The 72,089-nt window shown below is 32.4% G+C and overlaps 2 protein-coding genes across 2 annotated transcripts in view; both read right to left on the bottom strand.

Moving 5' to 3' along the window:
• LOC140434490 (uncharacterized) overlaps window positions 1-4,923 on the bottom strand; it is an 18,208-nt gene extending 13,285 nt beyond the window's left edge. The window contains exons 1-2 of the mRNA XM_072522794.1: window positions 4,697-4,923; window positions 687-1,036 (exon numbers count right to left, since the gene is read on the bottom strand). Of these exons, the coding sequence (XP_072378895.1) occupies window positions 687-1,036; window positions 4,697-4,854 (508 nt within the window). The 5' untranslated portion in view covers window positions 4,855-4,923. The remainder of the gene's footprint in view (window positions 1-686; window positions 1,037-4,696) is intronic.
• Window positions 4,924-18,555: 13,632 nt separating this feature from the next.
• LOC140433292 (uncharacterized) lies at window positions 18,556-68,303 on the bottom strand. The gene is made up of 5 exons (XM_072521324.1): window positions 68,128-68,303; window positions 53,089-53,181; window positions 30,375-30,522; window positions 26,688-26,974; window positions 18,556-19,747 (listed from the first exon to the last, which is right to left on the bottom strand). The coding sequence occupies exons 1-5, from the start codon at window positions 68,192-68,194 to the stop codon at window positions 19,320-19,322; spliced, it is 1,023 nt and encodes a 340-aa protein (XP_072377425.1). The 5' UTR covers window positions 68,195-68,303; the 3' UTR covers window positions 18,556-19,319.
• Between the last annotated feature and the right edge of the window lie 3,786 nt (window positions 68,304-72,089).

Here is a 72,089-nt window from a genome sequence, read left to right as displayed (position 1 = left end):
CTGAAGAAGCAAATAAATTTTGCGAAAGCTTGATAAAGAACAAAGAGTTTCACTTTCCTGCCCTATTAATGACTGCAACCCCAAAATAAAACTTTATTTTATATATATATATATATATATATATATATATATATATATATATATACAAAAGAATATAGTTTATTAGTGTATTTTAGATAAAGTAATTACTATTTTAATGGGAATAAACCACAATTGACGGTTTAAGTAAGTTTATTGACGTTTCAATTTCCACTTCGGAAATCGTTCTCAAAATACATACGACATGTGGTTGTATGTATTTTGAGTTACAACAAGTTAAAGTAGATTTCATGTAATCGAATAAACTATCTTACAATAAAGTCGTCCCAGGAACGCAACTCAGCAATATTGGCAATATCATTTTAAAGTCGTCTACATTAAAATGTATAATATAAGTCTGAATACGTCAATATAAATGAGTCAGAGAAAATTAAATTATTAAAAGATTTTTTCACCAAGTAACAAAAAACAAAATTTGTTTAATTTATTAATGTTTATATTTTGAGAACCATTTCTGAAGTGGAAATTAAAACATCAATAAACTTACTTAAACCTTCAATTGTGGCTTATTCCCATTAGAATAATAATTACTTTAAAATGTCAGAAGAAAATACCTTCAGAACAATATTGTAGATGAAATTTCATACCTGTATCTATCCTATTACCAGCCATACTATAATATAGCATTTCCTCAACTCGTCTCAACCTCTTCTCCATAAAATCGACCTTATACACCAATTTTTCTATGGCTCCTAATAAATAAAGATCAGTTTCAGAAACCTGTCTCTGTCCCGTAATAGACGGTTTTACTCTTGGTGGAACTGTAGGCTGTATGTTGTTATTCATGATTTTTACAGGCTTTAGGGGAGTATATGGCGAGTTGTTAACAATTTTTCCTGGTATCACTTTACTCTCTGCTGGTGGTGTTAGATTGGTTAACCTATCTTCGGCAACGAAAGAATTCGGTGATATTGGTATCAGCATTACTCTACTTTGTCTGAAACATTATTCTATTAATAAGATAATTTATAATTTATACTATGTCACTAAAAATGTACCACCCGATAAAGCAGCAATTATTAAATTTTTAATAGCTGTGGCCATGTTAAAATCCTAAAATATTTCCCAGCCCCCTTAAAATTGGTGTAAGAAATGCGATTTATGTAACGGTAGAAAAGGCCATAGAAGAAGAAGTCGTGGTAAAATGACACATTATCTTTCCGGAGAGCCTTTTATACGACTTGCAGTGGATATTCTTGGTCCTCTTCCAATGGCAGAGAGAGGAAAAAAGTACTTAATGGTCGCAATGGATTATTTTTCAAAATGGCCTGAAATTGCATCCTTTCCTAATCTAATCAAGAAGCGACTGCAGTAGGAGAAGCATTCATAACATACATCGTATCAAGATATGGCGTTCCTTTAGAATTACATTCTGATCAAGGGCGAAATATTGAATCAGAATTATGACAAGAATTAATGAAAATCTTGGGTATTAAGAAAACTTACACTACGCCTCTGCGTCCTCAATCAGACGGAATGGTCGAAAGACATAATGCAACTGTTTGTCAATACCTTTCAATGTTTGTCGCTGATTATTAAAAAGATTGGGATACTTTAATTCCTCTATGTCTGTTAGCCTATAGAAGTTTCGAACATGAATCAACTGGTTATTCTATATCGATGATGATCACCGGAAGAGAAGTCCTTATTTTAGGAAGATTTCCTCCCTGCGAATAACCTTCATACCTGGCGTACATTGAAAATTTGAAAGAAAAATTGGAAAAAGTTTACGAAGTTGCTCGTAACAGTTTGAAGCTTCAAAATGATAAAGCCAAGGTCAGGCTCGACATGCATGCTACCATAGATGCTCGACATGCCATACTTCTTTGCAAACTTGTATTAAAATAAATGTCACTTCTAAAACTAATAAATAAGTTAAAAATAAAAGAAGTCATTGTATTTAATTTCGTGTGTAAGTAATCGTAATTGTACACCATTATATTTAGTTCCTTTTTCTGTCAATCGCTGTCACATTTAGTTTCTGCTTCACTATCATCATCATCATTATTATCGTCACTGTCATCACTATCTTCGTTATCTATATTTATAATAATTGGTTTGATATCATCCAACAAATTGTCAATTTCCCACATTTTTTTTTCTGTTGCTATTACGTGGTTTACGTAGTTTTTCCATTTCTCTGGCGTAATGACCTGGTACGCTGCTGTAATTAAATTTCGCATTTCAGCTTGTTTAAAATTCGCGTTGCGTCCAACTATATACCGTTTCACTTCACTGCAAACCATTTCGATGGGATTGAGTTCACAGTGATAGTGTGGGAGCCTCAGAATCTTCACATTGTGCTTTTTGGCAATATCTTCTATTATGTACCTGTCATATTTTGCTTTGAAGGCCTTGACTACATCAAGTAACTCGCATTTTAGGTAGTCTTCTTCAAAAAATAGGTCCTTTGGCAGAAACCATTCTTGAATATCTTTTTTTAGTGTTGAACTGTTGGGAATTTGTTCTGACTTTCTGCTGTGATAGGAGGCATTGACCATTACCGCAACAGTTTTTTCTGGCAAATTTGGCATTAAGTTATTTTCGAACCAATCTTCGAAGGTCGGTCCATCCATTTCGTCGTGGTAGTCCTGAGTATTTTTCTTTGCCAAAAACGTGAGCTCTGCTCCATCAACAAATCCACTGGTAGATCCTGCGTGCAATAAAACGAACCGTGCACCACGAGCTGTTGAAGCTTTTAATCCTGTTGTCAGACCACTAACAAAAGCATCGCGATGAGATGTAATTGTTTTATCAACCCATTCTTTTTTCACACTGTGCCCGATATTTACCCATGATTCATCCAAATACACTATGTTGTATTCTTCTGCACGGTATTTACGAATTGTATCAAAATTGAATTTCTGCCAACTTTTATAAACACAAAATCCATATCACTCAGCAAGCGATGTAGCGTGGTCCGGGAAAAGTTGGGCAAAGTTTCTTCGACATTTACAACAGCTAATATGGTGTTTATTGTTGGTGGTATGTTGTCACGAAAAAATTGATGAACTATTCTACGAATTTCGCCCCTGACACCTTCATCGTACTTGTTGTCATAAGAATTACCAACCTTTCGCTTCTTGAGCCTGCTCTTTGGGGGTTGTAATCCAGCAGGTGATGAATATTCCTGTCGTATGCGAAACAGAGTCTTTTCGCAAACACCACTAATTTCTGACACTTTCCTAATTACACTTGATACAGAATCGTTGTTATCCTGAGTAAGAATTAATAATATTCATTAGTATCTGCTTCTGTGAAAGTTTCAGAGCTTTTCCACGTTTCTATTAAACAATTTCCTCCATTTTGCGGTAAAAATTCGGCGTCAAATATAACAATAGTCAACAACAGAAAATAACAATAATTGCCAACAGCAAATCACAACAACTGCCACTAACAAATAATAACAATAACAAAACAGTAACAGTACATCCAAGATGGTACACATAATCGAAACTCGAATATGTTTACGCGCTCCGAAGAACAAATAAAGACTAATTAAGGCCCTGGATGTATCAAGCTTTTATATTCTTATTTTTAACTAACTTGATTGGTCTAAACAACAACAGCGGAGGACACACAATAATTACTTGCAAATATGAGTGCTAGTTGCAATAGTTACAGCCAAATAAAGAATATTAAAAAACCTAGTTTATCGTCTTTATTTAGACCACAATTTACACCAAAATATTATTTTAAATAAGGGTCTAATTGAAAAAAAAAAAAAAAAATAACTTAGCAACATTGCGGAACTGCAATAAATGGAACCGGAGACCAACACAATGAAATAAATACGTACGGAAAATTTTAGCCACACTTTTTTTAAAATAAAAAAAAAATGTTTGCCACCGTGATGTAAATATTCCTTTACGATTAGAAATATTAAAATTCTGCATAGATAAAAAGTCGCATTTAAATTGTTTGCAAAACTGTCAGGAAAATGAAAAAATATTCTGCAACCGAGATATAAATTTTCTTTTGCGATTAGAAATATTGAGGTGCTGCGTATTGAGCACTCTATTGTATCAAGTAGATGCCAGAACCCTCAAGCAGGACATACAAAATATTGAACCTTTCGAAATGCTACTATCGGATGCCGAAGATAAAATGTTTCCATATAATGATAAATATGAAAAAGATACACACAATGAATAGTTTCAGCATTTAAATCTCTATAAATACTTATGGTCGTAAAAACTGAATTTAAGTTCTGAGCCAGAAAAAAAAAACACCACCTAAATGCCCGAACATACATGAAGTTAATCTTAATGCGAGTAATCCTATTATCAAAATATTCACCTATGTTTTATTCAAACGCGGAAAATGCGTTGATAGTGTTAGTAATGAACTTTGAGTTTAAGAAAATAAACGAAGCCAGCATCCAGCTATGCATTCCTATGTTTGTAAAGTTTATGACATGTCTTTTCTCTTTTTGTGATTTTTAAGCGAAAAATATATTGTTTAATGTCAAATAATGATCGTAAACCTTGGAGAAATTGCTCAATCATTATACATTGAAAATTATGCATACGAAAAATTATAATTATATAAATTTGAATTGCAGAAAATGTAGTTTAATTTTAAATTTTAACTTTACCTATGACTTCCGGCTTCGCATTTTCTAGTAGCCCATTTCACCAGAAGCGGTGCCCATATTCCATCATCTTCATCTTCCAATTCTGCCTCAGTATTTTCTGCGATAATTCGGACAAAAAAGAAACAAAAAATAAATGAAATAACGGTTTTTACTTCCATGGCACACTTTATTTTCGACTGAATCACAATCGCGACGAAGAAAGTGAAGATTATGTTTATAAAATTTTATTGTGAAGGAATATGGAACTCTACTCTCTCTTTTCTAGATACCGGGGTAGGTCAACGATTTGACTTTGACCTAGCGCTTTGGGTTTCCCGCCGTTGTAGCGGATGTGTCGTATGTTTAATATAATCAGTTTACCGGAGCCAAAATGAAGTCAAACTATTAGGAAACATTTTCCTAACAATAAAAAAATAAATAACGTGGATCATTTTTAGGAAATTATTGCTTATACAGGGTGGTCCTTAAGTAATTGTACAAACAGAAACTGTAGATTCTGCACTTTAAAATATTACGATTTAAGCCAATTTGCTTTAATAAAATGTTGATATTAAGAAAGATACAAGGTGTTAAAGTGGAAATTTCAAATTTTATTTTTCGCTATAATTTTTACGTTTGTAAATATTTTTGGACAAAAATTTACAGTTGGATGCTTTTGAGTAGGATAAATTATAATTTTATACTTATTTTAATGTAGTTAATAGAGGGCGCCACATATGCCACATGTGTGGCATAAATTTGCGCTTAACTTTTTTGCTCTTTAAGTTAGCTCTATTTTTGTTAAAAAATATTAAAGATACATTATTTTTACACAGAAAAGGTATACTTGTTAGTAACCTGAAAATTCAACCGTGCTTGAGATAAATGCATTTTATAAGTCAGCTGCACAATATTTCTTAGTTTGATATTTTTGCGGTAAAGCACTAAATAGCTGTAGATAAGCATAATTCATAGTTTATTCTTATTAAAACAACTCAAAGATGATAATGTAACATCACAAAATGCTTTGTTATGGGTGCTAAATGTCTTATTGGAGAAAAGATATTTTATCTTCATCTTTAGGTGCCGTGTCCGTATTCAGACGTTGGCCGTTACCATGTTTACAATTTCCCTTTGCTATTGCTTCTTAAGTTTCTATAATGGCATTTTATTACTTTTTCTGTATTGTAAAATACTAAAAACCCAAAATATGTGGTTTATGCAAGATGGTACACCACCACATTCTAGAGAGAAGGCAGTTAGAACATACTTAAATACAACTTTTCTGAACGCTGGATTGGTCGTGGTAGTCATATTTCTTGGCAATGTGGTGAGATATTGATATCATTATTTAATTCATAAAAAATCCGAAAAGAATACTTATTGTTCATTACGTAAATTGTTTACCCATTTTTATTAGGACAAATAGAAACTAGAGCAGAGGTATTGAATAACACATATGTGTCCTGTTTCATAATACTTTTGCTACAAATCTAACCTGAAAGACTCAGCATTTTTACAAAAACATCATCGTTATCCTAATAACCGATATTGTTATAAATATAGTAAACACACGGGCAATTTAGTTTAGCATAATATTAGTTTGTTAGTAAATCATAATAGTCCATTTGTTCGAGATGTAATTATAGTTACTCGTAAGCTGTAACGTAATCATACAAATAAGTAATGTCATCGATAGGTTATTGCGTGTGTATATAAGTAACCCATGAACGAAACACATCACAGTTTAATACATTATTTAACTTCTGCGACAAATAAGATGTAGTTCCATAATATACCATAAGATTTGGATATGTATCCAAAATAATATATTCATCCGTTATACATTATAGCCACCACGTAGCCCTGAATTTAATCCGCTTGATTTTGGTGTATGGGGCGCATTAAAACAACGTGTCTATAAGAATCCCATAAACATTCACAACCAACTATGGGACGAAATATATACTGCAGCAGTTTCTTTAGAACCAATGATGCTATTTAATATGAGACGATCTTTTATGGAATATATTAACAAATGAATTAAAGAAAATGGTGGACATATCGAACACTTACTTTGACAAACAGTTATGTTATTTAGTTTAACTATTTCTTATTTTGGTTTGTAAACAAAATGTTTTGATTATGACTTTAATTTAAGATAAAACGTAAAATGTTTGATGTAAAATCCTAGTATTCTGTTATTTTGTCAAATCCTATAATTAATTATCCTGCTGATTTATTTATTTTATTTAATATTTCGTTAACCATTAACTTTAGTTAAAGGTATTTTATACCAAAATTCAGAAGTATTAATGTTTTTGTCTATTTTTTCTTCGTTGCCTGGAGGAATTTACCTTAGATTAGAATTATGCAGCTGATTTTTAAAATGCGATTATCTCGAAAACTATTGAGTTTTGAAGTTATTAACAAGTATACCTTTTTCTTGTTAAAATAATGTATCTTTAATATTCTTTATACCAAATACAGGTAACTTAAAGAGCAAAAAAGTTAAGTGCAAATTTATACCACATATGTGGCATAAGTGGCGCCCTCTATCAGTTACATCAAAGTGTGCATCAAATTATAATTTCTCATATTTAAAAGTACCCACCTGTAAATTTTTATACACAAATGTTTAGAAACATGAAAATTATAGTAAAAAATAAAATTTTAATTTTGCACTTTAACACCCTGTATCTTTCTTAATATCAACATTTTATTAAAGCAATTTGGCTTAAATCGTAATATTTTAAAGTGTAGAATCTACGGTTTCTTTTTGTACAATTACTTAAGGACCACCCTGTATAATATTTTAAATTTGTGAATTGTTGCAAATATCTCTTTACTAAGAAACCTATTAATAATGAAACAATCTCAAATTCTGGTTAACTGAAACAGTAAACCACCGTTAATGGTCATATTGATCTTAAAGATAATAATATAAAATAATGAAAAGCTATATAATGTAAGTCGTAATACTTGTTAAGGTTTTCCTGCTATAACACGTAACTGTTTACGGTGGGATGTAAATATGAATTAAAATTTTCAGAACATTCTCTAAACAAATTTATAAATTAGTTGAATATTTTATTTTGACAAGTTTAAAACCACCTAGTCTGCTGATTTCGTCCTTTTCAAATAGGATTCTGAATTTATGTATTTATGTTAAAGTCAAACTCCGAATTCGGACAATGTCCGAAATTTTTACTCACTTCCACGTTCACCAGAGATCGAGCAAAACCATAATACTCATAACCTGACGTGGGTAATCTATTTTACCCACGTCGGGTTGTGAGTATTTGTAATTTGCGCAAACGTCGATATGGCTCCACACTTCCACACAACCATACCCTATACTAATTCTAATTAAATTCTAATTAAAATATTATTGTTGATCAAAAAGGGGTAACTTGGCTACAATTTAATCGTTACGACTGTTTTAAGGATATAACTCAAGATATCTTCTGGAGAGCTGGTATATGTGCACGTATTTTTTAACATTATGAAATTAACTGAGAAGCAAAACGATTTAAGTCATGTTAACTTGAGAATTATTCGAAATGTGTGCTAGTAAAAGGCATTAAATCAAGATATCCCCTTTTGCCGGAATGTGATAGAAGAAATATATATGAAAGTATTGCTAGGATATACAAAGTTATCCCTTTTTGCCGGAATGCGGTGTCCATGCAAATCATATTCGTACCAGTTTCTTGTCAGTACTTGTCTAGATTGTGAAGAGAGCACACACAAATTTTATCAAGGAACGTTCACTACGATGGCAACTCGCAATAACAATTATTATTTCTCCTCGTGTGGTATAATTGTTAATTATTGATCACTAAATTCCATATTTTTTTTTAGTAAAAGAAAATATACAGCAATATTTTGACTCAGACGACAGCGTAAAAGACCCGGCCTATGATCACATTCAAGAAGACCACCATAGTGATTCTGACACCGAACAGGAGAAAAATGGCTCAGATGAACCAAATTTTGAAAACAATGAAGAACATGGCCAACCAATGCACAAAATATTGAAACGAAAAGTAGGAAAAAGAAAAAATAGACAGGTTTTACGAAATACGGGTAAAGGATATGAAACAAACAAAGGAAACGCAAGAAAGCTAGGCAGTCACGGTCACTGCGAGATTGTAGAAGAAAGTGTAAAGAAAAAATATTTGATGAACATAGATCTCAGTTTCAAAATTACTGGGGAATGGGCAACTACGATAGAAGAGTAAGTTGTTTTGCCTCAATAATTCAAATTTCTGACAAGAAGATTACTACTAACAGAAGTGATACTGATAAACCTTCAAAAAATAGGGAAAAGTGTTTTACATATTTTATAGAAATCCAAGGAGGAAGAATCCAATGCTGCAAGGTATGTTTTTGTGCTATTTTTGACGAAAGTAATAAATTAATAGAAACTGTTACAAAAAAGAAAATGTCATCCAACTGTGGTATTCCTATGGCTGATGGCAGAGACAGGCATGAACCAAAAAACAAAATTTCCGAATCTAGAATTTAACTCGTCTATAGCCACATATCAAAATTTCCTGCCTATGAGTCTCACTACTCACGAAAACATACTAGTAAAAAGTATCTAGTAGCAGAATTAACAAAAGCTAAGATGTATCAATTGTATACCCAGGACATAACATCTGAACCGGTTTCTTATAAAGTTTACTCTCAAACAATCGATAAATTAGGCTTAAAGTTTAAAAAACCAAGCAACGATACTTGTAATAATTGTGATATTTTTCACAATCATATTATCAGTAAGACAGCTAATGCAAGGAAAAAGTATGAGAATTTATTAGCAGATCATCATATAGAAGCTGAAACTGCTTACGAGTCAAAGAGATTAGACAAATTAAAATGTATAAACAGCAAAAGTCAAAAAATATTTGTATTTGACTTACAACAGGTTTTTCCTACTCCTTACTTACAAACTAATACAGTGTTTTACAAACGACAATTAAATGCGTATAACTTAACAATTAATGATTATTCTGCAAAGGTCTCCACTCATTATGGCATAAAGGTATCGCGGGACGAGGTGCCAACGAAATTACTTCTTGTTTATTTAAGAGTTTTGCTAATTTACCTTCTGAAATAGAGCACGTCATTTTATACAGTGATACTTGTGGCGGACAAAATAAAAACTCAATTGTGGCAGCAATGTTTACACTTTTATTAAGACAAAATAATAACTTAAAGGTAATTGATCACAAATTTTTAGTGCCTGGCCATACTCACATGGAGTGTGACGTAGATCACGCAACAATAGAAAGATTTAAAAAAGATGCCCATTTCCTATCCATGTACCTAGAGATTGGTATAACTTAGTAAGATCTGCAGGAACAAAACGTACTACTACCGCTAAATAAAAACAAAAAACAGGGGAAACAAACCAAACAGAAAAAAATAAGTTTACGGTAGTTGAAATGACTCCAATTCTTTTTTTTTTAATTTTAAAAATTTATTCAAAGGAATGTTAATAAAGAGAAAGAAGAGATACAATAAGACTGAAATTTGCTGGAGAAATATGAAATGGCTAAGATACACCAAGGAATTTGGCATTATTAATTTTAAAATATCGCTTCAGGAATGTGAGCCATTTCAAGAAATAAATTTTAGAAGACAAAATAAAAAGATACACCTATCGATATCAAGAACATTACTTTAGATAATTTGTATGATAAGCCAAGACAAATAAGTGAAAAAAAAGTAAGCGATCTTTCAGACCTTATTGAGTTAGTTGATGAGAGTGCAAAAGAATTTTATCGTGGACTTGCCCAAATCCCAAGAAATTCACAAGATCTGGATAATACTGCTGACACAGATCCAGACATAGATAATTATTTTAGTGATGACGATTTTTAATAAAATATTCTAAAACAAATATTTGTGGAATTTATTATTTTAAAGAAACAGGTTCCGAAAAATATTTGTGTTCATCAAAATTTTTTTTTCTTCCTGCGAAAGCTATTCTGTTCGTATTATATAGAATATATGTTTTTATTTTGTGTTATGCGCCTTTAATTCTCTTTCTAAGTATCATCTTGATCAATTGTTAATTTGTTAACGTATCATTAGATTGCTGTAGAAACCTCCATGTTTAATAAACTTTTTGAAAAAATTTACGTTTTATTTCTTGTTCTGTCAATGCTATATCCAGAACAAAATATTTTCTTTGCTTTATTGTGGTTGCCCGTTGTAAGTAGAAATAACTGCAGTTAACACTACAGTGCACATATAATGTTAGCCAAGTTACTACCGAGCATAAGGGTATAAATCTACATAACTCCCTTTACCAAGATGATTTTATGTGCATTTTAACTATAACTTGACTTATCTCCTTATGCTTTCTTGAAATAATTAAAAATAATAAATATCCTAAAATATTTTTTTTAATTTATCAAAATATTGGAATCACCCTTTTCCTTCTAGCCACAAAAATATTAAACGTTTTCATATACGTCTTTTATATGAGTCTTTTTCATACATATACCACTTTCAATGTTTATTACAGTTATTTTCAGAAAATATTCACCTTATTTGTTAGCACAAGAAGTGATAACGTGACATTTAGAATTGCATTTTATGTTTGATTTTATACATTTGCAAGATTTGCCCGAAAATTCTTCTTACATCCACATCCAATGAAACCTTGTTTGGACCCGGATGACATAATTGCTTCTATACGGACATTGAGCTGTTCATCAGGTACATCGATGTTATTAATAAATTTATTAGGAGCTACCTGGAACTGGTTTCTAGAAAACTGTTTGTTAAGAACTCCATGCTTTGTACCAAGGGTATAGGAATCATCGTTCTTATTTATTACAACAGCCATTACATTTACTGGAGCTAGTCGGCCCCGATCGACATCAGGAATGTTTACCAAAACGTTATCGCCGTAATATTTTGGCTGCCCGACTTTTTAATGCAGTTACACAGTTTTCTCGTATTGTGTCTATAGCAGATTTTCTTGAGCAAAGAGTACACTAAGGTAAGTCTAAGTCTTCGTTATTTGAAACTTCATCATGGATGTGCTGACCACATTTAAAACAGTTGTTTGCTTTGTCACAATAAATATCACAGAGTGTTAAGTTATCGCTGGACATAGTTTCCTTTTTTACGTATTTATTGTTTTCTACAGTCCTTGTTAAAATCTCCAAAGCATCTTCATCCACAGCATTTATTTCTTCGTTATCTTCTTCATTAAAACTTCTTTCAAGCTTAGAGAATTCTGCTTTTAGTTCTTTCCCAGTAGCATTGATTATAAACCACCCATTGGAGGTGGTTTACACTCAATGCTAGTAGTTATTTTTTTACGACGTCAGCTGTCAAACGGGAATCTAATGATCCGAACATTTCTTTATCGCCAATGTTTATGACATCAAACCGATTGAACTTGAAGTGGAAAAGTCTTGATTTCATGGGTCACCTCTCTATATATGACACAATGTGTCCATTTTACACTTAGAGTCTTAGTTTTGATGAGAGCTTATAGTCCTCCATACTGTCCAGACATCGCTCAGGCACCATCCGTACACACGCCTATACAGTAATCACATTTAATATTATTTTCAGTCATATATGAACTTAAAATCTCGAATAAATCAATATCTTTACAACTTTCACATATTTTTCTGCACAAAAAACAAATCTTCTCATATATTTGTTTCTTGTATGTACCGTACATAACATATCAATTGAGCATCGTCATTACTATCAGTCGCCTCGTCCAGTTGAATGGCAAATAAACCTGAAAGTTTTCCCACAATTTGCTCATTAATATCTTCTGCCATGTTGCGAATACGGCGACTAACCGTATTGTTTGAAAGAGGTACATTTTTTATTTCTTTAGCTGCCGATTCTCCAATTATCACTGTTACCATATCAACCGCTGCAGGTAGGATCAGTTCCTCAGCGATCGTATGCGGTTTTTTACATTTGACAACACGGTAAGCTACCATGTAAGAGGTGAGCAATGGTTTGGTAAGAACTGATGCTCTTAAAACCAAAGCCGTGGTCTGATGTTTTAGCTTTCGCTTTTTTTATTTTCTTACAGAAAAGTCTCTTGGCTTACCTTGTAAATGACTGTGAGTTGATTGCAAATGCCATTTTAGTTCAATAGGAAGCATACTTTCAGCAGCCAACACTTTGTGACAAACAACACATTGTGGAAGTTCTACATTCCCTTTAGTAACGGAGGTAAATCCAAATATTGGTCGTCATATTTCCTATATTTCTTCTTTTTATTTAAATTAACATTACTGCTCTCGCCTGATTCTTCACTTCCGTTTCTATTCATTTGAATATAAGTATCCATTGTTGATAGCAAAAAACTCCGCGTGTGTAATAAAACAAAACAAAAGCTTGACATTCTTTTTAAGCAATATACTGTGGCTTGACTAAATGACATAACACACACGACAGTAGGGTCACGGGGGACGGGAGCCGACCGGCGAAACAGAATGCGCCTGGCGCCAATGTCCGGATAATTATCCGATTTTTGGATAATTTCGTGGACCATTGGATAATTTTCGGATTGAACAATTTTTTGAATAATTTCGGATAATTCAAGGGTATATCGACTTGATGTTATCTTTTTTATTTAATTTATTTATTAATGCATATATTTTATAAGTGGAAAGGAAGAAACTGAAGTGGAAGATCAAGTGAATAGAGCAAACAGAGCCGCAGGCTGTCTAAATGAAACAATATGGAGAAATAAAAATATCGGGAAAGAAACGAAAGGCAGAACTCACAAAACATCAGACCAATAGTCATCAGACCAATAATGGCATACGCGGTAGAAACAAGACTTGACACAGAGAGGACAAAAAGGATGTTAGAAACAGCAAAGATGAAAATACTTAGAAAAATTGATGGTAAGACACTAGTTGACAGAGCTAGAAGTACAGATATACGACGTAGATGCAAGGTGAAAAACATCAAGAACTGGGTAAGAAATAGAAGAGTAGAATGGAACGATCATATAAGCCGAATAACAACAAATAGAGTAGTAAAGACGGCAAGAGACGGTTTCCCAATAGGAAGACGATCAGTAGGAAGACCACGAAAACGATGGAACGACAACTTACTGGAGGCACATTGAAAAAACAGACAGTCATGTCTATATAAAAAGAAGAAGATATATTTTATACATCTATTTTACTCCTTTAAAATCAAATAAATATATTTTCTGTATTAAAATTCCGCGCTGACACGCGACGCTCCTGGGACAACGCAGCGACGCTCCAGGGCGTCACTACGCACAGTTTGGGAATCCCTGTCTTATACTAAAGAATAAAGACCTACGCAATACATCTTGAAGGAAAGGTGTATAATACTTATATTTTACCAGTTAGTACCTATGATCTTGTAGCCATGACACTAAGAACAGCCAGTTCATACAAACACAAAACAACACAAAGAGCTACCAAACGAGCAATGCTCAATGTCTCCCTAAGAGATAGAATCAGGAACGGTTAGGATGAATAAGTAGGATGAAGGAAAACAAAGGTGAACTAAGAAAATCACAGAATGGAGACCAAAAACGACGAAGAGAAAAATAACTATTTGAACCTTTGTTTCATTGTTGTTAATGATTTAGTTTTATTATGTTGATAAAATGCACATGAAAAATATTTTACTTCCAAGTTGCAATTATTACTTCATATAAGCACATTTGCTTGGTTGTATAGTATCTTCCAGTCGAAGTCAAAATTTATGCAACATAGAACAACATTAATTACTAAGTTTAATAGACATTTGGAACTAAGTTAAGTGAATAGAATATGTACCTAGATCAATAATATTGTCAATACAGTAGGTAGATTACAGATGATTGGTAGATATATAGTTGCGGATACTACTGTTGATATGATTTTCATTGCCAACCAAAGATAATATGCCATTCCTTTTAAGTCTGCAAATACAACTTCATTTCTCTCCTAATCCAGCATCATCTCTAAATATGTGATGCCAAAATTATAGCTCAAAATTTATTTTCGCAAACCAATAATTACTCTAGAAGTAATTGAGATCGAAGAACGCCCTGGTTATCTCAGCGAAAGAAATGACGTCCCTTAGATACCTTCAATATGTAAACATCCTCTAAATAACAAAAAACATCCCCTATCCAATCAATACTTTAGCCAGCTTCATCACCATCGAAGTTACTATCGTTAAAAGTACCATTTCATCATACAAGCAGTTATAGTAATGTTTATAGTGCCTATGAGTGCAACAGCGACCCGGGAACTCAGGACACTGATGCCGCGGAATGTGATGAAGAATATAGAGGAGGAGTAGAAAGCTGTCTTTTTCATTGACACATTATAATACCAGTCTACCTGTTTTGGTTACACTTTACGGCAGTGTTTCTTAAAATATTTTCAATCCGCGGATTTATTTAAGTACTGGATAAAATTTTTTATGAAAATTAAAAATATTGTATTAATGTGAAGGTGGTTGCTGCTATTTGGCTGCTAAATTTTTTATATTTGGGTTGATGTTTTTACTTAGTTACAATCTTATTCCAATTTTAGTTTATTTCTGTGAAAATTTACATTTTTACAGAAATATGTAAATGAGAATATATTTATCCTACGACAAATAATTGAAAAGCGTGTCGAAAGAAGTAGAGAGACCCATTTAGTATTTATAGACCTTGAGAAAGCATATGATAGTGTCCCGTTAAAGAAAATGTTTGAGGTCCTCAAAAGGTCCGGATTGGATTCGACGTATATCCGAGCGATATATAAATTGTACGAAAATGCAGTTAGTTGTGTAAAAATTGGAACCAGAACCTCAAATGAATTTAAAGTCACTAAAGGCCCAAAGCAAGGATGCTGTTTGTCACCGACACTCTTTAAAATATACGTCCAAGAAGCATTGAGGAATTGGAGAAATAAATGTAGATTCATGGGCATCGAAGTGGGACAAGAAACTCTGTATACATTGTTGTTTGCAGATGATCAGGTGGTGGTTGCAACCGATGAGGAAGATATAAATTATATGAATCGAAAATTATTTGAGGAATATGCCAAATGGGGGCTTACTGTAAACATAAGCAAAACAGAATATTTAAAAATTGGAGGAAATACCACAGATCTGAGGCTTGAAAACGCAGTCATAAAAGGCTGCAACCAGTATAAATATCTAGGAAGCATCATATCAGCAGATGGCAGAGTTAAGATAGATGTACAAAACCGAATAACCCAAGGGAAAAAATGCATCCGAATACTGAATTCATTACTGTGGTCTAATAAAATAAAGATGCATACCAAACTTCGCGTATACAGAGCAATTGTAGAACCAATTACCACATATGGTGCCGAATGTTGGACGATGACAAAGAATGAACGAGATAAAGTAGACGTTGTGGAAATGGATTATCTTAGAAGGTCATGTCGAGTATCGAGAATGGAAAGAATCAGGAATGAGGAAATACGAAACCGTACAGGAATTAGAGATACTCTTTCAGATAGAATACAAGGAAGGCAATTACAATGGTATAGTCACGTGATAAGAATGGAGGAGGAGCGGTGGCCAAAGAAAGCCTTAATGTATGTTCCGCCAGAAAGAAGGAAAAGGGGAAGACCACCAAATTCCTGGAGAAGAGAAATTACAAAAACAATGCAATCTAGAGGCTTAGAAGAGGGAGATTGGAGAGATAGGAAAAGATGGAGGCTGAAATGCGGGAAGCGGCAATCGCCGTACGACCCCCGTTATATGATGATGATGATGATGTAAATGAGAAAAGCCGTAAATGTTTCAGTGCTTCTTCTGATATTTCTTGATAAACTGTTTCTATGTTCACCCAAAAACTTGGTATGGAAGATTCTTTAAATTAAACTGATTTTCCTGTATCGTTGTCAAGCCGATAATATCTGAAACATCTGTGTTGAAAGGATTAACTATCCAGTTTTTATTTCTGCTGGGTCTGAAAATTAATCCCGAAAAGAAGACCGCAAACCCTGAGTTCTTCTTCTACTTGCGTTGGTAAGATTTCCTTACCAGAGAATTTAAAAAACGCTGCTAGTGTAGGAAAATGATTAAAGTTTTATTTAATTGTACGATTAGACTAAAATTCAAGTTTTTTTATTACAGTTTCTGTTTTATCTTCAACTTGGAAGACTTTTTATCTCTTCTTTGTAACTTAAGTTTAGCACGTTAAGGGCACTGAAGATACCAACCAAATATGCTACCATCGTAAGCCATTTAAAGTTATTGAAATTATCAGCATGTTTATTTCCTCTGCCTGCTTAATTCTAAAAAAGACTTTCTGATCCTATCTCGCAGCTCGAGAATACGCAACACGACTTTGATATGAGGCAACCAACGCACCTCGGCATGCAATAACAACTGCCTGGGAATACTTCCCATGTCTTCACAAATTATACCGAAAATACGGAAATTTAGAGGCCTGGTTTTATTGCAATTTACGGCCTGCTTAATCTCGTCTAATACTATTTTTAAATAATCAGGCATACTTTTAGTAGCTAATGTTTTTCTATGAATGCAACCAACAATAATGCCAAATAATAGATGGATGTATCTTCTTCACGCGCCTCTAATGTCCTGTTCGTGTACCGGTCACAGCTCGAGCACCATCCGTACCAACTGCCACACATTTATTTCGCAGTATTTAATGAGTGGACATAAAGTCGTTCAATACTTCAAGTATTGTTTGACCTGTAGTATGAGAAGACAGAAGCCTACAAATTGAATTGAAAATTCTCAATTATGCTGCCGTTTTATTAGTAACGAACAAATTCAAGCAAGTTGGCGCCATTGCTAATAATCTGTGCTCTCATCTAATTGCAAAGCATACATTCTGCTCGCTGAAACATTCAAAATCAATTGCTCTTTAATATGTCCTGACATATCAACAATTATATTTTTCACTGCACTGTTGGATAATTATATAAAGTCCAATTCTTTTGAAGCTTTTTCTCCCAACATATAGGAAACCATAATTTTAGTTCACGGTAGTATTAATTCTTCAGCAATAGTGTGAGGATTACCACTTTTTGCAACCTGTAAGGAAACTTAGTAAGACGCTAAAACGCGTTGTCCTTATTGGCCCCAGTAGTAGTCTCAATTATTGTTTTTTGCTTCGTTCTAATTCTGAGGCTTTGAATTTGAAAAATGATTGAGATTTCTTACGAAGGCCTCGATGTTTTGTTTCTAAATGAAATAGATGTAAAACCGAAAGCTAGTATTCGTCACAAAACCTTTATCGATGTAGCAATTTAATTAAACCCAGCCTGTGAGACATGTTCACCCCTAAGAATTACGTTCGGGTGTAACAATTCATTGGAGCGAGGTGTATTAACTCGAGTAAAAACAGGAGTTACTCCACAGCGCTCCAATGCTCCAGACCATCCCTTTCCCTTCTATAGCACTCTGATGCTCTTCATGTGGGAGTCCTGGGTAATAGAACTCCAACATGGTTTTCTAACCGAAATCAAACTCAGGACAGCACATTGTCGCTATGATCCTTTCATCTTAATGTGGCCTTTGTCGATGTTTATTTGTCGATATTTATATTGTTTATTAACCTAAGTCGATGTTCTTTCATTTGATTCGTATAAGTGTGGTGCAGGGGCGCAGGCCGTATGGAAGAGGGAAGGTTAGCCGCGTACGAGTCTTGCATTTATTTATTAATTCAAAAGTCAATAGATAAGACAACTGACCCCCTAGCACATGCTCGCGGATATCGGATTTCCAGGGGTCCTCGGACCACAGGTTAAGAAACACTGGTTTACGGGAATAAAAAGTCAATTTTAGATATTGACACTTAAGATATATAGTACTCTGTAGTAGTTATTTTACATTACCAGTAGACTCATACAGAAAAAACAGACATAATATATTAATTAGATTTATGAAAACATACTACATTAACAATAAAGAACATAATCTATTTAGCTTATTCTTTCTGGTTTTTTCTAAACTTAACATCAGAAAAGGTACGTACAATATGTTGAAATCTTCTTCTTCTCATTGCGCCGTCTCCTTTCGAAGGTTGGCGATCCAAATGGCAATTGTAGTTTTGGAAATTGCTGCGCGAAAGATCTGTGCGGATGAGCGGTCGAACCATCTCCTCAGGTCTTTCAGCCAAGAGTTCTGGCGACTTCCTACTGATCTTTTGCCCTGTACTTTTCCTTCCAGTATAACTTGAAGTAATTCATATCTTTCGCCTCTCAACACATGACCCAAGTATTGCATTTTCCTCTCTTTGATTATCCTTAGTAATTCTTTTTGTTTACACATGCGACGAAGTACCTCAACATTAGTAACTCTTTGTACCCATGGAATTCCCAACATTCGTCTGTATATATACATCTCAAAGGCATCTATTCTTTTTTCTATTTCAGAGTCCATTGTCCAACTTTCACAGCCATACAGTAAGACAGAAAAAACGTAACATCTGATCATTCGGATTCTAAGCTGTAGACTAAGTTAAAATCTATAATACCTTAATAGAGTTTATTACTTTTTTATTAAAAAACAAACTTATACTATACTTTTATGTACACTATATATATCTTTTATAAAAAATCTTTAAAGATGACTTCATTTCTTAATCTTGCAAATAAATAATATCTCGTACTATTTAAGCTATTACTTGTAGTTGAGGCAGTTGGGCTTGCGGTTGTAATTCTGGCTGCAATTGTGGCTGTTGCTGTGACTGCTGCTGTGGTTGTTGCTGGGGCTGCTGCTGTGATTGTTGCTGAGGCTGCTGCTGTGGTTGTTGCTGGGGCTGCTGCTGTGGTTGCTGGGGCTGCTGCTGTTGTATTGGCTGTTGCGTTTGAACTTGTGGCTGTGGTTGTTGTTGAGGTTGCTGCTGTGATTGCTGAGTTTGTTGTTGATTTTTCTGAAGTCGTTGTAGCACTGGGTCAAATATTTTGGAGAATGGAAATGCTTGGAAGTTTTTATTGAATATTTCTGTAAAGGCAGTTCCAACTAATTCGTTGATAATTGGCGCTAGGACAACGAATCCAGGTTGCCAAGCGGTGTTAATTACTCGATCAAGCATACTTTCTGAAAAAAAAAAACAAAAATATACTTAATTAGTCTTAACATTATCTGTAAAGAGGTATTTGTTTCTTAAATAATAATCAATTAAGGAATCTAAAATACAGTTTTACAGTAACTTATTACAATTTTTTTTTTCGGAAAATTCCGATCTGGTCGACATATTAAATTGAATGCGAATGTCACACCAAAAATGTATTGACATATTAATTTTGTGGTTTCTTTATATTTAAAGTACTGCGCATTACTTAAATATTGGAAGTAGAGAAACCGACAATAGGAAAGAAAGGATAAAATGTCTACAGAACTAAATAATATGACAACAACAATCTTATGTTGTGTGTGCCTCATCTGGTTAATATTTACTATTTTCTAGTTTACTTAAAAATAAAAAATTGCGATGAAAACAATTACAAAAAATTTTACAGAAATTACTTGTTCGGAAGGTACATAAAACTACTCAAATTTGAACGATACAAAGAATATTAACGTTTTCTTGCGCAAGACTGAGACACAATTGTGAAACCTTGCTAATTTTTTACATAAAATAAAACCCTACTCACTATATTGGAATTCATTTAATTTAAAATATTAACATTTCCAAGTTTTACCTTCCCATAAAACTCTATTACATCTCTGCCTGGAATGGTTGTTGTATGTATTGAGTAGCAGAACAGTCATTCTTGCCGGTCCTAAGCCCGTAAAAAGGAAGAGAGTTATAGTAACAGGCTAGCCCCCTGTCCTATATAACAAATATTTTGCTACAAATCCAAAACCAAAGCTTCGAAGTAGACAGGAAACTTTAAGACAGACTAAGCTACGAAACAGGATTAGGAATTCTGGAACATGGAATATACAGGGTCTCTTAGAGAAAATAAATGAGGTTATAAGTGAAGTAGATAGGTTAAATATTGATATTGCAGTGCTAACCGAAACCAAGAAAACAGGTAGAGGATCAGAAAGTTGGGGAAACACGATCACTTTTATAGAAAGGTTTCTAAAGACAAAATTGATAATTTAAACAAACGTGATAATTACAAACTGTCTTGTGGTAATTTTAACATGTCTTATGTGGGTAGAATAATGTGAACTCTGACTCAAAGAATTAAAGAACATCTTAATAACACAAATAAATCAAATTTCGGACATCACATTAAATTTAATAATCATTCCTTTTCTCTTTCCAAAAACGCAAAGACACAAATGTTGTGTAAAATTTTACACAACATTTAAAATAAAATTTTTAGACTTACGAACCTTTTAGAAGACGTTGAGATATCCAAAGAAATGAAACTAAACTCTGATTATTGCTTAAACACACAAATCAATATCAATTACAATTATAAACATTTTTTGCTTATCCTTATGCAGAAGTTAAACGTATGTACAGCCTCCACAATACTATTAAATCTAAAAGCCTAACACGAACATCAAAGATTAGAATATATAAAACGGTGATTAGACCGGTGCTCATGTATGGGTGTAAAACGTGGACCCTGACCAAAAAAACTGAAAGAAAACTTAGATGTTTTAAGAGGAAAATCCTTAGAAGAGTCTTTGGGCCTTATCAGGACATTAATAGCAACCAATACCGAATGAGAACAAATACTGAGGTCAAGCAGATATATAGAGCTAGCGATATAGTCCAAGAGATTAAATCCCAACGTCTAAGATGGGCTGGCCATGTCTCCTTAATAACCGCCTTGCCAAGTTAATATGGGAGGAAGCCCTGTCGTACGGTCGTAGCATCCTCCTGGTTTTTAGGGGTTTCTGGACGATCTACGGCCGCCGCTCTTGAAGAGGATCTCAGGTTTCGAGAGTCCATCTTCGTTATAAGGAGTTAAATTAAGATACGGCCTCTACGGTCAAGAAGTTCCGCCGAGCCTTTGTGGTAGGTGAGGGGCCACCGGCAATCAGAATTCTCTAACAGTTCGAACTTTCTTACAGACAATATTTCTTACAATGACTTAATTTGTGTTAGAATTCTGATGCGTAGTCTATACCTCAAATTCCACAGAGATGTCGGCCTTCTCACTTCGTGTAGCCGCGTTCCCTCTCCTCGAGATAGGTACAAGAATGCCGACAATGTCGACTCTTCCTGTTGCCAGTCGCTTCGTATTGCTACCTTTCGCTAACAGTACTTCTTATAGTTACTATTTGCATAAGGTTCTGGAGACGAAGCGTTATTGCAACTCAACCTGAACGGAAAAGCAATTACAAGTCCCCGTTGGGGCTTTCATTCGCTCTTTACCGTGACAGGCCCAAATAACGCTGTGGTGAGTTCGACACAATTTAAAATAGTTCTAAGATCAATGTCTTTTCTATCTCAGGAAGTCGTGTTTTACTGCAGGAAGCGTTTTGTAGTCGACACGCCGGGTCTTGCACACTTGATGATTTAACTTCTAAGTTGAATAACTATTCTTGGATAATTATTCTTGAATTTCGACGTCTTCGACGATAGCAGGATATTAGTTAAATAATAAAACTCAAAGGTAGCGTAGTAGCACACCGAGCCAACAAGGTCTAACGGGGCTAGTAGTGAAGAACGACTGGATCCCGATCGGAAAATGTGCTGCTCTTTTATACACATCGTGTTTGAGCATTTGCAGCACATTTCCGCCGAGAGGCCAATGACGGCGCAGTTAATAACATGCGCTGTGGTTGGCCGGCCAAAGTAACAATCTTTGTCGTGATTGGTTACCTTGGCGACAGCCCCCACAGGAAGAAGGTCCTTAGGACGTCCTCGAATACGATGGAGAGACAATATATGGTCAGATCTAAAAAGAATGGGGCTACCCACTGACCCAACTATTATGGACGACCGTTCAACATAGAAACAAGTTGTGAAGTCAGCCAAAACCCACCCCGGGTTGTAGTGCTACGAGAAGAAGAAGAAGAAGTTAAACAGCATCGAGCTCATCAACAAGACGCTACATTAAATAAACAATCTTTTAAATATCATGTCTTTCGAGCAGGTAGGAAGGTATCGGTTTGTAGGGAAGGATTTTTCAGACTCTACGACGTAAGTGTCAAGCGTATCCGTCGCAATAGAAAACTTTTTTTGGCTGGAAAAACAAGATTTACCAGGGAAAAACAGAAGTGGTAATAAAATATGTAAAAGTAAAACTGCGAAGGTGCACAATCATATTAGTTCCTGAAAGTAATATTAAGTATAGTCTTTATCATAAGTACTTTAAGCAAAAATTTCAATCTTAGATTTGGCCGGCCACCTAGTAATACATGTAACGTTTGCGAGGAAAAAAAAAAACGTACAAAAGACCCTACACTTAATGAAGCTGTAAAGAAGGTTTCTGCAGCAAAACTAATGGTGTACAATGGTCGAGCCAAATGATTTTATTCATCATTGGCAAATTCTAAAGAATTATCAAAACAAAATGTTAACATTTTGGGTTTGGTTTTTGACTTTATGTAAAATGTAGATTTACCAGTTCCAGTGGAAGAGATGTAATACCTTCGACAGTTGACTGTTTACAATTTACATTTTTTTGTTTACAATTTAATATTAGACAGTGCAGTCGAATATACACGATATATCACAAAATACTGTCAAACTCATAGATACAGAATGTGTAATAGATTTTGATAATTGGTTGCCTCACGTATACAAGAAGAGAGTCTGTTCAACTGAGAGTACTGCTCTCAGTTTAGAGAATATTTTAATACGTCAAAGTATCCTTACTTTAAATATTCTTCTGACAACAAGGGTAATATTCAAACTTCTTCTTCTTCTTCAGCCTTAAGTAATCCAACTTTGGACATAGGCCTCCCCCAAATCAATCGATTGTCTTCTATTTTGCGCCACTTGGTTCCAGTTGTGTCCTCCGATCTTCTTATTGTCATCAGCCCATCTCATTTGTGGTCTTCCTCTGCTTCTCTTTCCTAACCATGGTCTTCATTGTTGTATTTCGTGGTTCCATCTCTTATCCTTAAGTCGGGCATTGTGTACTGCAAAGCTCCATTTTAATTTGGCAGCATGTTCTCCTGCGTCTTTTACTTTGATTTGCTTCTAATCCATTTATTTGTTTTTTTGTCTATAAGTCTCACCACGAGCATTGATCTTTCCATCGCTCTTTGTGCTTTTACTATTTTATCCATATTAGACTTGGTGAGTGTCCACGTCTGTTGTGAACCATACGTGAGTATAGGAGGATACACTGATCGTAAATTCTGGTTTTCAAATATTGTTCTATTTTAGTGCTTTTCAAGATCCAACTCAGTTTTCCAAATCCTGCCCACGCTAACCTTATTCTTCTGGTAATTTTGGCAGTTTGATTTTCTTTGTTAACTTTCATTATCTGTCCCAGGTAGATGTATTCACTTACAGTTTCTAAATTTATGTCGTTCAACGTTATTTCTCTAATGTTCGGTGTATTTGTCATTATCTGTGTTTTTTCCAAGTTCATCTTAAGACCTACTTTTTCCGAAGCTTGAAATAGTTGCGTCATCATGGTCTGTAGTTCTTCGAAACTTGTAGCGAATATTACAATGTCATCAACGTATCTTAAATGACTCAGTTTTATTCCATTAACATTTATTCCTTTATCTGCCCAGTTAATGTCTTTGAACACGTCTTCCAGTCCAAGTGTAAATAGCTTTGGTGAGATAACATCTCCCTGGTGAACTCCTCTGTTGATTGGTATAGCTTTGGTTTTTGCATCTATTTGTATTTTCATTGTAGCTTTCTTGTAAATATTATGTATAAGCATTCTGTATCGTGAGTCTATTCTGCAGTTGTTCATAGCTCTCTCTATTGCCCAAAGTTCTATGGAGTCGAATGCCTTTTCAAAATCAACAAAGCCAATGTATAAGTTCAAGTGATATTCATTGGCTTTCTCTATTAGAGTTCTGACTGTAAGAAGATTATCCGCTGTACTGTAACCCTTTCGGAATCCTGCCTGCTCTACCGGTTGATAGCTATCGAGCTTCGACGTTAACCTGTTAGTTATTACTCTCATAAACAGTTTGTACATTTGGGACAGCAGGAGATTGGCCTATAGTTCTTCAGATCTCCCCTGTCTCCCTTTTTGAAGAGCAGTATTGTCAAATTTTCATTCCAATCATCTGGGACTTCTCCGCTGTGAAGACATTCGTTGAAAAAATTTTTCAATTCTTTGAGAATAATTTCACCCCCCCTCCTTCAACATTTCTACAAGTATTCCATCTGGGTCTGAAGCCTTATTGTTCTTTAGTTGTGCCATACAATGTTTTATTTCGAAGGATTCTATGTTAGGAAATATTTCTGAGTTGACATTCGTTATCTTTCTCTTGAGATCTTCCTTTGCAGTGTTATCTGAGTTCTTGTTTGAGGAATATAAATCACGGTAAAATGTCTGAGTAACTTTTAGGGATTTCGTTCTTTTCTCTTATTTCTTTTCCATCTTTATTCTTCAATGAGATTATTATAGGCTTTCCTAAGTTTGATCTTAAGCATTTCAGGCCTCGGTGTTTTTCTATTATTTTTTCCACCTTGTTTTTATTATAGATCCTTAAATCTTCCTTTACTCCCTTCTTTATTTGTTTATTCAATTCTTTGAAACTATTGGTGTTTCGCTTTCCTTCGTTTAGAAATGTGCGTCTCTTTTCCATCAACCGTTTTGTTCCTTCATACATCGAAGTTTATTCATACACTCAATGCTGATGATAATGCTGCTTACTACTACAGTAATTGCAATGTCAGTAAAGTTGACCCACAAACTATTCAGCAGCCTAAAACACAAGCTTATAATTCTTGAATGCTACCTCTTAAGAAAGAAAAAATTAAGGGCCTTAACAAAGCTTTAAAGTACGTTCCACATAAAAGTGTTGATAGTAACTTGTAGCAACGCTTAGTGTTTTAGCAATATATGCTGTAATGTTTTATAATGAACTATGATTGAAAATTATTAGTTCTAATTTACCTGTACAAATGTAGTTAACTTAAGAAAATACTATCATGGCACAAAACTAAGGATTTTCATATCCAAACAGTTTTTTGGATAAAATGAAAAAGACAGAAAAGATTTGATTTCACGTTCAAAGCGTTTATGTATCTATTGATACGTATTTCGACTTAAAAAGTCTCATCAGAATAGTTATTCATAGCCGTTCTTAACGTGAAAAATAATCTTCTGTGTCTTATTAGAAGCAACAATAACATGGCTTCGTTATGGACGCAATTGCGACATCTGATAGAAAAATTTGTTTCGAAACTATCTTACCGAGTTTTTTGGATGTTTCTCGAAAGTTAGTTAACATGACTCGAGTCCCTTTCTGAAATAGGCTGTTCAAATAAATTCCAAAATAACTTCAAGAGTCAGAAATGTATTACCATGGATGGAAGTTTGAACTTCCACCATCAGCATTAAGTAGATGTGTATTTTTAAAAATGAAAACTAATGATTTTTCTATATTTTTAGATCCATTACCAATTTCTGCTGCAAAATATAAAAAACTACTGACACTCATGAAGTTCTGTAAACATGATGCCCAAGACTATTACGCTGCCCTACCCCTACCTCACGAGTAGGATTAATTTTTTTTAGCCTTTCTATAAGCTGGTGCAACTAATGCTCTACAATGTTTTGTTTGAACAGTCCTTGTTTTTTTTTCTCAGTTTTTACTTGTAATTAGGTACCTTTTTTAATTTTTTTTATCTTTGTTCTTTAAATTTGGTTAAAATGTGTTTGTGTATTTAATACAATGTACTTTGAGTTTACTAAATAAAAATAAATACTATTTCTTCAATGCAATGGTTTAAAGATATGTTGTCCCAAAAAATAAATTTCCTATTTTCTCAAAATAAAGATAACGTGACATTCCTTGCTTTTTCCCTTAACCCTTCACTTATAAGTTCTGAGCCTTATTTATTATTTAGTCGTTACTAATCTGTATTTTTATGGGATATTTTTTATTAAATAAAAAAAATACTATTTTGATTTTATCGTACCTACAAATGATCGTCCTCCAGCAAGATTACTAATATGCAGTTCCAGGTTTTTACAAGTTTCCAAGTTACATTTTACTTTGATTGGAGGGTACTCTAGGGGTGCTGATGGACCTGCAGGCTTCCTATTAACCGTTAATGTTTGTACGTAATCAAAAAGTGCTAAGTTCCATGCACCTTTATTATTTATCTTCCTGCCGAGAATAGTACCTTCGAATTCGTACTGACCATTGAGACGTTTGTCGGGGAAAGTCTGGGTAATGGCGATCTGGTTTCTTGACATGTCTGTTCTGAAAACAAAGAATTTATAGAATTGTTTGAAAAAACTTTTTAAAAATGTTACTGTAACAATCCCACAATTTGGGGATTGGTAAATTAATGGTCTCAAATTGATTATCGCTATATTTTTATATTACAGTTAAAAAAAAACTAGATTTCAGATTAAGAGATTGGTACTTTTTATTGGAACTTTTTTATACTCTGTACCAGATTATGTGGGTCTGTACAATTAGAACAGATATACCTACATATTTATACAAAGTATATGTCTTAGTCAGTTTGTCACAAGGGGTAAAATTCTGAGATATCGCATATTTGGAGTTACGTGTAACAAAATGCTTTTGTAATCAGATTTACAATTCCAATATAGATAATTAATGTTTCGGAAATTACATTTATATATATATATATATATATATATATATATATATATATATATATATATATATATATATATATATATACTACTCTTGGATTGGATTTCGATAATTTTTTTTCACATTGTATTTTTTTTCATAATTAACTACTTGATTAATGTTTTTTAAGAAATGTCCATGTTGTACCTACGGGGTGTACAAATAAAGTTGTGTAATATTTTGAGATAACTTTATCCTCTCTCAACATTTTCGTAAAAAAATCATTTCGATATCTCAGCAAATCTGAGCCGAGGTGAATGTGTTTAGGCAATTACTTTAGATGATGTAGGGTTAAGTTATCGTAAAGTAGGCTTGAGGTTAAGAGTATCTCATACTACAATATCACGAGTCATTCAACGTTTTAGAGAAACAAACGACCATACGAGACGGCGTGGACAAGGTAGAGGAAGACTCAAAATACCACGCCAAGATCAGTTTATCAGGCTTCGTGCAATAAGAGAAAGTTTTATCACAATGAGACGTTTACAAACACAAGTGACAGATGTTCATAATATTTAAATTAGTAAAAACACTATACAAAGGCGTCTCGCTGAACAAGATCTGCATGTAAGGATACCAGTCAGAGTACCAGCTTTAAACGTAAATCATCGTAGAAGTAGATTACAATTTGCCAGAGAGCACCTAGACTGGAATGTTGATGACTAGGAGCATGTGTTGTTCACTGATGAATCGAGGTATTGCTTATATAGCTTAGATAGACGTGTGAGCGTTATTCGACCGGCAAGTGCAATATCTGACCTGAAACCACCACCTTTCTTGCTTGATGACATAAAAGTTATGGTGAGAGAAGTTTGGGATGCAATTGATCAGGACCAAATACGCCGCTTGTTTTAAAGTATGCCTCGTCTTTGTGAAGAAGTAATTAGGTGTAGAGGTGGAAATACCCGTTATTAAGCGTTTTTGGTAGAGGTAATTGTTAAAGATTATTTAGGATATGTTTTCTTAGGCTTTAGCTGTATGCACTGTCAATAAAGTTTATGTATGTAGTGTTTTCTTTGCTTTAAATGTCAATAATAACTTCTTAACTTAGCGTTTCTTTCCAATAAATTCCACATGGTGTTGCAAAATACGATGAAAAAACACAACTTTATTTTTATAACCTGTATACGGGTTAAACAATGACATTTTTCCGAAAACATTAATACAGTGATTTATTAGAAATAGAATTAGAGTATGAAAAAAAAATCATAAGAATCCAATCATCCGTTCAGAAGAAAAATAGCTTCAAAATACAAATCATATGTAACAAATTAGTCTTTAAGTAATACTATAGTGCAGTGGTTCCCAAACGGTCAATGGCGATCAACCGGTCGATCATGACAGCTTCTGGAGTCGATTGTGAAAGAATTCAAAACTAATCAGATCCTGGTGGAAATATTTCAGACTTCTAGTGCAATACGAACGCTATATTGCGCGGCGTTTGTTACAATTATTGTGGCATGTCCGTTTCATATATAATAAAGTGCGCCGACGGAGCATTATATCAGATTAAGCACCATTCACGACTGGCATAAAAATGGATTTGCTGTATTGTGTTGAGCTAACGATGACTTACTTCTCATCGTTTTTTTCATTCCATTGCATCATTCATCAGCAAGTTCTATGTTCAAAAATACTATGAATGATGTAACAGACATTGCCAAAAAGATCGTGAATTCAATCCATGAGTGAAGCTTGACCACACTTATCTAATTCTTCATACAGACGTAAGGTGGATGAGACGTGGAAATTTTTTAGAATGAATAGGACTACTATCTAAAATCATTTATTTTTACATCACTGAGGTGACGATACTGAGATACTTAAGAACGAAAAATGGCTCCGTGATTTTGCTTTCTTATCGGATGTGGCGAATCATTTGAATATCTTAAACTTGGAGCTGCAAGGTAAAAGTAAAACTATTATCGACATTACTAGAATAAACCTAATGATTAGTAAATAATTAAACAAAGAAGATAATGTTTTCAGTTTTTAAGGCTAGGGAAACTTCTCACTCAAATTTTGTTTATTATGAGACACAGCTGAGAAACATTCAAAGTGAGTTCAAACGACGCTTCTCTGATTAAAAAAAAAACAGACGAATATCGTAATTTTCAGTATGCAGATCATTTCTGTGTAAAATGAAGTAAGTATAGTAGATAATTTCAGATATATATCTCAAAACTAGAGCATCTCTTAGCAAATTTTGGTCTTTTATTTGCGAAGACAAATATCCATCTTTAAAACAAATAGCTCTTTAGTTCATAGGAATGCTCAGATGAACATACTTATGCGAGTCTGTATTTTTAGAAATGGAAATAGTTACATCAAAATATCGCAATCGGTTAACGAACGAACATCTCACATGTACATGCGGTAGTTGTACTAATTACGTACCGTCTTATGAAAAGTTTTTGGATGATATGCAGTGCCGTGCATCAACATCGAATAGAAATTAGTAATTTAACAAAATTATTAGTTTACAACTATTAGTATTAGTTGTAGTGTTTCTTTACAAATAAACATAACATTAAAACATATTTAAACAGCATGTCAAATATTCTAGAAAATGAGAAGTAAGCTCAACCTTCCCAATGACATATCTTAGAGAGCTTCTTATAGACAATCAAAATCTAAACATCATAAAGTTTCTAAAAGCCATAGTGATAAAAAAAAAATTTAATGAAAATCTTTGTAGTTAATATTGTAACCTTTGTATGTTATTTTCAGTCTAATTGTAGGCGAAGGTATTCGATCGTTTGTCTTCTAAATATTTTGTGGTAGATCGCAGAGACTACAAGTCTGAGCACCTCTGACCCAAAGAAGAATTTGGAGCTTGATTTAGGTTTAACTCGTATAAAGTAGATAGTAAAAGTAAATTAAGATTTAATATGAAATGTTCTTATACAAGTTCAAGAGGACTCCTACTTGTTTATAAAAATGTAACTCATTTGCTTAAAATCATAGCAAATTAAGAAACAAAAAGCACACTTACTTAATTTTGGTAACTTCTGATGAAGTCCATCCACTTTCGGTGACATTTCTTAAAATCAGTTTGATGTTAAACAGTGGATTTCGGCTTTTATATGGAACTTCATTAGCAAAGAATGGATCAAATGATTCAATGCCATAGTCAGGGAGACCTAAAATAATATTATTAATATATTTGCGACTGCAACCAAAAAAATTGTATGAAATATAATCTGGCAAAAAAAGGTCGGACACATTACTTATTTTGTGCCATTTAATAATACAAAGTAAAAAAAAGGATGACACTAAATAGATGACGAGGAACGAAGCAATCAAAACTTACAAAGATTCAATGAAGAAACATACTGGGAAATGCTGAACGGAATTTCATTTGTTATCACTTAAAATATATTCATGTTGTATACAACACTATATAAGATAGGATATGACAAACAAGAATTATCCTTTGTTAAAGATCTAGGACTAAGTGTCAAAATGGTAGCTAATTAAATATAATGAAGCATGCTACAGTTTTTAGTTTTCCACCAGAAATATATATACATATACATTATCGAAATTTTTAACAAAAAATATAAGGGAAAAATCGAATTCCTTGAATTATGGATATACATAGTAGACTAGGCGGGATCTGTAGAAATTCAGACCATAATGGACATTTTCCATAGGAAGCTATTTTTTTGCTAGAATCCCTTTAGGATGTACCCAATATCAATAATCACGATATGCGCCAGTTGCAAACTCTGTGCAAAATTTTTTATTTAACAAAATCTGAAAACAATTGAAAATTTCTCATTTTTTTGCTCCTATTTTCGTTTATAATTCGGAAAATATTGATCCTAGAGAAAAAATTATCAGAAGTTACAAGTTTCTGTTGGTTTCTGCTATATTAGTGGTCAGTTGGACTTTTCGTCAATGTTCAGTTTACCATATAATTTTTAAAATGTGCAGATCAGTCTAATTGCGATTGCCGATCTAAGTTGTCATATGTTAGATTTAATATTTTCGTTAAATCTGAACAACTAGGAGCCATTCTGTCTCCTACCGTTGCCCACAATGTAGCATCCAAACAATTTTTAAACTTGTTGTTCTTTATCTTGTGTTAGTTTTTGTGTAGATGCATTTAAATGTTTATAACATTCATTGATGTGCTGAATATCCAAAAATTTTTGACGAAATACGTTTAAAACTTTATATTAATTTTTTATCAATCATTAACTTCGAGTTTTTCCGAAATTTTCATGTTTACACTTTTTTAAAAAGTTTAACATAGATTTAAAATTGGTATCTGACATTGACAGATACCAATTTTTAATTCATGTTAAACTTTTTAAAAAAGTGTAAACATGAAATCTAAATGTAAAGTGTAATGTTTAAAGTTTAATAAAGTGCTTATTGAAAATGGCAAATTTGCCGAAACGTTTAAGCAAAATTTAAATAGTTTTATTTACATCAGACCGACAAACCCAGAAAATAAAAAAGTTTCTATATATATATATATATATATATATATATATATATATATATATATATATATATATATATATATATATATATATATATATATATATATATATATATATATATATATATATATTGTTAAAGAGGTTACTTCCGAGTCTGGTTTTTTATTTTATTACAAAAAGGTAAGTGAATTTCTGGTAAGTGAAAAGGTGAAAGCGTTTGATCGAGTAAAACACACAGAACTCATAGAAACCCTAACACAACATGTTATAGACCATAACACTGTAGCACTTATTAAAAAACTATATTGGGATCAAATGGCGTCGATCAAAATAGTCAATCGTCTGACAGCAGAATTGCCAATAAAAAGAGGAGTTCGTCAGGGCTGTGTACTTTCTCCACTGTTATTCAATATATATTCCGAAAAGATCTTTCAAAATGCCCTCGAAAATATTGAAGAAGGAATAAAAATCAACGGAGAATAAGTAAACAACTTAAGATACGCAGACGACACCGTCATTATTGCGGACAGTGCTAAGGGTCTACAACGAATTTTGAATGTCATAACCAGAGAGGGAGATAGCTTGGGACTAAATATAAACACAAATAAAACAAAAGTAATGGCTGTTACACGTGCACCAAATGTAGACATTAATATTTGTATCTATAACAAACATATAGAACCAGTACAAAGATTCCAGTATCTTGGTTGCTGGATAACAAACGACCTTGACCACGAGGTCGAAATACGTGCTCGTATAGAATATGCTAGGTCAGCATTTCAACGAATGAAAAAAATTGCTAATAAACTCTACGTCATCGTTGGATATCCGATACCAATTTGTAAAAACGTTTATTTATTCCATATTGCTATACGGAGTGGAAACATGGACTCTCAGAATTACAAGTATGAGGCGTATAGAAGCCTTTGAGATGTGGGTTTTTCGAAGGATGCTGAAGATCTCTTGGACAGAGCACGTGACCAACAACGAGGTGCTAAGAAGAATGGGTACTGAGAGAGAACTCCTAAATATTGTAAAAAACAGAAAAACGAGTTATGTAGGACATATTTACAGAGGAAAAAAATACAACTTCCTACGACTTATAATGGAAGGGAAAGTGGAAGGAAGAAGAGGTCCAGGAAGAAGAGGTCCAGGAAGAAGAACATGCTCCTGGTTGAAGAACGTAAGAGACTGGACAGGCATGGACACACTTTCGATACTAAGAACAGCTCAAGATAGAGAGCAATTTGCTGTAGATATAGCCAACCTTCAGTAATGGAGAAGGCACCTTAAAAAGAAGAAAATGGTTACGAAAAACCTAGAGAATATTGTTGAAAATATTAACAAAAACGATATTCCATTTTCTTCAAAACTTTCTTCGGAATCCGTAACTGATCATTTTGATGAGAGTTTCAGTTCAAATAGTTTAGATTACAATACTTTCGAGTAAAACTTTTTATCAACATCATGTTAAGTACCCAAAATAATCCAAATAGACCACGTGGACGACCATTCTGGTTTAGATCCTTTACAAAGCTATTCTTTCAATGAAACTGAAGAAGGGTCTAAACATCTTTATAACGAGAATTCTGGAGAACTTTACCGAGATGTTTTTAATTTTTCTAATAAATTATGCAACTGGACTTTGTCCTTTAAAATACCAGGTGATTTATTAAAAACTCATAAAGAAGTTCCTGATCTTTCACATTTGCCATCAGCCTAGAAACCTTTCTTCACCCAGAGAAATGAAATTTAAGGACGGTGTCCATGGAAAATATTTCCACTTTGGTCTTAAAAAAATACTCTGCTCCATATGATTCAAATTCCAAATGTGTTTTTATCTTCCAAAAAAACAATGTTATAGAAATTTTTGTAAATTTTGATGAAATCCCACTGAAAAAGAGTTCTAGTAGTCAGTTTTTTCCTATTTTGTGTAATTTGTTTATATATCCAAAAAATATAGGTCTAATAGGCATTTACCATAGTTATGAGAAACCAAAAGATGCAAATGAATGTTTGATTGATTTTGTAACAGAGGCTGTTTTTTATTAGATAGTTTGAGCTAAAATAATTAAAAGCATGGATGATCAAGTTTGTGGGATAGTTAGATTACTGGTACATGTTGATTTATATTTTAGGATAATGGGCTTTCCAAAATTGGTGAGGAGGCCATAAACGAATTTGTTACGAGAAGCCTAAAAAGCTGATCCGCAATAAAATTCAAGGAAAATATAGTTGGCTAGGGAAAAAGCAATATAAAGCTTTTAAAGGCACACACATAGCTATGATTTTAAAAGGTTTGTAATTTGTAAACATAAATAAATGTACATTTAAGAATTTACACTATCACTTAAGTGGCTACATACAGCTGATGAAGCATATCGTTAACTATGTCTTATATGTAATTTAGATGACAAAATTTACCATCTCTACAAATATTCAGGTCTGGCTATGAGATTGCTTTAAGAACTACAGCTAGAGATATGAGATGAAGGTTTGTTGTTGGCCATATATTTTATTTATACACTGTTATTTTTGTGTTTTAAGTGTAATTACTGCTCATTTGGTCATTAGAAATAAATACCAATGGTTGGGTTGGTATTCTTCTAGTTTAGGCGAGATTCATTGCCAGCACTTACAATTCATGTGTTTAATTTTACGCTTTTGAATGATGATTTATTCACAATAAGCAAAGCATAATGAACTTAATCTGAAATTAGTTTTTTCAATTTATGAATGTATATTAATTTCATTTTCAGATGCTGCTTGGAAAAACTCCAAAACCAGCGCTGCCATGGAGAAGGAAATTGAAACTTGATAATGAAATATCTGAAGAAATATAAGAGAGGGCTGCTGAAATAAAAATATAAATAAAATTTAATTTGCATGTTACATTAGCAAATATGATTAATTTTGTAATGGTTAAATTGTGTGGTTGGTGGACAGAAAGAGACAGTCAATTTTTGAGTCATTTTTATTTATTAAAAATAGGTACCTAAACATTTATCTACTGCTGAAATAAAACAGACAAACAGGGAAATCAGAATGGGAAGGGATAAGTGAAGTTAAATGATTCTGTTTTTAGTGAGCCACAGTCATTTTCAACGATTTTGCCAATTTCTTTAGCAGTATCCACAATCCTTCTTTCTCCTGTCTAGACAAGTGTAGTCAAAGACCCTATATTACTCAGAGCCATATTCACTCTTTAACTATTAAAATTTGTGACATTCTAGCATGCTTACAGTGTCTTAATACCAATAAAGGTCTTGGTTCGGGTTTTTAAGGAATTGTGAATTCTTTTTATGTAGGTCTCTATGGCTTATTTTTAATAAATCTCTGACTGAGGGTCACTTTCCATCACAATTTATTTAATGATTTCATCCCTAAATAATTGATTTTTAATTATCGTTCCATTAGAGAATTAGTTTCATACTGGTCAGCATGGTTTCTTGTCTGGTCGTTCAACTTCTTACACTGATTATGTTTTTTTTATGGCCATAGCCAATTGACCAGACTATTTTGTAATTTGTATTCACAGAACAACAATCAGAGTTTGAGTTAGTACTAAATGTAAGTTTTAATTTTTTTTTGTTTTTATTTTTATTTATTTTTTTTTTTAAATTTTTTTTTATTTCCTTATATTACTTTTTGATATTGTATGTAATATGTATATATATTTTTTATTTTATTTTGGTCATCTTTTGTAATTATTTTGTTTTACATTTTTTTTTCTTTTTTTTTATACTTTTTTTTTATTTTTTTATTATTTTTTTTTCGTATTAAAAGGTTTTTTACATGATTGGTATGTTCGCAAATTGCTTACAAGTTTCATCTTAATTCTATGGTTAGTACATTATATTGTTTAAAGTTTATATTTACAGTTTCTTATTAACTGATAAATACAATTAAAGATTTCTACGTTTTCAGAGAAAATTAATTCATTTATGTAAAATGGGAAACAGACATTTAGTTTTCGTAAGTTTTCATATAAACATGTAATATTTCTTTGTTGGTTTACACATTCTAATAGGATATGTGTTAAATCTCCATATTTACCACAAGTACAGTTTATAGTGTCTGCTAAATTTATTTTGTACATTCTTGAAGGTGTTAGAGCATGATTTAACCTTAGCCTATTAATAGTTTTAATAAAACTTCTGTTGGACTCTGAATGAAACCAGCTTTTTTTCCAGATTTATACGGATTTATGTACAAGCATCTTCTGTTCTTGTAAATTGTGTAGACCATATTCTTATTCTGGTATGATTAATTTCTTGAATCTGGATTCTCTTACCAGAAGAGCTACCTTTTAATCTTTATTTTTAAGCTTGTTCATAAAATAACCAATCTCTTGAATTGCTTCAGCTAGTTTGTTTTCATATTCCTCCCCATTCACTGCGTCAGAATTTACATTTTCATGTTCCTTACCACAGAACTAATTATGGTTCAAATAATATAGGTATGGTTTGAAACTTCTGTATCAATAGCTTTAGGTACTATTTGAAGCACTAAAATGCAAAATGATACTTTTTATAAATGTGTACTTATTTATTTTATTCATGTATATTTTATTTTTATCTGTAATTTTATTTTATCAGTAATTTTGTGTATATTTCTATAATGTTGCATTTTTGTATAATTTTGACAGTGAATTTGTTCCATTTGTTATTAATAAATAAATATAAATATATGTAATAATAAATGTAAGTGTAATGTAATAATAAATGTACATTTATGTTTTATTACTCAAAAATATTATATATTTTTAATGTTGCATTTTTGTATAATTTTGACAGTGGATTTGTCCCGTTTGTTAATAATAAATAAATATAAATAAATGTAAGTTCCTTTAAACATTTACGTTTTATTTCCCAAAATATATTCTTAATATGCACAGGATGAAGCCACTTTTAGTACTTTATACAATGTAGTTGACGTCTAATTTACATTCTCAGCGCTAACATAGACGTCCGAGAGACATCACATAAGTCCACCGGACGTATTATGGACGTTCGATTAAGGTCCATTTAACGTCCCTGTACGTCCAATGAACGTCCGCTCGGAACGTTAAATGGACGTCCATAGGACGTTCGGCACAGCGCCAATATTGGACGTTAAAAGGACTTCCTTGGGACCAAAGTGGACGTTCGAGGGACGTCCCTAAAGTCCGTGAGGGACGTACTATGATGGATGCTATTACGGATATATATATATATATATATATATATATATATATATATATATATATATATATATATATATATATGTATATATAAAAATGTGAAAACGGTATCGAAGTTTTACACAAAAACAAAAGATCCTTTCACAATACAGGAGTCATCGAATGTTGTTTATTCTATACCGTGTAATAATTGTAACAAAATATATATAGGAGAATCATCTCGTAATTTTCATAGTAGGGTGATCTCACATCGTAGCGATATAAAAACCAAAAAAATAAATGCATGTGCATTGACAGAACATGCATTAACGTTGAAACATGAATTTAATTTCGAGGATTCCTGTATTTTGGCAAAGGAAAAGAACCATTCAAAACGTGTTTTCTTGGAAATGTGTTCCATAAAATCTAGTACATCTTGCATCAAAAAAAAGTCAGACATAGATAAACTGAGCAACATTTATTGTTACTTACTGGAAAAACATCCAAAATAAAATTAATATCTACTTGTACACGTACCCACACAAATTACACTTATATGCATAACATGTTGCATACCATTAAGACAGGTTTAAAAATTAAAATCACCTAAGATGGGCCTCTATTATTTATTAAAAAGAAATATAATATTAAGTACACCTAATTACTTTTTAATCATAGGATTTTTTCTTTTTGTTCTCTATGTGCCTGAGTTAAAACACACCAGTAAAAGATGACAAACAAAATTTTTACTATCTGTACCTAAATTTTAAAGAATTTTAAAATGTATTTAGTCCACTATTTTATATTTTATGTGTGTGTTATTAATGTTGAGTGTCTATGCTTTTACAAATAATCTTAACGACTAGTAAGTTGCACTGAAGATTTGTGATATTTTATAAATATTTACACTTTTTTTTTCTTATTACAGTGTCTTGAAAAAGGAATAAAACCATTCCGAAAGCTAGACAAAAAGTCATAAGAGTATTTCATTAACATCCCGGCCAATTTTCTGACTGCAACCCTAATAAACTGTGTTGTTTGTATATATATATATATATATATATATATATATATATATATATATATATATATATATATATATATATATATATATATTAACACAGTAAAAGTTAGAAAAACATCATACCTAGGCCACATACTGAGAAATGATAAGTACCATTATGCCCAACTTATAGTGAAAGGAAAAATCGAGGGAAAGAGAGGCCTAGGAAGGAAAAGACTATCGTGGCTCAGAAACATCCGACAATGGACAGGGCTAAATTTTGAACAGCTAATAAGAACAGCTGAAGATAGAGAAGAGTTTAAAATTGTAGTAGCCAACCTCCATTGAGGAGAGGGCACTTTAAGAAGAATATATATATATATATATATATATATATATATATATATATATATCTACGGCATAAAGTGGACTCTGCCCATGTTAAAATTCAGGTTCAAGTGAGCTCCGTGGTCAAGTCGACACCGATATACGGAGCTCACTTGACCATTCTATAATATTGGCTCTGTCGATTCGTCAACATGTATAGTTTCATAATTTTTAAAAATTTTGTGGAGCCCTTAAGTACCCCTGTATCATGAATGTATATTGCTTAGTTCACGTGTATATCTTATAGGGGTCGTTCAGATCTTTTTCATTGTATATTGGAACCATAGGTATATCGGTTTAAGTAAGCTCTGATAGTTTGGCAACTCTGCCATTAAGCTGTATACTTCTCGCGTATAGTCTGAACGGTTTATATGGACTCCTTATTTTTGTTATCATTCAAACGCATTACATTGTGTAACAGATATGAATACTATTAACTACCTGTTTTTGGTAGGTACGTGCTTTTCTAAAAATAGCTTTATAGATACAAAAGAATTTTGTTACCAAATTGGATTTTTTTCACATGCGGAAATTTCCTAATGTTTTTTGTTAACGTGAGTATGTCTTCATACGTTTTATTTAAGAATTCGATAGATAAGAACTTCTTTTATTTTATCCATTGTTTTATATCTTTTATACAGATTTTTTATTATTTTATTTCTTGTTTTATCTGTGTACTACAGATAATTCTGGATAGAAGGTTATCTCAAAATAAATACTGAAGTGCTAAAATAAATATTTTTGTGTAAAAATAGATAGTAGTGCACAAAAAAAAAGAAGAATGCTTAATTTATCTAACAACAATTATACCACTTCACCCATATTACATACTTACACCCATATTACATACTGAATGTTTTATCTCCTATTTAGGGGTAATATGTAGTCAATATAAGTGTAGTTAGTGTCAAATTTGCAATGATCAATATAAGTAATAGCTTACTGACTATACTTTACATGTTTAGTTCAAATAAATAAACCTTGTCCCTTCAGAAAAGAGCGATTGGAATGGCAAAGTCAACTAAGAAAGTGTAATGAATCTTGTATCACCCCAGATTCACACAGGTTAACCGGTGTTTGAAGGCAAGAGTCCTCATTGCAGATTTAAGGAAGATAACTACCATAAGGAAGTTCCTTTCGAGGGTTCAGATGGCGAGAAGCAGCTTATTTTTTTTTGTATGTCTTGCAGATGTGTTGGTCTAGCTAGTTTTTCCTCGATTCTAGTCATAAAATGGGTTGTTATTCGTGGAGTGGATGTTACGAATCTAGACTTTGTTTCTTTTGTTCTCTAGCTACTTATCTTCGGATATTATGTGGATTGATAACTACGATATTGTAGAGGTTATGTATGGATGTGAGTCTTAATATCCGCTGAATTTGGCTGACTAATTTATAGCTAAATCTACGTGTTAAGTATGTATTGATATCACCCATACAAGCAAGGTATATTCGGCAGCAGAAGCATAGAGTTCAAGCGTCTACGTTTTAAGAGTGGAAGGATGTGCTTCCCATTTTTAGCTGACAAGTTCGCGAAGAATATTATTTTTCTGGTTCTAGTTTTCCATTTAGTTTTAAACAAAGTTCTGTGAAGTACAAAGTGTGTTTAAGGATTTCATGACACTATTGGTTCAGGTATATGTTCAAATTTGTGAAAGCGTCTCTGTTAGGGACATTGAAGGAGCACGCCTGACTTTTTCCAGGGTTTGGCTTAAAATTAATTTATAATCTATTTTTATTGTGTTTAAGATATGATATTTAGATTTTTCTCCACTTCAGCAACAAAATTTTTTGGTTGTGCAACAATAGATGTATCGTCTACAAAATAAAAGTCCTAGTATTTACTGGTATGGGTTGTGTAAATATTATACAGTGTAGGTGCCATTACGGTACCCCAAAGGAGACCGTTCTACTACGTTCTCCATCTTCATCTTCTATTCTTATCATTGAGTGATACGGAAAATTTTCTGTTGTGTAGGCATACGCGGATAATACAAGTGAGTTTATTACCTAAGGGGATATCACATAGATTTTGGAGAAATGTGCTTTAATTTAAGGTGTCGTAAGCAGAATTTAGATTGACAAATACCACTCCTCATGTCTGATATTTTTCATATGCGTCTTCGCTGTGTTGGGCAAGATTTAGTATGTGTAACGAACATGATCATCATCATCATTTTGGCTTTACAACCCTGTGTGGGTCCTAGCCTCCCCAAGAATTTTTCTCCAGTCGTCCCTATCCATCGCCTTCCTCCGCCAAGCACGTATTTCCATATTTCTCATGTCTTCATCGACGTTATCTAGGAATCTTGTTCTGGGTCTTCCTCTTCTTCTTTGACCAATAGTTCTATCAAGGAGCGTTTTTCTAGCTGGGTCGGTTTGCTCCATCCGCATTACATGGCCTACCCACCTCAGACGTCCTATCTTTATGTGTTTTACGATATCTGGTTCCTGGTATATCCTATAGAGTTCAAAGTTGTATCGTCTTCTCCAGACACAGTTTTCATTTACCGCTCCATAGATGCGCCTTAGTATTTTTCTTTCGAAACATCCTAACATGATCTATCCTGTCATATATAGCCACTTTTATCTTTAAATTGAAGTTTTTCTTCTAATATCGGTTTATATTAAGGATCATATGCAGAAGTATTTTGTATAGCTGAAAAAATAAATAGATATATTGGCCGGTAGCTTTTGTGGTCGTTGAGGTTTTTGTCAGATTTAAACAAGGCAACAACTTTGTCTTTGCTTTGTTTGTCTGAAGACTTTGGATATCAGTAACTGTTGTATTTTTGGTCCAAATTTTATAATAAGCTTTGTGCTCAGATCTTCAGTCAGTGCCGTACTATTCTTCATTATATACGTAGATAGTGGATCCAAGCTCAACATCGTTAAAAGGTTCCTTCAGCTGACTGGTTTTGTCCTCTCTCATTTTAAGTTTTTCTTTGCTTCTTTGCCGGCAGAGATAGCACTTTTACATTTATTATGTGATTTTCAGCGATCAGCTTAATACCAAATACACTATTTTTTGCCCTCTATGTATTTTCTGCACTAGAAATACGTCACATTTGTGCTAAGCGCATATGTCTGATAAGGTTAAGTAAAGTAAAGTGTCTTTATCTCTAGATATGCCCTTAATATTTGTAGACATTATTAGAATAATTGATCCTAAAAAGGACCGATTTGACAAAAATCATATTGACCGGGTGATTCTGATTAGCCGATTAATTAATTATTCATTACCCAGGGTACAACTGATTACGGTGGTCTTATTTGTACTCAAATTTTCGTAATGGCTTTTCTTTTGAACCCCATAAGAAATGGCTAATTAACTTTTCGTTAAAAATAATTTTACACACTGTTACTTTTCGACGATATTTCGAATCAGATTTGTATAGTAATAACTATAGTTAATATGGAGTCTCTTTGTGAAAAGTAAATGAGTTTGTAATATCGGTCACAACTCATATATGAATGATAAGGACATAAACGGTTAAAATAAGTGCACAGAATTTTAACTAAATATATCGGCGCCATTGTTCAGGAGATGGATTTATCCCAGAGATTAAAGGTTACATGTATATTCCAGGTTCTATTTACGTATTTGCATTACTAAAAAAGTATATTTAAAATAAAGGCCTTAAGATATCTTTAGATTATATGGAAATTAGAATCTATGGAAATTAGCAAATTAAAAAATACAGACATAATTCTGAATGACCAAATTGAGACAAAAAGTTGTCTCAAGTATTGTTTATATTGTAAAGGTCATTATCATAGTATAGTCAGAACGCAACAAGGTTCTATTGGCTTTTCTGCTTTTTGTCTCCTCATTCCTATTGAAAACTTAGCCACGTAAATAACGTTTTAAAAATATATGTCAATATTTCAGAAGTGCCTTTAATAAGATAACTTTTATTAAGCCTAGTTCGTTTGACTATATGTAATGGATTTGATAGTTCCCAACAGATAAGTATTGATTGAAGGTTGGATAGCAGTTGGTTGTACAGGCATGTATTGATAAATATGATGGGTCGGTAGGTAGTCCCATTATTCCTAAATCTGACCATATGTTACCTCCTCTGTTGATTCGTGGACGTCCTAAGGGCATTTTTTCTCTCGGGGCATTTTCCCAGTTTAACTTGGCAATGCAGTTATTAGAAAGCCTTTGGATGTAGCCAGCGTAACTTTGGCGTTGAGATTTAGTCTCTTGTATGACGTTGCTATCTTTATATATCTGTTAGACCTTGGCATTAGTTCCGGTTCGGTATTGGTTAGTATTCGGACCTTTGTAAGTTGGAAAATAATTCTGATGGCTTTTCTAGTAATCCTGATCTAATTAATACCTAAGTTTTACTTACATTGTTTTGTCAGCGTTCTCGTAACATTTTCAGTCAATAGCACTGCTTTAATCACTGTTTTATATATCCTGATTTTAGGGATTTGTATTAGACTTCTGGATTTAAAAGTGTTATGTGGGTTATATTTACATCAGTTAGGTACTTGAATATTCCATTTTATTTCTTATGTGACAGCGTTATCTACGATACCTAAAACGCTGCAATCTTTCAAAATTATATGGGTTTATTGTTACGTTATGCCCTACTCTACGTCCTCTCTCTTGTATGTTAAAGAAATTTATTTAGTTTTCTCATTACTTACTATCAGACCGTTTTTTGCTGCTAATAGCATTATTTTATAGCATTCTAATATTTAATCTATGAATTAAATCCGGATAACAAATAGATATTTTTCACTTTCTCGGAGAAATAAGCTGGACTGGCTAATCGTTGGATAATTGGAAGCATGAGTGTAGCAGTTATAATGTTTTCGGGACTGCTACCTGGTATCGGGGAGCAGAGATATCAGTACCAAGTTAGTGCATATAGGAATTGTTGCTTGAACTTTATTATTATTAAACAGCACTATATTTCCTAGTAAAATCCTTATGACTTTACAGTAAGACAAATTTTCGAACGTTGGTTATGGAAACATCATGTACATACCACCGGATTCCCTAAAAATTCTTTTAATAATGATGCGGGAGTAAAAATATAAATATCTGGGAGCTTACATCAACAAAGAATTAGATTCAGACTAAGAAATCAGGGTACGAATAGAAATGGCAAGGGCAGCGTTCTTAAAATTCAAGCAATTGTTCTGTGACAAAAATCTTAATACTGCGTTGAGACTGAGGTTTGTTGAATGTTACGTCTGGTCTCAACTATTGTACGGAGTAGAAATATGGACGGTAAAAGCGCAAATAGTTAGGAAGCTTCAAGCCTTTGAATTTTAGATATACCGGAGAATGTTGAGAATGGACTGCCAGGGTCACCAATGAGAAAGTGCTGAGAAGGATGGGTCGAGACAAAAAATTGTTGAGAACAATAAAAGTACGCAGGACTGCATACCTGGAACACATACTAAGGAATATAAAGTCTTCTGCAGGCCATCATGCAGGGTAGAGTCGATAGCAAAAAGGGAATAGGTAGAAAGAGTAAGTCATGGCTGCGAAATATTCGTGACTGGACAAAGATGACTGTAGACGAATTATTCCACTTTGGAAAAGACAGAGATACTTTTAGAAATATGGTCGCCAACCTTCGTTAATGGGGACGGCATAGGAAGAAAAATAGTGATACGCTAAACAAAAAAAAACAGAGATGAAGATAGGCGCCAAGAAACTCTGTGTTATAAAACAGTTGAATAAAATACAGATTCTCGATTCAAATATTCAAAAATTTAATGAACAGCTTACTAAAATAGAAATAACGTCTATTTAAAATGCAATTCATTAATGGCTCAAGGTACAAAGCAGTCCTAGCATCTGCTAATGATATTGATCTTATAAGAAACTCTTTCCGCAAACGACATCTTCAACAAAGTGAAGAGAGCACGAAAAATGTTTTACTTAAAATCAACAAAATAAAAACCAAATACAAGCGAATCAACAGAAGAAAGCAATTCAATACAGAGCATAATTCACTTAAGACCTATTTTAATACATGAATGCGAATCATGGACAATGACTAAAACAAATAAGGAAGAACTCCGAATATTTGAAAGAAAAATAATAAGAAAACTTTTTTAACCTCATTATCATATTGCTACAAATCCGTGTAGAATAAGAACACATACTAAATAAAGAAAGCTCTTATAAATATATTGTTTAGGAAAATAAATCGCTTAAGGTAGATCGGATACATGCATAGACACCAAGATGTCAAACTTGGTTAAAAAACGTAAACTAATTTTTGAAACCAAATTCAGTATTTTGCTTTAATCTGTGCCTTCTAAGAATTGCAAGGAAAAACAGACGTTGATAAAACTGTTATTAGAGACATGGGGAATCTAAAAATTGCATTGAACAACATATCTCCTCAACTAAGCAAAAATCCTTAACGAATTGGTTTCTAGTACTCGTACAGAGTATATCGAAATAAAAGGAAAAAGACAGTTAAGCAAGAAGAAAAGTGCAAGCATTTATGTTTTAAGGGTGAAAGGATGTGCGCCCCATTTTTAGCTGACAAGCTTGCGGAGTATACTATTTCTGGTCCTTAGTTTGCCTTTTAGTTTTAAACAAGATTCTGTGATTGACAACGTGCGATATAAACTATCTACAAGGTATTTATAGGAAATTCAGAGTTCAAGGATTTCATCACACTATTGGATGTTCAGTTTTGTGAAAGCGCCTGTGTTGGGAAAATTGAAGGAGCGTTCCTAAGATTTTTGGGGTTTGGCTTAAAATTAAATCGTAGTTCATTTTTATTATATTTAAGGCATCTATTAGATTTTTTTCCACTCCAGCAACAAAAGTTTTTGGTTGTGCAATGTATGGTCTACATGAAAATCCTAGTATCTACTGGTATCTGTTGATCATTTGTGTAAATGTAATACAGTGTAGGTGCCATTACGCTACCCCAAGCGAGACCGTTTGTCTGCGTTCTCCATATTACCATTGAATGATACGAAAAATCTTCTGTTCTGTAGATATACGCAGATAAAACGATGTTTACAGTTTGTCATACAGTTTTTGGAGAAATGTCCTCTAATTTAATGTGTCGTAGGCGGCATTTAGATTGACAAATACCACCCCTGATACCTGATATCTTTCGTACCCGTTGTTGCTTTTTGCAACAACGGGTACGTTATTACGTACGTTATAAGTATTACGAATAAAAATAAATAAGCAAGAAGAATATAAGTGAACCATATTTAAAATAAGTGACAGAATAAAGAATATTATATATACATTTACTTCTAAATTAAAAATAAAATACTCGTATGTCTGATAACGAAAGATACAAAATTTACAAGCGACAAAGTATTTTTTAAAACAACCGAACATATTATATGTAATAATTGTAATAGATATGTTGGCTATAATCAAATTACCATAAAGCCACCGAAATATTTTATCTGAGTAATGACTCACTACTGATTGCTACGTTACGTTATACGATACATTTATAGTTAAAGCGAAATTAGGTGTTATGCCTACTTATTATTTTAGTATCTGTTACAAGTTACATACTAAAGTATTATAGTAAGATATTGAATTCCCTACATTTAAAAATTGAAATATTGAAATTAGACAGTAAAAAATTATAATTTTAAGATTGATTTACAAATTATTATAATTTAAATTTTACTACTTTATGAAACAAATATTGTACATCATAAAACGTAGCAATCGAAACATCGGAACGTACATTTATATAATAAATTTTTCAGTGTCAATGCATTAAAAAAATACTAATACATAAAAATTGCCCTTTCCAAGCTTATAACAGACACTAACTTAAGTTTAAAAATAATTAAAGCAAGTAATATAAATTACCACCATAAAATATTTAACTACATTAACCAAGTATTTGTGAATTTTCTGGATGAATAAATTGATTGATATTTAAATAAATTTCAAGTTCCAAAACGTACCTGCTGTAAAATTTAAAAATCTACGACTAATCAAATTATTGGCAACATCGGAGGAGTTTAGTTGTGTACGGGGAAGAATACATACGGATCCCAAAAGTGTTTTACCCTATTACGGAGTTCATTTAATCCTACTTGTTGGTCGGAGTCTACATAAAGCGCTACCCAGATAATAATATACACGGTGTATATTCTCCTGGAGTTAGTATAATACCGTTTTAGTACGGGGCCCACATTAACCGCTAGATCTATATATATATATATATATATATATATATATATATTTGACATGATATTTAATCACGTTATCTCATTACGTTATTTGATTATTTTGTGGTATGTATGAGACTTAATATTTTGACGTGACAACGTCTTAAATTAGGTTGTGGCTCGGAGTCATTCATGAAAAAGTGTAACGCCCGCTCACGTCTGTTACAGTGAGTCACCGAACGAGAGAGAGGCCCGCCGGACCGGCGAATGCCTTGCGTCTCTCTCCCACTCAAGCATGATCGGTCCGCTGCGCGCGCAGCACTAGAGAATTAGGCGCGTTGAATCGGTGCGTGCTTCCGTGCTTGTGTCTCTGTCTTTCTCGAGCGTTCTTGGCGTTCAAGACACATTACAGCAGAAACACTTCCTTTCATTTCATATTTCTCCTATCATCGTCCTATCCTCAACAAAATCACTCAAATAGAAATTAGTTAAGTTTAAGTTTACATGTACAATGTTTTAGTAAACAAAATATATTTCTATAGTTAAAATTTGTGCAATTCTTATTTTCATTCAATTCCTTGTTCCTATTGTGCAATTTAATAATATTCATATCAATAAATATTCTACCGAGAAAAAGACGTTGTCACGTAAAATCTTCGCCCGTAAAACCGACTTTACAGGCAACCGATTTTTTTTTGAATATATTTTGATTAAGTGAATTTTACCATATCTGATTAAATGATATTTTCTTTTCTCTTTGTTTTGTAAATATTCCATTTCTGTTTTTTTTATTCAAATATTTAAAAACAGTGGCGCCCTTTTTTTCAAAGAGTTCCAATCGGGCCAATATTGGACGTTAAAAGGACTTCCTTGGGACCAAAGTGGACGTTCGAGGGACGTCCCTAAAGTCCATGAGGGACGTACTATGGACGTACTATTACGGATATATATGTATATATATATATATATATATATATATATATATATATATATATATATATATATATATATATATATATATATATATGGCTACAAGGGTATACATACAATTTCTACGTCTTATAATGGTACGAATTATCGAGTGAAAAACAGAGCTAGGAGAAAGAAAATGAATGGATTTACATTCACATTCGCTACTAACAAAGACAAAAGAGAAATTATTTTACCAATGATGGCTAAATCGGAGAAAAGTGCATTTCATGGAAAATGCATACTGATTCGTTTAAAGGGATTCAAGTGAATAAAAACAGTATAAAAAATCTAATTTGTAAATAAAAATTTTATTGTACATATTCAATAAAGGATGTGATTAAATAAATTATATTTTGAAGAATGGAATTCGGTAATAACATCCCAATTTTGTAATAATATAATGAACTTCGGCATAAAATTTTACAAACACCGAAATTATTTACATTTTTTATTAAATTATCTATTATATCTTTGTTATGGTCTACTTCAATTTTAATTATAGCCAAGGTTCTCATTACCCTCTCAAGAAGTAGAAAAGATAACATAATGATTGTACTAGAATACTAATTTTCGTAAATTGCAACAACTTTTAAGTGTTTAAATTGCTGATGAGCATGACATTGAAAGTTTTGTGAAATGATGAGTAAAAATGGGTTACTTCCTGTAAAATAAATGTAAACTTTTGTTAGCGTATCGAAAGAGATACATACCATCGATATGTTTAAATATCCATAAATGTTGTACTTAAATCATAAATTTCTTAAAGGTATTTATATAATTTTTTTTTAAATTTTTTTATTGAGTAATTTATGAAGCAGAAATCCAGCCCGAAGATATGGAAGACAAAAGAGAGAAAGATAACATCCCAATAGAGAAAGAAGTCATCAAAGCAATACAAAAATTGAAAGAAAACAAAGCTCCTAGAGCAGATGGTATTTTTTTTGAGCTTTTAAAACAGGGTGCAAAGACTCTGACCTGTTGTATAAGTAGGCCAGTAAAACTGATTTGGAAGAAGGTGAAACTAGCAGCAGACTGGAACATAGGTATATTGTATCTATTCACAAGAAAGAGGACCAACCAATTTGTAATAACTACAGAGGAATTACTCTCCTAAACCTGACCTACAAAATATTGGCCTACATTCTTTACGATCGAGGATATTGTGAAAACATAATAGGCAAATACTAGTGTGGGTTTCGCAAAGAAAAATCAACTATATATCAAATATACCTTCTAAGACAAGCATTAAAAAAAACATGAGTATGGAATTGATACTTATCATTTGTTTGTAGATTTTAGATGTGCCTATGACAGTGTAGACAGAAACGCAGTATACAAAGCCATGGTAGAATTCAATATCCCAACAACTTATTGAAATTGGTGAAAGCAACCCTCATATCATAACAAAAAGAAAGATCGACCTGATCCAATCGTTCACGATATTGAAAGCAGCAGCAAACGAATGGATCTACATGTTATTACATGCTAGTAAAACTAAGTGTATGAAGATGACAAATAATAAGTAGCAAAACCCGAAGATCTAACGGTTGGGACATGTACTTTCGAAGGAGTAAGAGAGTTCATATATCTAGGCTCACACATCAACCAAAGTAATATCGTAACTGTAAAAATTAACAGATATATGTATCTAGAAAATAGTGCATACTATAGATTAAAGAAACTTTTAACATCAAACATAGTCACAAAAAGAACGAAAATAATAACATACACAACTCTTGTAAGTTCGTCCTCTCTTACGCGTCAGAAACGTGGACGACAAATCCTCAGAAACAATTATAAAGGCCTATAGAAAAAAACGGATTAGGGCGTAGGCGCTATAATTTTGAGCTTTATTACCTTTATAGTGAACCGAGTATTGGTAGATAAATAAAAAGAAACAGACTGCGGTGGCTAGGTCACTTGGAAAGAAAGAATAAACGAAGTGGATTCATCAAAACACATTTATAACTCAAGACCAAAGGGAGTAAGGAGAAGAGGCAAGCCCAGAGCACGATTTAAGGACCAGGTGGAAGACGACTTACGAGTGTTAAGAGTACGAAATTGGAAAATCATGGCGAAGAATAAGAAGGAATGGAAGCTGGTCCTAGAACAGGCCAAGACGCACTATGGGTTGTAAAGCCAATGATTATGATGATGGTAACATCAATAGAAAATTTCGGATCCAGACACTAAAAGAGTTTAATATTCAAACACATCTAATTGCTATAGCAAAACATACACTTTAGTACAGAGCAAAATTCGACTTTAAAATGAACTGACAGATACAATCCAAGGTAGAGAAGGCATGGAGATACCTTATATTGTATTCTATTTAACATCACATTAGAGAAAATCATCAGATATGCAGAAGTCAACACAAGAGATACAATAATAACAAAAGGTGTACAGATATCTGCGTTTGCAGATGGCGTCAATATCGTAGCTAGAAGCAAAAAAACCTAATAAAAGCATTTAGTTCAATAGACAGACCAACAAAAAATAGTGGCATAAAAATTAATAAAATGAAAACAAAATACATAATGTCATCAAATCATCAGGAATGAGACTTACAAAATCTGACCACAGAAGATTACAACATTGAAAGGGTTCAAAGGTTTACATACCAAGGTTTACTAGTTACTGTTGACAACGATGTCAGTGAAGAGGTTAAAAGAAGGACCTATATTGCTAACAAAACATATAATGTATTTTAATGTATGTAATGTAATGTATTCTATGTAACCATCTGAGATTCGATAATATTAAAAGAAAAACCAAATGACAAATATACAAAACTTTGAAAAGATCGGTTCTTGTATATGGATCACAGATATGGACATGTCAAAAAGGGATGATAAAATTTATAGTATTGTATATTAACAGATACACAGGTAAATTGAAGAACGATATTGAAACTGTAGTTTTATAATATTACTATAATAAACTCTTAATCTTTTCAATAATGTTACCTAAAGTAAAAATTAAATTAAATTAATATCATACTGTTGGAAGTGTGATCTTATGATCTTGTTAGTTCCCGGCAAATACTTATTTTTTACATACTTTTTTAAATTACATGTTCAATAAACACATGGTCTTTTGCTGTGCTATGTTTGAATCAAATTGTAAACTGTATTTAGTTTTAATTGATTGTTTATACAACCTAATTAATTAATGTCTAGTTTCTTAAGCTTCTTTACATTTTACACCATTGACTTCTACATGTCTTTTTAAGGTAACACATTTATATTAACTTTTCTATGAATGTTTGGTTTTTCATATTGTGCTTTTTAGATGAACTGATGATGCTTTCTGATTAGAGAGCAAAACGTCTTCAAATAAATAGATGAAATAGCCAACTTCTTTGTCTTTTTTTCTCCACCTTTTGACCGAAAAACCCACCACTCTTCGAGTGATCCTTATTTATGTTGGATTAACGGTCGTACTCCTTTTTTTTATGCTTTCTATATATATATATATATATATATATATATATATATATATATATATATATATATATATGTATATATATATATATATATATATATATATATATTGTTATGCTATTTAAATTGTATTATATTGCTTACTTGGGAAAAATCCTGTCTATATTTATTAAATGATCTAATCTCCAATTAATCACAATAAATCAGCATTAATTAATTACAATCTCAGGCTATTTAAATTGTACTATTTACCTTTGATCGTGGATTCAAAATATTTTCCAATTGGCTTCCTAATCGGAATAGGTAATATGACCTGAATAAAATACATAGAATTTCAACTGAACTATATGTGAGATGTCCTTTATTTTAATGAAATTTTATATAACAATCAATCCTGTAATATTTGCAATATACTAACTTTAAATATATGAGAAGTTGTTTTCTATCATGGACCCAAATGTTATTTTACATTGATTTTTAATATGTGTTATAACTAAGCTCTTTTTATAATTCCTTTTTTTTTAAGTGATCACAAAATTAACTGTCTCTATTATTTATTCAATTTATTTAATTAATAAATGAAAATCACACTCCGGCTCTAATGAAAATTGACTGACCTTTCCTTCTCTGCCGTTGCAATTCTATGGCCACGCCACAACAAAAAAATCCTTTCTCTGCTTCTGCTCCTATTGTGGTCCAGATGACGTACACCTTTCTCCTATCTGTCACTGTATCTGCACCCAACAACTCGTGTTAGTCTATGCAGCCTCCCTTTGAGCCAATCTCCGCGCCTGTTTACAACTCCAAATGTTTCCGGCTTCGTCTGCTATTAAAATTCTTATACCCTTTGGTTTTCTATCTCTCTGTACCCCGTTCCTCACACAAGTCAGCTTTTACACAGCAAATAAACACACCCGGTAAATTACGTCTTCGGGACTTCAAACAAACACAAATCACAAAGCTCCTTCCTTCTTGGACGACGAAAACTGACTAACTAACTTTTTTTTCTCTCTCCTATCTCATAGCCAAAACCAACCTCCTTGCATTCAAAAATTGACCAATAAATATCATCCATCTCTTGTGACGTATATCGTTACCACCCAACTCTCTCTATAAAACGTCATTCGGGTAATTCCAGAAAACAACCTTCTTTAATTATTCTAACTAAATCTATCTGCTTTACAAATATTTCTTACTAATAGCTACAAACGATACCTGTTTCTCAATTCAATGTCTTTTGTTAATAAACTTTTACCGATATAATCTTTCGGGGAGAAAACCACCGCAAATCCCGGTCTATTGTTCAACACTTTCTATATACACTTTTATTCCGGGTAAATCCATTCCACAATAACCGACTTATTTAAATTTCTTATCGATAATATTTGAAAGTCTTGTCTCTGAGGCCTAATGAACAATTCTTCGAACAACTTAAAATACATATTTCGTCTTATACAGGATGTTTGAAAATTTATATGCCCGTGTCTTTATGAAATATCAATAATTTTAATTTTTATTTAAGTAATAAAATTTGTATATCGGTTTTTTATTGCTTATGGACATTCAAAAGTACAACAATATATATATATATATATATATATATATATATATATATATATATATATATTAGACGTCATGCCTGCAGGAATGTTAAAAGGAGAACCCAAACTTAGATATATGGAACTAGTACATCAAGATCTGAAAAATGATTATCAACTGGAAAAACAACGCAAGGAACAAATCAGAATGGCGAAAAATCATAGAAAAAGCTAATATACACAACGGTTTGTAGAGCTAATGATGATGTTAACTATTACAATGATGATGACTTGCTAGTGATTCCGAATATTAAACTTTTTATTTTTCTCTAGGCTAACTCTCAATTTATTTATTAATGTTTTAGGAAAGAGAAGAGTTTTATGTTATAGTTGGCAACGTAAATATACTAGTCAACTGTATTACAACAGTTTTAAGAAATTCTTATATAATAAAATATTAAAAGCAAAATAAGAAGCTTACAATACCAAAAAGCAAAAACAGAAACACCCCAAGGATACTTTAACATTTTCCTCTGAGGAGGTTACAAAAAACCATAAATATTATAACATAATTACATAGAATAAAATCAGATAAATGTTACTTACCTTCTTTAAAATATGGTCTGAGTTCGTTGAATCTATCTTTTAAACAGTTATCAAATTCATCGGTTTCCATCTCGCAATTTGCAAACATTTTTTCTGAAATCCACAAAAAAAATTAGTCATATTACTTAATATTCTTTAAACATATATTTTATTTTATTTTTTATTTTTTTTTGTTTTGTTTAGTTCATGATTTTTCTATTTATCGTTTACGAAAATATGAAAACATATCTACATCCTCTTTAATGTTTTATTTCCTGCATAGTCAAAATGATATAATCTTTTCGCAATCGACACGAATTAATAAATCAAAATTTTAAGCAAATCTACAGTACAGGCGGGTCAAGCAAAATAGTTATTTAACCAACAAGTGTATTAATAAGGGCGATTAACAATTGAGATATTTTAACGCGTGAGCGGAGCGAGCGCGTTAATGTTCGAGATTGTTAATCGCCATTTTAATTCACGAGTTCGTTACAAAACTTTTCCGTCGACCGTACTTTTCAGAAATAAAGATATCTTAGTTTAAATTTTTATTTACTTAACGATAAACAATAATTTTTTCAGCTTTCATTAACTTTATTCAAAGTTTAATTTTCCTTAGTGGTAATTTTATTATAGTAAACATTAATATTCGAAATAGTACAATTACTGAAATTAAAGGAAGGTATTGATAAATGATTATCTGCTGTATAGCATTTTGACAAATTTATATTTAAGTCTTCTTGGACCTCTGTAAATTCTAAGATAGAAGAAGAAGCGGTGGTGCTGAAGGAAGTACTTTGACAAGGCTTAGTGGTATTTTGTCCCAAGAGTTTATCAGCCGCCTCAAGTTTATTCTGCATAGAATTATCTATATAACCTTCTGCTACAGCAGTCGATTTCCAGCCACCTAGTCTTTTAATAGCTGAAAAGTCTGCACCACTGTCACACAGTATTGAGGCAGAGGAAAGTCTAAAGCAATGCCCAGTGTAGAGATGCGGGTGCTCTAATTTTAAGAATTTAGCAATAACGGAAGGAATTTTGGAAAACGTATTTATGCCAACTGGCTGTGTGGAACATTTGTTATTTTGATACAACGAACAGTTGTATCGTCTTGTCCACACTCCATTGTCATCATCTTAACATGTTTCCATTACTTTTTGTTAGAGTCCAGGTCTCTCAACCATATGTTAGGACGGAGCGTATTATTGTTTTGTAGAATTTTACCTTTGTATTTCTCGATATAATAGAGGATGTAAGAAGAAGATTGAGCTCAAACAAGCATCTGCTGGCTATGCAAATTCTTCGGTTTATCTCTGCGGTAGTATTATTTTCAGTGTTAACGAGTGCTTCCAGTTATACAAATTTGTTAACTGCTTCGATGATATCGTACTCTATAATAAGTGGTAGTAGGTTTTGTGATTATGTTCCTATTTCATATACTTTTTTTAGTGTTTATTATTAAACAAACACATTTTTATAACCGATTCTTTTAGTGCTATATACTCCTTTCGTATGGACTTTTTCGTTGTCCCAACAATATTGATATCATCAGCATAGGCAAGGATGTGCACTAATTTGTTATATATTAAACCGATGCTTGTGATTTCTGACATTCGTATTAGTTTTTTCCAGAGCCAGATTGAACAGTGTACAGGAGATAGGGTCTCCTCGCACACCCGTTATTTGTTTTAAAAGGTTCACACAGTTCCTCTTGAATTGGTACTCTACATTGAACTTTTTTGAGTTATTTTTGTTAAATTTACCAAATGACTTCGTACTCCAATCTCTTTTATTGCTTTGAATATTCCTCTTATATTCACAGTAGAAGGCTGCTTTGTAGTCTATAACTATGTGATGAGTATCTATGCCATATTCCAGTGTTTTTTTCTAAAATTTGTCTTAGGTTTGCAATCTGATGAATTGTCGATTTACTTCCTCTGAGACCACCCTGGTATTTTCCTACTATTGGTTGTGTATACAATGCCATAAGATGGTATAAATAATTTATATGCTGCATTTAGAAGCGAAATTCCTCTGTAGTTAGAGCATTCAAAGATATCTCCTTTTTTGTGTATGGTGCAAAATATTCCAATATTCCAATCACTGGGGAGGGATTTCTGTGTCCATATTTCTTTTATGAGCTGCTATGTAGTTAACAATAATAAAGTATATAAATAGTACTCTATAATTTTCGTTTTAGCTTGTCACCATTTTTATATATCGAAGTTACAAATATGCTATTTTACATTCTTGTGGAATCTCTTCTTCGTTTAATCATTCATTGAATATATCACATAGGGTTTCTATTACCACTTGTAGGGAATTTCTTAGTAACTCTATGGGAAAATCACCAGAGTAAAGCGCTTTCTTATTTTTAACATCTTTTAAGGCTTGCCTGATTTAATTAGTTGTTATTTACCTTACTACTGCAGCCGTTGTGTCTCTTTTATATTTCACATCAAGAAAATTCTCCCTTTTCTCAGTAGGAATGTCTTCGTAATATTTTTTCCAGTCAATCGGGTTGATTGTCAAAATCTCCTTTTTGTCTGACTTTGAGTTTCCGAGGAGTCTATCAATCTCACTACATTTTTTTCCCAGAACTCGTTTTTAGCCTTCCTTACTGCTTTTTTTATTCATAGTTGTGTCTGGCATATATTTTCCTATCCTTTGATATCCTTGTATTAAGACATTTTTCATAAATTTGTCTTTTCTCTCTGATTATGTTTTTTATCTCACATATCCACCAATACGGTTTTGGATTCCGCATATTTGATTTCTTCTCTTCCTCTAAAGCTTCCACATCAGATACTCTTTAAGTTTTGTATATTTTTTCTCCAATTAAAGATGTTAAATGATGATTCTTAAGCCCAAATAATCTGTTCGTTGTTTTTAATTTGTTCTCCGTTTGTTATCACTACTTATGGAATAGGTTTGTTTTCGATTCTAGCATTAAAGTCACTTTATATAATCACGTGTTGGTTATATGATGTAGTTCCGTGAATAAAATGCAATACTTTTAATTCACCTACTAAACCAGATTGATTAAAGTTGCAGTAAAGCTGGAGAAAGTATAAAAGTTTAAATTGTTTTCCTTTCTTTCTAATTACTTGATAAAATAGTAGTTATCAGTCTTACCTTTTTTCTAAGAATATAATATAGTGTGAGAATATAATATAATTTATGCTATTAACTCTAATTTATTTTGATTTGAAAGAATAAAAATTGCAGCCATTTAAGAAATGCGATGGATGGAATGGAAATCGGTACCTAATATGCATAAAAAAGAACGTGATATATAATACAGCTGCAATCCGCACCAACACCATCATTTCGGAACAACGTTCCTAGTATCAAAGAAAATCAAAAATCATGATATTTAAAAAAAATGAAAGATCAATTCTACGAATACCTCGAAAGTACATATAATAACTGTTTACCCTGATCCCTGGACTTCCCTGATAGGTAGTGAACTTCAGATAGTGGTTCAACTATTTAAAAGAGTAAAATTTGTGTCTTATTTGAGCTTGTAAATTGCCATGACAAGATATACCATACCTAGTGGCAAGATCATTGGTAAGTCTATTTAACTTATTTCTGTAATACTTTAACATTTTTTTAATAACAGTCATTTTAGTTTCATATGTTATACCTCTGTTTAATGGTAATAAATAATTAATAATAGTATAATTAATATAGTACAATGTACTATAGCTGCCACCCAACAGAGCATAAACTTGGAACAGGATTCATAGTCAGCAGCAGAGTGAAGCACTTAGAAAAATATACTTCGAAGCCATAAGCGACAGAATATGCAAAATAAAAATTAGGGGAAATTTTTTCAAATATTCAGTAGTTAATGCCCATGCACCCACAGAAGACAAGCTAGACGAAGAAAAGGATGAATTTTACGAAAAACTGGAAGAAATAATACAGAACTGCCCTAAATAGAAATGATATAAAAATAGTACTTGGAGATTTCAACGCCAAAATAGGAAAAGAAATCGATTACCTGCCCACCATTGGAAAATATAGCCTCCATAACGAGTCGAACAATAATAGAACACGCTTAATACACCTTGAGGCCTCAATGAATATGGTGATAGCCAGAACATGCTTTGAGCGTAAAAATATTCACAAAGACACTTGGGTTAGCCCAGAGGGTAACACAATCAATCAAATTGATCATGTGGTTGTGGACGTAAAGCATTACAACGATGTTATGAATGTACGCACCAGACGTGGAGCAAACATTGACTCCCTGGTCCAGGCTAAACTAAGGGCACGAATCTCTAACGCAAAAAAAGGTAAAGGAAGCAAAGAAGAGAAATTTAAGGTGGAGAGACTACGAAACCCTGAGATAGTTAGAAAATTTGAACACAAACTTAAAGAAAAACTAGAAGACCAAATGAGTAGTACTGTTGAAAACATAGATAATTACTGAAATGAGTGCGAAAGTATCAGTTTTAGGAAAGAAGAAACAAGAAAGGAAGGGGACAGAATGGTATGATGCGGAATGCGCACAGGCAACTCAAAAAAAGAATCAGGCGTATGGGAAACTCCAAAACAGAAGGACAAGACAAAATTAAGAGGAGTACAAACAGATGAGACAAGCAGAGAAAAAGATACTGAAACAAAAGAAAAAACGACATTTAGAAAACCAGCTACAGGAACTAGAAAGGCTCAATTCACAAAGCGAAACGCGAAAATTTTATAAAAATGTGAATCACAACAGAAAATAATTTAAACCTAGGATAACCATAATAAAAAATAAGGAAGCCGAAATTATCAATGAGCCGGATCAAATAGTGGAGAGATGGGCGGAGAATTTTGCTGAGAAATTAAATATAGGCAACCGAGAAGTGACACATAAATGACCACAGTGGAGAAGTAGACGATGAGAGGGAGCAAAATAATATACCAACAGAAGAAGAAGTTGCCAAGGCAATAAAAAGGTTTAAAAACAACAAATCCCCTGAAGAAGATGGTATACCCCCTGAGCTGTTCAAGTATGGGGCAAACGCGCTAAAAAAATACATAATAAAACTTGTTGCATCCATTTGGAGAGAAGGAAAACTCCCAGACAGTTGGAATGTAGGTATTATAAAACCTATTCACAAGAAAGGGGATTCACTAATATGTGACAACTGTCGAGCCTCTTAAATACGGCTTACAAAGTACTGGCTTATATACTTTATGATCGTTTACTAGTATATACTGAGGAAAAAATAGGCAAATACCAATGTGGATTCCGAAAAGAAAGGTCAACAATTAATCAGATTTTCCTTCTTAGACAAACCTTAGAAAAGACATATGAATATGGAATCGATAACCACCACCTCTTCATAGATTTTAAAAGCGCTTATGACAGTGTAGACAGAAGCACACTTTATAATGCCATGGCAGAACTAGATATTCTGTCGCATCTTATTGGTACCATTGGTAAAGGCAACTCTTTCGAAAGTTGAGTGCAAAGTCAAGGTACAAAAAAGAGTGTCAAGATCTTTTCAAACACATACTGGATTACGCCAGGGAGACAGTCTATCGCGCCTACTGTTTAACATCGCGCTAAAAAGAGCCATAGAGAAATCGGGCATAACAACCAGAGGTACGACCATCAATAGAAGTGTACAGATATTGGCCTACGCAGATGACATTGACATAGTAACACGGGAAAAAGAGACCTGATACAGGCTTTTGAAACATTAGAAAAAGCCGCGAAGACAATGGGACTGTAGGTCAACGTAACCAAAATAAAATATATGAAGGTCACGAACAGCACACAAATAGCGGCACCACAAGATCTGGTGACAGAAGCACACACATTCGAAGGGGTCTCGGAGTTTATATATCTTGGAACACAACTAAATAACAGCAATCTAGTAAGCGTAGAAATTAAGAGAAGAATATACCTGGCGAACAGAGCTTACTTTGGATTAAAGCAGCTCTTAACATCACACATAATTAGCAGAAAAACCAAGATACTAATATAAGAAACTCTTATTAAACCTGTCCTGACATACGCGTCAGAGACATGGACTATGGTAAAAAGCGACGAGGAACTGTTAGGCCGCTTTGAATAAAGAATACTTAGGCATATATATGCCTATGTATACGGAGGAGTACAAGAAAGCGGGATATGGCGCAGGCGCTACAATTTTGAGTTGTATCAATGCTATGAAAAATGCAACATCGTCCGGTCCATTAAAATTAATAGACTAAGGTGGCTAGGACACCTTGAAAGAATGGACACTGGAGACCCCCAAAGACAGATATTATATCAAGAGCCAGTAGGAACCAGGAAGAGAGGCAGGCCAAGATCTAGATTTAAAACTCAATTCGAAGATGACTTGAGGACTCTAGGAGCCAGAAATTGGAAAGCTAGAGCGAAAGATAGGGGGGAATGGAGACTAATTCTTGAACAGGCCAAGACCCACACAGGGTTGTAGAGCCAAAGCTGATGATGATGACCTCTGTTTAATAAAACAAAATTTTAATTTTAACAAGTAAATTGAATTAGGAATACTCTAGTCTGAACGATGTTTTTATGTATGTTGGTGAATTTCGGATCACGTGTAGTTATTGTAAAATCAAATTCTGTATAACAAATACATATTTAAAACCAGGTGGACTATATTAGCACTATTATTTGATAAATATGTATAATTGGATAATATGTATAATATGTATATGTAAATAGATATATATATATATATATATATATATATATATATATATATATATATATATATATATATATATATATATATATATATATATGTATATATATAAGGAGATGACCATTTGGGTAAGTTCTTAGGTGCAGTATTAGTAATCATTGGTGATTTTTTTATATGAGGGTCAAATTACTTAAATATCCCACAAGATAATATATATTGTTGGATGTGTCCATCTAACAGTAAAACAAAAACTAATACAATATTTTTTATAAACTGAGAAAAGAATCCAACCAATAACTGAATTAAATCGAATCGAATCGATTATAGAATCGAATCAAATATCGAATCGAATGGATTTTCGAATCGATTATCGAATCAAATCAATTATCGAATCGAATCGAATAGAAATAAAATGAAAGAATAGAATTAAATAAAATAAATTAAACTAAATTAAAACCATTGCTCCTTGCTTAAACGATAAAAAAACTATGCTTCCCCTCCTCGGTCTCTCCCGGAGTGACACATCCCGTTTTATTTGTTATTTTTTGTTTATCTTTTATTTAACGATTTTTTTACAATCTTCAATTTACAAAGTTTATTTATCTATTAAAACAATTTTTTTGTACATTCGAAAGTACGTAAAACCGCTGATAGTTAATATCATTGATATAGATTTTAGTAAAATTGAAAACGTTTACATGCAGTATAACGTACCCTACTCGTCGAGTAAATGGACTCTTCCAACTATTTCGTGTCGCTAATTTCGTGACGATCACCTAAGCATTTTACTATACAGAACAATTAGAGTCATAACAAAGCGTCATAGGACTAAGTCTGTATGACGCTATTAATGACTTAGAAATTCCAAAAAACGGATATACATGACAAATGTCACGATGGCCAAGATGCTGTCTTTACGAGTGTTTCTAATTAAGCCTACGATATGCTGATGGCGTGAACATATAACAAAAACTAGGGAGATAACCAAGAAAATCCTAACCGACCTACTAGCAACAGAAAACCTGGGATTACACATAAATCAAAATAAAACCATTTATGTTGACTAACACAATTATGAAAACCGGAAATATTGTCGCAAACGTTATTGCCAATAACCAAAACTGCTAATTAGTCAACAAAATAATACATCGGGGGAAATAAAAAGGCGGATGATATTTACAAACAGGTGTTATCCTTGTCTATCAAAGCATGTAGCTAACAAACGTTTGTTTTAAAAAACTCGTATAAGACACTATAGAACATTGATAGTTCCGGTCTCATATAAGAATGAGAACCATGAACCTTTGAAAAAAAGGTAAATTCTCTCTATTGATTTTTAAAAGAAATGTATTGCGCAAAATATTCGGAGCGGTCTGTGAAAACTAAATATAGAGGCGTAGATATAACTTTGTACTATAGAATATAAGTTTGGTGGAAGAGATATTACCACCATAACCATGCGAAACCGCCTGCAGTGAGCAGAACATGTAGCCTGGGTTCCAGAATCACTTCCATATGATAAAAAGGATAAAAAACTAAGGTGGATAGATGACGTAATGCAGGATGCTGAGGAGATCTGTAATCTACCCCTAATCTAAAAACTGGCAAACATAATCAAGGGATAGGACAAAATAACGACACAGAAAGCTGGAAAAAGTACGGGCCCTTTAAGGATTGTTGCACTGTGATGGTGATGAAAATCCTTATATTGTTCCAATATATATATATATATATATATATATATATATATATATATCCAATACATAAGGTTGGAGAAAGTATGTGTAGCTTTAGATGCGGTTTAATATACATGCAATATAATACACACATACTAATTTTTAATTAATGCGTGTAGATCTTAGGTAAACAAAGTAGAATATGCGTAATTATATAATACCCATTTATCATTTGATAAAAGTTTTCGCAATTTTAATTTCTTTAAATTAGAGAGTTGACGGCAACATTTAATTATCATAGTGCAATAATAATTGATCAACATAATCATTTTGTACCAATAATTTACACAAGCTTAGAATATACTTCGAGATAAATTATATATACATACGTTATACTTTCTTGGTATACTTTTTGTTTTGTCTTTTATTACCAACACAATGATAGAACAAAAGAATTTCTATTTAATTTAAATAAAAAACACAAAAAACCTAAACCTCCGAACCCTCAAGACATGACTTTTACTTGTTACCGCAGTTTAGTTAACAAAGTTTTGTTTTTAACTGATTTGAGAAAAATATTAAACATCTGTATATTATAATAAATTCTATTTTATATTTGGATCACAATGTGGTGAAATAATGCAAATTTCAACTGCGTGTGGGTGTATACCATGTTTTACATTTCTCTGACTACTATACTCTAATGTAATTGATATGCAAACTCAAGAATATTATATAATGTCTTATGAAATAAAAACAATGACACTATGTTTGGCATAATTATCTACAACGGCTAATTGTACTTTTCTGTTAGTCGGATTAAATACCAGATACATATGAAATTTACTATACAAGAGATGTGTGTGAACATAAAAAAAAATGACAAAACTTATGTAAATTCAGTAACAATAAATTTCTTTATTAATTTAATTATAAGTATACATTTTGACCTAGTTTTTAATATTTTTGATTAAAGTACAATTAAAAAAAATTAAAAATAGCACCAAATGGTACAAATAATGAATTATTTATTTACGTTTGTTACTTCTTGTAACAAATAGATATTAGCTTCGGACATTCTTAATAAATTGGTAATTGATTGGGGATCAGATGATTTGTATTTGTATTTTAGCTCTTGAAAATAATTGTAACCACAATTGAAAGCTTGAGTAATTAAAAAATAGTTTTCTAACAGCCCCTGTTACTTACTCCTAAATAACTTAAGCGCTTAAGCCCTAGGCCAGCCATACTCACTACGCGGCCCGCGGGCCGCATGCGGCCCTCGGAGCGATTTTTCGTGGCCCTCAGACTGCTAGGCAGTAAAACAAAATTTGCGAGTTATAATATAATTATGTTTCTATTTATGTATTTAATGAGATTACATTAGTGTAGAGCGGCGCCAATCATTGTACCGCATTTCGCATTAGTCATCTTTACCCCCACCACACTGGCACTGGCCGGCCAGTAAAGATGTTTAAAAATCTTGTGGACCTCGTAAATACGCATACCCGAAAAAATAAATGGACCCTAAAACATTTTCCATTTACTTTAAATTTTTTTAACGAACAAAGCATTGATTTGAAAAAGGTTTTTTCCGTGTGTACTGATGGTTGCCCATCAATGTTGGGGCGAAATTTAGGGTTTGTTCAGCTGTTGAAAAAACACTTGGGAAATGATAATTTATTGAGTTTCCATTGTATCATCAAGAAAGCTTAGCTGCTAAATTTGGTAAAAATTTCAGCTGTGTTATGAAAACACTTGTAAAGATTGTGAATGTCATAAAATCAAATGAACTAAACCACAGTTTCAAGAATTTTTGAAAGAACTTATGTCATAATATGGGTACATTCTTTACCACACAGAAGTGAGATGGCTAAGTAAGTAAACGTTTCTTCAGCATTCGACATGAGATTAATCTGTTTTTGGCTACAAAAAGTAAAGAGTTTCCTGGTATTCATAATTTTAGTTGGTGGCTTAATATAGCATTTCTCACTGATACAATGACCATTATGAATGAAACATTGATCAAATTGCAAGGAGACTACAATAACATTGTAACGAAAATGATGAGTATTATGTTTTCACTAGAGCAGAAGCTGAATATGTATATTGAAGAATTGTCAAATGAAGATTATTCCAGCTTTCCTTCCGTTAATGCACTGTTTGATGAAAATTCAGATAAATATCAAGAGATTTCTGACCTACTGAAGCTGTTAGCAGACCTAAAGGATGAAATGTCTGTGAGGTTTAGTGACTTGAGGAAGTTCCAAGAACCATTTCGCTTGGTGGAAAATCCATGGGCAATAACAACAGCAAACGTAGCTCATCTTTCTATTTTTGGATTCGAAGCTAGGTACTTGAAAAATGAGTAAATTGATCTTCAGAATGATATAGAGCTCAAAAGTATTTTTGAAGAAAAAAAGAAGGTAAAAGCTCACTATAAGTTTTGGGAAGCAGTTGAAAAAGACAAATTTAATTGACTGTGCTCAGAAAATTTTGTGTATTTTTGCATCTACATATGTCTGTGAATCTACATTTAGTAAGCTGAAGTTCATAAAAAACAAGTACAGATCTAGACTAATTAATGAGAATGTTGAAAACATTTTGAGAATTTCAGTTTCTGCCCAACCTGGTAGCATAGATGCCATTCTAGAGAGCTGTGATTTCGCCCGTCGACTTCAAAGAATTAACAAATTCAGGACTTGACATTTCTGGAGTCAAGTAAAAGACATGTATCTACATTTTACAAGCAAAACAGTCTATATAGTCATATAGTTTTAAAGTTATTTCATACCACCACTTGTACTTGTGGCCCCGAGGAAAATTTCATTCAATGTATTAGGCTCTCAAAGAAATCCTAGTGAGGATCCCTGCCTTAGGCCTTCAAAGTTTGTTGAGCGAAATAAATATTAGATTTAAAAAAGGGCAAAAAATACAACCCGACTTTAATATACACTTGGATAATATGAATCAGCTAGAGAAAATACCAGTTTCAGCAAGTTATCATGCAAAACATAGCGTTATAGAAAGACGAATGTAATGCCAATCTTAAAGTGGTTTATTTGATTTCTCATCTCATCAACTTGAGTAGTAGGATACATATAACCATGACGATGGCTAACCTTCGAAAGAAGACGACACATTACAAAAAACATGATTAAACAAATTTACAAATCTAAACGAACACCTACGATGTGATAACAAATAATGTAAACAAATGTAATTTCCGAAATCATTTGTTTTATATACAAGTTTTATAAATTTCTTAATTTTAACGTCCTTCGTTATAGACAAGCTGCCTGTTTAACTACGCAAGACATAAATTTTATATGATCTATTTGTACTTGTCCATCTGTGCATCTGGTATATTGAACACGAAGAGATGTTTCAATATTTTGTACTCTTTGCTCATTATCTCAGGCATGTTTGCATATCGGGGATCTGTCGAAGTCTCTGTTTTTGATGTACGATTCATGATCGTTTATCCTGACACTTAGTGGTCTTGTCGTTTCTGCCACATAAAAATTGATGCTTACAGGGCATTTCATGGATACAGTTCTTTGATCTCTCTTATTAGATATTAATATAATATTTAAGATTAATTTTTGTTTTTTAAGTATATTGTTACATTTGTTTGTCCTATTTTCATTTCATTTTTATTTGCACTTTTTTGTGATCTCTTGAATACGCTTTGTTTTTCATTTAGATTCCGCGTATTTTCTCTTATACTCATCGAGTATCAACACATTTAGAAGATTATCTCTGTCAGATAAAGGGAGTTTTGGGGGGTAAAAAAGCCCCCATTTTATATCTTTTAATTTTAATAATGACAAACCACATATGTAATGGGTGAGGACGTGCATTTTAATGTGAAGCTTATATTAATAAATTTTCATATTTGTGTATGTTTTTTGGATTTGTTCCAAGAGTACCTGAAAGGCAGAAGTTCTGCTAGAACAACTAAGTAGAATCCATAACGTTTGCGTTATCACGTTACATCGGATGAATAGATTAGAATTGTACTGATATGTAGGTATTTTCATTCATTTATCTTACATTATTTTATTTTATTAAAAATGACTCATACAGTTAACACCAGAGTAAAGCGGGTCTATGAAATCTTAATATCTAATATAAATTTAAAGCACACATACATATTTCTATTCTATTTTATTTTCTTTTATCTGACTGAATATTGATTAAGTACTCTGTACTTCTCAAATAATTGTTTGTTTGTTTTGTCATATACACATTTGTTTATATATGCCATGTATTTTAGCCTTAGTTTCTTGAGGGCCTGAAGATGCTGTAAAATTTGTAAACAGCGAAACCGCTTATTAAACCAGCTCAAGATGACTCGGATTCCGAAGTTGATCCTATTTATTTTGAATTTGAATAGTTTTCTAATCGTAATTATATAAGGTAAGTAATAATAGTTGTAATCGTAAGGTATTAAAGGGGAAAGGCGCAAAATGTCGCCTGTCAAAATGTTCAATGTGTTTTAAATGTATCCATTTTTTTTTTCAAATCCTGAGAAAACTAAACAGCATTTTTGAAAAATTTAAAGGCAGAATGAAATATTTATTAGAATAAATAAAAAGTTTCTTTTGCATGCAATATTTTCAATTAAAAATTATACTATATTTTCTCTTTTATTTTCACCCCTGTTACATAACATATTAAAATAAACATTGTAGAAGTTTTCAGGGACTTTCTGCCCTCAGTAATAATCTAATCTTTCATTCTGCGTTTAAATTTTTCAAAAATATTTATTAGTTTTCTACGGATTCGAAAATAATGGATACATCTAAAACACATTGGAAATTATGCCAGGCGACATTTGGCGCCTTTTAATTAAATAAATGTATCTTTTACAAATGGCAAGAAACTTTTTATTTTTGAATAAAATAAAGAAGTTTTATTAAAAAATACAATTTACATAAGTACAATTTAAAAAATATATTTATTTAGTTCAAAAAAATGTTTCAATCATATACTCTACGACACTGGTGTAACACATCTGTAACCATTCAAAACACCCTCGTAATAGGATTATAAGGTATTGTATTCCTTCAGATACAAGGTGGGTTAGTCGAAAACATCTTAAACCGTCAGTTTCAGGTTGGTTTTTACTATTATATCGTATTACCTATCCTCTCTGTATTTCAGCTCTCTAATTAGGGTTAAACTTGTAGTAAGCTATCGACGAATTGTGAACCGTGTATAGCAGAATTATTTGGCTTCTTATAGAGGGATAAACAATCGTGAAGGTGGTAAATGAATTGGAAAAGCTTTGTAGCACACAGTGGTATTTAAAAATTACATTTTTTATTTGAGCCTAAGCTACCACGGATTAGTTGAGAGTGTGAAATCATGTGGTATTTCAAAATTTTATAGCTTAATATTGCCTTCCCACAAGGAGTAGTTAAGAAGTAAAAATAATAGGGTGTATTCCAAATAAAACTGCTTTAGTGGTGGAAAATTATCAGGGTGGTGAAAGTGTAGCAAATACTTACCAGAACACTTTTTATTTCAATTATAAGTAGAGTACAGTGAAATATAAAAAAAATTTGCCATAAATTTTAACCTAACAGAATTATTGATTGATAGAGTACAGTAAAATTGTAAAAATAGATTTTTCATCACCCTAAATTTTAACCTAAGAATTGTTGACTTTCCACATGGGTTAATTGAGGATGAAAAATTACTAGGTATTAAATTCGTAGAAACCTAGTAGAACAATGTGGTATTTCAAAAATATATTTTTTTCTAATTTCGCTGGCTCAAATATTGAGCTTTTCTACATGAACGTTTTCACATAAGATTGGTTTAGGGGTGTAACTTTAATCTAACAGAATTATTGACTTTCCATAACGGGTGAACGATTACTAAGGTGGCAATAAATTCATAAAAACCTAGCAGAGCACTGTGGTATATCATAAATATTTTTTTGGAATTTTACTATTTTTAACCGTAAGCGAGCAAAATCGCTCCTCTTAAGGGTGGTTTGGTGGTGAAAAATTATTAGGGTGGTAATAAATTAGTGAAAAATGGGTGAAAAAATATGCCATAGCAAAAAGTTTTTTTCCGAATTCTGCTAGCTTGAACCTTAAGCCAGCAGAATAGCTCCCCTTAAGGTTGGTGTGGTGGTGAAAAATTATTAGGATGGTAATAAATTAGTGAGAAATGGGTGAACAAATATTACGTCGGTTAAATTGGATTCCGCTCATTTGGCCCCGCTAGCTTAAGGGTCCTTTTTGAAGTGTCCTTAAAGTGAAATTATCATTTCTAATAATATTTCGAAGCGATTAAAGCCAAAAAAGTAGGATCATATACCATTTACCCAAATGAGGGTGTTTTTGAACAGATACCACCTGGACTAACAGGTAGCAACGTTTATGGACAGAAAATAAAATATGAAATAATAAAGAAAAGATAAAAAATGTAGGTGCGAAAATAAAAAATTAAAGTTTTTGGCACAGTAACTAGATATTTAATTGTATCGTTTTATAATTTACTTTCCAATACAATATGATATATGATTATAAAAATGTATTTTTGTTAAAAGTTATAATTTTTTCATGAACACAAAAATATAAAATGGTATATTTTCAAAATCATATTTATGTATGTCACAGTGAGAATTTTTTTAAACGTTTAAAGAATCTGTATAAAGGTAATCTTTAATAGAGGGTTGTACCTACCTAAACTAACTTGACACGTTACAAACACAACACAAGAAGCGAACACTAATAACTTCCTGAAAGCCATGTTGTCTGTTAGTTAATATTCACAAGAAAAAAAAAGCACATGTATTGGAAACGTCTAATAAAAAAGTGCTTATATCAAATAATTTTAAACAATCGGTAAGGTAGCTATTTGAAAGTTCCATAATAAGTAAATACCTCTTGCATTCCCCACCTTGGACCAACGATAGTAAAAGTGAAGAAATACATCTTGATATGAAATTACCGGGGTAACAATAATAGTTGTTTTTTAACTCTGTTAATACATTGAGAGCACTATTAAAGTTAGTAACGAAAGATAAATTACTTTATTGATTCAATTCGGATAATTCTTTTTCTTTTAATTTTGAAATATGGGAAGTCTACAAGTATAGTTTAAACGGATATAATGTCGCCATGGTTTGTACATGAAGGTGTATCTTAATGGATGGATTTCATAAAGCTTGGACGGGATTTTGCTTCAGTAATGTTGCTAAAACCTTTGGATGATATTAAAAAAAACGACTGTAAGTCTGTATAGTAAGTACAGTCTGTCCTCATTTTAACGTCATATAGGATTTTAACAATGTCGAGAATTATTGCATCACATTTTAGTTAAATCTAACAGTTGCATGATCGTAATCGGCTAAATGTGAAAAGGTTTTTTTTTTAAATGTGGAGTAAAAACTTTAACAATTCAATTTTATTTTAATTTACATATTAGAGGTCCCGTCTTGTATATATAAAAATTTTTATTGCGCATTATATTGGAACGGCAGTTTGTAATAATTCGTATTCTATACATTCCAAGGAAAGTGCTTAATTAGCTAAGATCTATTTATGGATTTATTATTATTTATTACATACACTATGGAACTGGAATATTTGTTTATTTTAAATAACGCTTCCTTATAGAATCTTTAAATAAATGAGTGCGAGATAAAAAAAATTACTGGCAATTGCAAGGCATCAAAGCAAACATTCCTGTGATAAAATAGCAGCGATTGAAATCATATTCTGTGGCAGTCAATAGTTAAATTTTGTGAAGATTTATCATTAAATAGAGGAAATAGTTTAAATAGTGAAGCAGTTGATTTTTGAGTTATTCTACCAGATTCTGTGTGCAAATGATAGAGTATTATGAAGTTTAGTTAAAAAAACAATGTAAAATAGTTTAAGTAGTGAAGCAGTTGATTTTTAAGTTAATCACCAGTTCCGGTAAGCAGATGAAATAGTGTTAATGGAGTTTAGTTAAAAAACAAGATACCGAATGTAAGTTTACCTTCTTTTTTATGAATAATAAAATTGAATATTATATTTCAAACAATCCACAATCCGATTCATAATTTGATTCATTAAAATCAATGATTACAGGGGATATGTCGCTGGCATCAATTATATCTTACATTTCAAGAAAATGTCGTGGTTCTAAAAAGAACTCTTTTAATATTTATAAATATTCATAACGGTAATAGTTAAAGATATTTCTTCAATATCATTCCCGAATTCACAATCTGATTCAGTATCCGTTCATTAACCAATAAATATGAACATGTTATTAGAACTCGTGTATACAGAATGTTTAGTGAAGGTTTGTATCAAAATATAGTTTGCCATAACCTACTGAAATATCACAAGCGTCTTTACATTTTTTCTTGTTCATTTTAAGCCAACATGTTACCCTTCATACCCTTCAAAAAAACTGAAGGACATATATGAAATTACCATTTCTACTAGTTCACTAAGTAGGCTTTTAAAATATATGAAATTCAGATGCTAAAACTGCAATATATCAAATCGAAAATACCTAACGGAACAATCACATGTGGCATATAAAAGATTACAATTTTTAAAAGAATACAAAAAAATCAACATGATTTACACCCGTTACAACCAGTTTTTTTTTCTTGGATGAGACCTGGATATATAGCAAGGGATGATTCCGCAAGAGTTGGCAATATGACATCATTAATGCTGTTAGAAAGAGAACCGGAGAAGGTGTACGATATATTGTACTTTATGCGGGTTGTAAAAATGGATTCATTGATAATTGCAGTCTAATTTTTAAAAGTGGAAAAGAAAAATGGAAATTATCATGATTCGATAAATGTAGAAAATTTTAAAAAATGGTTTGAATATTAACTTTTGCCAAATTTAAAAGAACCGTCGTTAATAATTATGGACAATGAACCTTATCACTCCAGTTTAGTGGAAAAATACCAAAATTCAAGTTGGACTAAACACTCTTTAGTAGAATGTTTAAAAGGGACACATATACGTGTTTCAACAACCATGATGAAACTTGAATTATTGGAGATGGTAAAAAAACATTTACCAGATAAAGTTTTTAAGTATGTATTAAGAGATATTTAATAAATGCGATTATATTTGTTTTATTCTACATATTAGATGTACTGGCACTTCCACATGGTCATAGAGTATTGAGATTGCCTCCATATCATTGCCAGTTTAACCCAATTGAGAATGTTTGGTCAGATTCTAAAAGATATTATGATGCAAAAATAAGTTCTTCACAAACTGTAAATGAAAGTACTGTATTAAGTATTTGGAAAGAAGCATTAGAACAGGTAATTCAAGCGTACTAAAATTCGTAGATAATAATTGTGGTTAAATTTAAGGTTACACCAGAAAAATGAAAGGAATATGTAAGACATGCAGAAGATATTATAAATGAATACTGGGGGACAGCCAAAAAAATTGATGCCAGCCACATATCGCCTATAATTATTGATTTTAACGAATCAGATACTGAATCAGATTATGAATTCAGAAATGATATTGAGTAAATATAAACTATTATCGTTATGGATATTTATATGTATTAAAACGGTTCTTTTTAGAACCACGACATTTTCTTTAAATGTAAGATATAATTGATGCCAGCCACATATCCCATGTAATAATTGATTTTAATGAATCAGATTCTAAATCGGATTGAGGATGTTTGAAATATAATATTCATTTTTGTTATTTATAAAAAAAGAAGGTAAACTTACATTCGGTATCTTGTTTTTTAACTAAAATCCATTAACACTATTTCATCTGCATACCGGAACTGGTAGATTAACTAAAAAATCAACTGCTTCCCTATTTAAACTATTTCCACTATTTGATGATAAATTGATGATTGGCTGCCACAGAAACTTATCGAAAAATTACTTATCCGAATATGACTGATTTCAATCGATGCTATTTTATCAGAGGAAAGTTTGCTTGGTGCAAACTCTTAAAAGATTCTAGAAGGAAGCGTTATTTTAAATAAACAAAAATTTCAATTCCATAGTGTTTGTAATAAATAATAATAAATCCATAAATAAATCTTAACTAATTAAGCACTTTCCTTCGAATGTATAGAATAGGAATTTTGACAAACTGCCGTTCCAATATAATGCGCAATAAAATATATACAGGACGGGACCTCTAATATGTAAATTAAAAAAAAATGAATTGTTAAAGTTTTTATTCCATATTAAAAAAAATAACCTTTTCACATTTATCCGATTACGATCCTGCAACTGTCAGATTTAACTAAATTCTCATGCAATAATTCTCGACATTCTTAAAATCCTATATGACGTCAAAATTAGTGATGCACTGAAAGAAGGGTTTGGGACAGACTGTACATGTTTTCAGTCTTAAAAGTAGAAAAGTGGCTTGTTTTGCAGAAAGGTCAGCGAGTTAGCAATACAGCCAACAGTTATATTTATACATATAGATTTATATATACTATAAAAGCTATATCATCCTTAAAAGCATTTGTGACAATTTGTCAAAAAAGTCAGTGATTAGTTATTTAAAGTTTTGTTTTAGAAATTGAAGGTATAGCTGGTTCCTAAAAAAACTGATACGACTCTTGGTAAGATTTGATCATTTTGGGCAGTGTATTTGATTGGTCTGACATTATATTATATTTATTATGA

The sequence above is a fragment of the Diabrotica undecimpunctata genome, chromosome 2, assembly GCF_040954645.1.
Source record: "Diabrotica undecimpunctata isolate CICGRU chromosome 2, icDiaUnde3, whole genome shotgun sequence".
In the NCBI taxonomy this organism is placed as follows: Eukaryota; Metazoa; Arthropoda; class Insecta; order Coleoptera; family Chrysomelidae; genus Diabrotica; species Diabrotica undecimpunctata.
This window is presented reverse-complemented; position numbering and strand designations above follow the sequence as displayed.

Bases quoted from the DNA above. Each gene is read 5' to 3' on its own strand.
- LOC140433292 (XM_072521324.1), bottom strand. From the start codon at position 68,194: ATGGCTTTCAGGAAGTTATTAGTGTTCGCTTCTTGTGTTGTGTTTGTA. The intron at 30,523-53,088 runs GTAAGTAACATT...ATATTATTTTAG, and splicing joins CAGACCATATTTTAAAGAAG to GTCTCCCTGACTATGGCATT. The intron at 26,975-30,374 runs GTAAGTGTGCTT...CTTTGTTTTCAG, and splicing joins TCAGAAGTTACCAAAATTAA to AACAGACATGTCAAGAAACC.